The sequence below is a fragment of the Nicotiana sylvestris genome, chromosome 3, assembly GCF_000393655.2.
Source record: "Nicotiana sylvestris chromosome 3, ASM39365v2, whole genome shotgun sequence".
Classification (NCBI taxonomy): Eukaryota; Viridiplantae; Streptophyta; class Magnoliopsida; order Solanales; family Solanaceae; genus Nicotiana; species Nicotiana sylvestris.
Genome location: NC_091059.1, coordinates 6,223,403 through 6,295,491, shown reverse-complemented (window position 1 = coordinate 6,295,491; position 72,089 = coordinate 6,223,403). Strand labels below are relative to the sequence as shown.

The following is a 72,089-nucleotide window of genomic DNA, read 5'->3' as shown; positions in this document are numbered from 1 at the left end:
AAGGGGAGTCCTAGGTTTATTAATAATATGGATCACCCCACACAACATCCGGTAATCACTCCTCAGTGAGGGGCTACACGTGATGTTATCGCGTGGTCATCATATCCATATCTACCCTTTCCCACCCCGTTAAGGTATTAAAGCGCGGAATGGTCTGGTTTACTTATTGCATGCTATTACCCGTCCCAATATTATCAGTCGCAGAGGTATTTAAGACTACTAATCCTAAAAGGGAGGGATATTAGGCTTATTTGTAGTTTCAAAGGTAAAATTCTAAGGCGACATACAAAAACATGTATAGCAAGTTGGGGATGAGCACATAACAAGTAAAAAGGCTCAGATATACCTCCTTCAATCAAAGAAACATGTAGTTAGCATGACTTACACATACTGTTTTGGGTTTGATTAAGAACTTAAAAGTTGAGGCAGACTGATTTATTACATAATTCAGTTAAGAAACCTGAATCAGGCCTGCCTGCGGGTTGTAATTAATAAAAACAGATTCTATTTATAATTTTTAACCTAAGGCTTGCCTAAGTGTTGGACAAGGATCCTGTAGGCATGATATCTACTGATTTCAGAAAACAATGAAGTAAACTGAACACATACTGATTAAGAAGGGTTGACAGATTATTAAAGAAAGGGAAGTTTTAGCAAAGGTTATAAGTTCTGCAAATGATGACACGTCGTTATTACTGGTTTTAGGCTTATACATGAATGAAGCAATTCGGACTCGATTAATAGTTCCTATAGACATGCTTTCTATGCGTTATCGATTTTAAAACCTTTTATAGACATGGTAAAGATGCAGAAGCTTTATAGCCATGATATCTAGATGCTGAATTTCATTTAAGGCCTATGAACATGATATCTAATTGCAGTTGATTATTTGAGACCTATGAACATGATAGCTAGATGAAGAATGGATATACAAGATTCAGAAGGACCTATAGGCATATTTCTATATGCAGAATTCAAATTTCCAAGTACTTATGGACATGATTTCTATATGAGAGAATGCAGAATTCCTACAGACATGGTATCTATGTGAGAAATGCAGAAATCAGGAATATCTATAGGCATGATATTCTATGTGAGAAATGCAGAAATACCTACAGACATGGTATCTATGTGAGAAATGCAGAAATCAGGAATATCTATAGGCATGATATATATGTGAGAAATGCAGAATTTCAAAAGTACCTATAGGCAGGATATCTACCCTTTGCATACATACTTACCCGCCCCTTTTCACTAGCCATCCCCAAGAGTTTATTACAAATTATTATAGCCCAGAATAAAGTAAAAGAATACATCAGAAATTAAAAGGTACAACCAAGGAGAGCCTGATTCAGACTTCATGTCTGAAATATGAGGTAAACCAACTCTAAGAGATCATGATCCAAAGCCTTTCTCCCATTTGGATGTGTCAAAGTTCCCTAAAAGCCTCAAAGGGGACTCCGGGCAATGCTCACACCCAAATATATTATCAGATTAAGACAAGTGCAGTATGGAAGGGCCAACCCTCAAGTGTCCAAGTTCATAGGGAGCTCAAGGTCCCAAGGCAAGGCTCACAAGAGGGGGGAAGAACTTAAGGACTATGAGAGTGTGCAAGTGCAGAAACAGAATTCTAAAAGGGGGGAAAGGGAAAGGGAAACAGCTACAAATAAGTACACATAGGGGTACAGGGGGAATAGGGAAGTTGAAAAGGCAAGAGCAGGCTGTGGGCATCCCAAGCAATGGGGAGTGCTTGCATACCCATAAGCTTGTTAGAACACACTGTTTAGAGGCTAGGATCCCAAGGGATCAAGTTTAATTCATGGACAATAACTTACATATTGCCATGTCTTAAACCATGGCTCAAACACATAAGGGGGCAGGGGTTTAGGATTCATAATAGAAACAGGCAGAAAAAAATCAGCATGCTAATTTAAGTGTTGAACTATACAGAAACAGTAAGTACACATGGTTATAAAAGCAGTAAATAAACACATTGTTGTGGTGCTAAAGCTTAAATTAGGACATACCAGTTTCAAAGAAACAAATAGAGAAAAGCAGTAGGTCTTGTAAATATGCCACAGTGCAGACAAGAAAAGAGAATACTATTGTGTATAAGTGTGAGTTCAGAAAGACTATAAATGAGTGATGGTGCATTTGTGAAAGAGTCGTGCATTATAGTGTGAAAATCAGGCAAAAATAAGGTAAGGAAACAGTTAAAGAACTGATTATCAATTAAGAATCAATCACACAAGACTTCCTTTAATTAAGAAATTCATATTCAAATGGTAAAAGTTATTTAAGGAAAGAAATCAAACAAGCTTCTTTTGTGCAAAGTAGACAATTAGGGGTAAATACAATAAAAGGTTACTTAAGGACAGAATTTTGAAATACACAGTTGCACAAATAAGGTAAAAAAATCAATTAGTAGCCAGTAAATCAAGAGTCAGAGATTTTATAATTACTGGTCCATGAATGAACCAAGCCAGAAAAGCTGAGAAAGGTTTTAACTTAAGTCGAGTCACAGGGAAATCAGCAAATAAGGAAAGAAATCAATCAGACCTATTCAGAAAGAAGTCTAAACTAATCACAAATTTGAAAGCCATTTTAGAGATAAGTTCATCACATATAAAGAGCATATAAACATGTTAAGCGGAAAGAAGATGTCGTGTCATTGCAAAATCAGTAGATAATAGGCTACATGATTGTGGTAATCACAAGGTAACTTAGCAATGGAGAAGAGAGAGTATCAAATAGCATACAAAGGGTCCAGTAGAAGGACCTTAGAAAAGTTTAGCAGGGAATCAGAATCATATACAGAAACCAAGGTCTAAACAAAATTTTCAAGACTCGGTTGAGCAACAGATGAAACAATCTTCAAAAACTCGAAATAGGTCCAAAGAAAGTTAGGGTTTTTGAAATCAAACAAGTTCAGAGATGAAGAACAAGCAAATCACATAGCCAATGGTCTCAAAACTCGGATGAATCCCCAAATTCTAGGGGTTTTACCATTAATCGAGTGTAGAGACGAAAACAAGTAAATCATGCCGAAACACTAATGAAATAAGTTCAGAAATCTCAGAAAGGAACTCAGCCCTTTAACATGCATCTTCCAGTAAAAGAAACTCATGAGAAACATAGTAAAAGAACAATATGCGAAACACAATAGAAGAACTCATAAGAGCATGGTAGAAGAAACACATAGGAAACACAGTAGAAGAACTCGTAAGAACACAGTAGGAGAGAAACACAGTAGAAGAAACTAATAGTAGAAGAAACACACAAGAAACTTAACGAAAATCAGAGAAGCATCTCAAAAAACCCTAAATCGAAAAGATAAAGGTTTGAAAGCATAGTTTTTGAAAGAAATCTCGAGAAACCGTTTAAAAGCTCAGAGAAAATACGGATCTAAAGAAATCAGAAGAACCTCAAAATCTAGGGTTTCAGAGGAACCCAAATGGTGAGAAAGGCTTGGAAAGTCATTGATCTGAGCAGGAGAAGTCGAGATCAGGTTCGAACAGCCATGGCTTGCCGGAGCAAGGCCGGAGATGGCCATAGAACTCGAATCAAACGAAGCCTGCACCAAGCTTCTTTGCAGTCAGGCCTTGAATCTTCACTAACCCAGCGTATAGGAGTTATAGGAGGTCGGTATAAGACTTCAGTTGCCTTGGAAGCCATAGATTTTGGTGGTTTTAGGGTGGAAATAGAGGGAGGCGGCTAGGGTTTCTGAGAGAGAATTTGGGAGAGGGGAATCCAGGGGCGGCTACCGGTGAGAAATGAATAGGGTTTGGAGTATTGGGGAATTAAAAGAGGAAAGGAAGAGTGTGAGCCGTTGATCTGTTAGATCGACGGCTGGGATCAAAAGGGTGGCTGGGTGGGTTATTTTAAAGGGCCGTGAGTCGGGTAATTTTAGGAATTGGGCCGGGTAATGAGATCTAAAATTTGGTTTAATTGGGGTGCCAAATCCGGCCAGAATTGAAATGAAAGGGGCTAACATTTAAATAGCCACTTTTTCCCTTGTTTAATTTATAAAAAAAATAGTAAAATAATTTTTGGGAGTAAATTAAAGGTACTAAAATGATTAATAATATATAATTATGGAAATAAAAATACTGGAGTCAATTTTATAATTATAAACACAATTAAATCTTAAAATAGGCTAATATTGCAATTATATGCAATTTAGCTTAAAAATACTAAATAAATTTTTAAAAATATGCAAAAACTATGTTAGCTATATTTTAATATAAACATGAGACTCCAATAAATGAATCACCAAAAATGATAATTTTGGGATAATTATTGGGTTTTCCTTGATAAAATAGGGCATTAAATTGATTTAAAAAATTAAGAAAAAAAATTGTGTAGCCTTGGGGTATACTTATATATGAATATACTTGTTATTTGAAAGGTATTTTGCATATAAAAAAAATACAGGGAAAAATTGGGTATCAACAGCTGCCCCTCTTTACCCAGGAAGGATGAAAGAGTTGTCGGGTAAAGATATGATGGCTAATTTTGATCGAACGACATGGTTTGAAGAGGCTGGCCGCGTCCTGGCTTCTTAGATTCCTACATATCCTTGGTCTTACATGAATTAGGCCATATGTAGTTCAGGATCCGTTGGCGGAGTATGCCGATGGAGACTCTTCAAGAACGGACGCAATATTCAGGTTGGGATGAATGGTCAAGGTCTAATAAAGCTGCGGGAACTGGAGCGGGCTTCCTCCTGCTGAGATAGTTGTTACTTGCCGGTTTACCTGAAAATCAGCAATACTAATGTATATTATGCGGAAATTTATACATGATGCAAGTTCCCGTCGGACCATGAATGTTGTCTTTGGACGGTTAGGATGGCGTCCTCAGACCATGACGTCTTGGGCCATGAAGCGTATAATAAAGGATTCGCAGGACATGAAATGATGCTCTTGGGCTATGAGAATGATGCCTCCGAACTATGATGCCTTTGAATAATGATATGCAAAAGATAAAATGGGTCCTCAGGCCATGGCATGGCGTTCTCGGGCTATGAAAATGGTGCCTCTGAACAATGATGCCTTTGGACAAATTGGAGATCTTTCAGCCCATGATATGTAGTATTTGGCGATCTTTCAGCCCATGCAATGCAGAAGGTGGCGATATTTCATCCTTGCAAGTGTAAATGAAGCGGCGATATTTCAGCCGATATAAGTAAAGTGGCGATCTTTCAGTCATGCAGATGGAGACAATGCTTAGTCTCGGAAGGCAGAATGGTAGCCTTATGCAATACAGAGAATGCAGATGGAGACAGTGCTTAGTCTCGAAAGGCAGAATGGTAGCCTTATGCAATGCAAGAAATGCAGATGGAGACAGTGCTTAGTCCCAGAAGCCAGAATAGTAGCCTTATGCAATGCAGAGAATGCAGATGGAAACAGTGCTTAGTCTCGGAAGGAAGAATGGTAGCCTTATGCAATGTAAGAAATGCAGATGGAGACAGTGCTTAGTCTCGGAAGGCAGAATGGTAACCTTATGCAATTCAAATAATGCAGATGGACACAGTGCTTAGTCTCGGAAGGCAGAATAGTAGCCTTATGCAACGTAAGAAATGCAAATGGAGACAGTGCTTAGTCTCGGAAGGCAGAATGGTAGCCTTATGCAATGCAGAGAATGCAGATGGAGACAGTGCTTAGTCTCAGAAGGCAGAATAGTAGCCTTACGCAATGCAAGAAATGTAGATGGAGACAGTGTTTAGTCTCGGAAGGCAGAATAGTAGCCTTATGCAATGCAGAGAATGCAAATGAAGACAATGCTTAGTCTCGGAAGGCAGAATAGCCTTATGCAAGAGATAAAAAGGCAAATGGTGATAGAGTTTTCTTAGCTGATAGCTGATTCGTGATATTGCGGCTGCTGGGGATATTATGTGTAGATAGCAACTGTGAATAGGTGTGACGGTTCTGAGAGTTGTATTACTAAACAATATGAGTGTATAATATATTCAATGATTTTGCGACTCGGGTGCCTGCATCCAAAGAAAAATCGTGAGTTTTGTAAAGGGGAAAGGTTAGTTTGTATCCCCGCTGACTTTGCTTGACCTGCTCGGCTCTGTTTTGGTGATACTATGTGTATCATTGGGGTGTTTCTAAACAAAGCTATTTCGATAACAGACATGCATGATTTAGTAAAAATATAACATAAATACATAATCGAGAATAGTTTTCTTTAGATGAACTGACGACTGCGACGTGGTTCAAGACATTGCAACTTCTCTTGCTCCGGAATTTTGAGGGACCTCCTCAAAATTCTGCCCCAGTTTACTGGGATACTGCTTCTGACGGCTGCTTGCGGTGACTGGCTGAAATTAACTTCAGAATTTTGAGGGTCCTCCTCAAAATTCTGCCCCAGCTTCCAATTACGGGGGAAATAAAAATTTTATTGAATTGTGACCGAACCCATAGGGCTGCCTACGTATCCCCTCTTAAATGGGAATCAGGTCAGGCATAGTTCAAATACATCATATGAGGAAAGCATAAAGGTTACACATAGTATCGCTTGACTATGTCTGAATTGATCGGCTTTGGCAAACTTCTCTGTCCATTTTTGCAAGTATGAGGGCTCCTCCTGTTAGAACCCGGTGAACCATGTATGGACCTTGCTAGTTTGAAGAGAACTTTCCGTTAGCTTCATCTTGATGCGGGAAAATTTTCTTCAACACCAGCTGCCCCGGTGTGAACTGTCTTGGCTTGACTCTTTTATTGAAAGCTCTGGACATCCTATTCTGATAAAGTTGACCGTGGCAAACTGCATTCATTCTCTTTCCATCTATAAGAGCTAGCTGCTCGTAACAATTCTTTACCCATTCTGCATCGTCTAGCTTTGCCTCCTGTATGATTCTTAATGAGGGAATTTCCACCTCGGCGAGAATCACGGCTTCTGTACCATAAACCAGCATATAGGGGCTTGCCCCAGTTGATGTACGGACTGTGGTGTGGTATCCCAATAAAGCAAATGATAGCTTCTCGTGCCACTACTTATTCTTCTTTATCATTTTCCTTAGTATCTTCTTGATATTCTTATTGGCGGCTTCTACTGCTCCATTCATCTAAGGTCTGTAGGCTGTAGAATTCTTGTGTTTGATCTTGAAGGTTTCACACATGGCTTTCATTAGGTCACTATTGAGATTGGAACCATTATCAGTGATGATTGATTTCGAAATCCCGAACCGACAAACTATACGGTCGCGAATGAAGTCTGCCACGACTTTCTTAGTCACTGCTTTGTAAGGTGCTGTCTCAACCCATTTGGTGAAATAGTCGATTGCCACTAGGATAAATTTGTGCCCGTTAGAAGCGGTGGGCTCGATTGGTCCAATAACATCCATTCCCCAAGCGGCGAACGGTCATGGTGAGCTTGTTGCATTAAGCTCGTTTGGAGGCACCTTTATCATATATGTATGTATCTGACAGCGGTGGCACTTTCGGACATATTGGATGCAATTCGTTTCCATAGTCATCCAAAAATAATCCGCCCGGAGTATCTTCTTGGCTAAGACAAAACCGTTCATATGTGGACCGCAGGTCCCAGTATGTATTTCTTCTAGCAGTTTAGATGCTTCCTTTGCGTCAACACACCTTAGTAATCCCAAGTCCGGAGTCCTCCTATAAAGGATTCCTCCGCTATAAAAGAAATTGTTAGACAACCTTCGGAGCGTGCGCTTCTAAGTAGTGTTTGCAAGTTCGGGGTATTCTCCTTTTGCCAAATATTACTTGATATCATGAAACCAAGGTTTTCCATCTTCTTCTTCTTCGACATGAGCATAGTAAGCTGGCTGATCATAGATCTTTACCGGAATAGGATCAATAAAGTTCTTATCTGGATGTTGTATCATGGATGATAGGGTAGCCAATGCATCGGTGAACTCATTCTGGATTCTGGGAACATGTGTAAATTCCGTCTTTGTGAACATCTTTCTCAAATCCTGTACATGATGCAGATAAGGGAGTATCTTGGAGTTTTTGGTCGCCCATTCTTCTCGGACCTGATGTATAAGTAGGTTTGAATCCCCAATTACTAGCAACTCTTGGATGTTCATGCCAATGGCCATCTTGAGCCTTAAGATGCAGGCTTCGTACTCAACCATATTGTTGGTGCACGGGAATTTTAGTTTGGCGAACACCGGATAATGCTGACCGATTTCCGATATGGGGACTGCTCCTATGCCAACTCCCTTGAAGTTTGCTGCTCCGTCGAAAAACATTATCCAACCGACATAGGATTCTGCAATATCTTCTCCTATGAATGATACCTCTTCGTTAGGAAAATACGCTTTCAGGGGTTCATATTCCCCATCCACGGGGTTTTCAGCAAGGTGATCTTCTAATGCCTGTCCCTTGATTGCCTTCTGAGTTACATAGACAATGTCAAATTCACTCAACAGGATTTGCCGCTTGGCTAGCTTTCCAGTGGGCATGGGCTTCTGGAAGATGTACTTCAAAGGATCCATCCTTCATATGAGATATGTAGTATAGGCACAGAAGTAGTGCCTCAGCTTCTGAGTTACCCAAGTTAAAGCACAACAGATGCGCTCTAACAGAGAATACCAGTCCTCGTACGGGGTAAACTTCTTACTGAGGTAATAGATGGCATGTTCCTTCCTTCCTGTTTCATCATGTTTCCCCAGAACACAACCGAATGCTCCATCCAATACTGCGAGGTAGAGTAATAGAAGTCTACCTGGCTCGGGTGGGACCAAGACTGGTGGTGTTGACAGTACTCCTTGATTCTGTCGAAGGCCTTTTGGCTGTCATCAGTCCATTTGGTAGCGGCCTCCTTCTTCAACATCTTAAAGATTGGCTCACAGATAACTGTAGATTGTGCTATGAATCGGCTGATATAGTTAAGTCTCCCCAAGAAACTCATCATGTCCTTCTTGTTCTTTGGCGGTGGCAACTCTTGAATAGCGTTGACCTTTGATGGAACTAGTTCTATTCCTCCTCGGTGACTTACAATGAATCCAAGTAGTTTTCCGGCGGGACCCTAAATGCACATTTTGCGGGATTCAGTTTTAGGTTGTATCTTCTCAGTCTATTGAAGAATTTCCTCAAATCTTCCATGTGATCAGTGGCTTTTTTGGACTTGATGATAACATCGTCTACATATACTTCGATCTCCTTGTGTATAATATCGTGGAAAATGGTGGTCATGGCCCTCATGTAGGTGACCCCAGCATTTTTTAATCCAAACGGCATCATTTTGTAATAGTACATCCCCCATGGCGTAATGAAAGCCGTTTTCTCAGCATCTTCTTCATCCATCTATATTTGATGATACCCCACAAAACAATCTACAAATGACTGCAACTCATGCCTGGCGCAATTGTCGATCAGGATGTGTATGTTTGGAAAGGGGAAGTCGTCTTTTGGACTGGCCCGATTGAGATCCCGATAGTCGACACAGACTCTAACCTTCCCGTCCTTCTTTGGTACCGGTACGATGTTGGCTAACCACGTCGGATATTCTACTACCCTGAGAACCTTGGCTTTGACATGCTTAGTGACTTCTTGTTTGATTTTCAAGCTCATATCAGGCTTGAACTTTCTGAGTTTTTGCTTTACCGGTGGATATGTCGAATCAGTTGGCAGTTTATGTGCCACAATAGATGTACTCAAACCAGTCATGTCATCATACAACCAAGCGAATATGTCTTCATATTCCCTTAGAAATTCTGTGTTTTCCTTCTTTTCTGATGGCGATAAGTGGACACTGATTCTCGTTTCTTTGACATTCTCTGCATCCCCCAGGTTAACAATCTCGGTCTCGTCCTGGTTGGACTTAGGTCTATTCTCAAAATTCTCAACTTCCTTAACAATCTCTTCCGGTATTTCATCTTCCTCTGAATCTGTGACTGTTTGTTGCGTTGTCTCGTTGCATGTCACAGTCATTGGTTCATCAAGATAAGTAATAGTAATGTTGTATAAGTAAAGTAATGAGAGAAAATAATAAGAGTAAGAGTTATATGGAAAATCTAAATGCTTTAAAAAATTCCAAAATTGTTTTGAACATTGAAGATCTTATTGCGAAATTTAAAAATGCAAAAGGAAAGTCAACTAGTAAAAACGAAAGATAGTGCATGATGCTTGTTCAGCCTTGCTACCCCGAGGCTTTCCGGGCTCTGGTGGTTCTGATGGTCCAGTTATTGAGGCATGCTCACTGCCTGTACGGAAGGGCTTTCCTCCCCCTCTTCCTCGAAAACAACAGAACAATCCATATCATTGTCTTCCAGGAACAAATTCCTTACTGTAGCCAGTTCTTCCTCTTCTTCCGACCCATAGATAACATCGGCTGGCTGGAAAGTCTGCTTCAAATGTGGTATTGGCTGCTCCAGCGGATAGTAAGGGTCGCGCCATGGTGGCGACCAATTGTTAGGAACCAGAGTACCATGACCATGAGCGACCTCTACCCATTCAGTTGAGTTTTCCTTTCTGGAGTTGTTCATATCTTTCATCTTTTCTTTGTTCTTGTTTTTGACTGGACTAAGAGGAGGAGTGGGTTGAGGTTCCTTGGATCTCGTTGAATAAGATCATGTTGCCAGAGTGCACGAACTAACCTTTAGGGAGGGGAATAAATAAACAAAAAGTAAAAACAAAAAGGTAACAAGTCAGTGAGGATTATAAGAAAATATTGTGATATTTAAACACATAGTGCAAGAATGTAAATCGTGTCCTATTTGGGAACCTCTTTGTGCCCGAGGTAGGACTAGCAACAAGTTGATTTGGAGAACTTAGAATGCTAAATGCCTTATTTTATAGACGAATCCCAAATCGACCTTAAATAGCAGGAAATAAAAATATCACTAGTGGTCGTTGGCCTTATTACATTTCTTAAAGCAAAATAAAAACTCCTATCTATTTGGTCCCGGAAGGACCTTTCTCAAGTTGAATGCTCTCGTTGATCAAATCCTCCAACTCGCATAGGTTCACCAGGAAAAATGCCTTTGCCAGGTGTTCTCCTTCGTTTTTCTCTGCGTTCTGGCAGTCGGCGACTCTCTTCCTCACTTTTCCTTCCAATTAGAGCAGATTGTATTCTAGATATTCCAACTCTTCGCTAGCTTTGGCGGCCCTCTCTTTCCACTCAATGATTTGGTCATTTGATGGAAGACTCCTCCACCAGTCTAGCAAAAGTGAGGGTGTGCTAACCATACCGAAGCTAGGGACCTCGTTCTTCATTTTCTACAAAACAAAAGGGTTGAGACCATACCCCCACCGGACTCGACTATTTAATATCAACAATTAGCATGAAGCATTTAGTTCTCTAAATAAATGCACAGAATGTGGTGATGTCCGTTTGGGTTTTAGGGAAACCCAGTGGACTTTGGACAAGGCTATCTTAAAGAGTCATTATGTGGACAACACAACTGACTCGGCTAGGTTTGACCATGATGCATGCACAGTTAAATAGAGTAAGGTTTCTATGGGGTTTTAGACTGGTACCCTTGAGCGGACAACTCAAGGGGGAAAGGCACGGAACCGTCGACTACACTGTTGATCGACTGATTTTACAAAAAATATGCCTTTTCTGGATTTAAAGGGGTGATAATATCGGAAGAGCGCAACCACTCATTATAAGCGTTGCTATGGTATTTTGTTTGGCACGAGTGGAATATGATGTTGAGCATGATTATGCAACAATTAAAGCAGGTTGTCGCGTATTTGCACGTTAGGAAAGCAGTAAATACAATAGTCTTTCATAATTTAAAGCGGTAGTAAAGGAAAGCAGTAAAGGAAAGTAATAAGGGAAAGAAACAAAAAGACAAGTCAGTTTTATAATCGAAAAGAAAAATTGAATGCTTGAAAGAAATAAACAGATAATTGCGCATAAAGAAACATAAATTCACAATAATAGTCTGAAATGGTAAAAGCCAAAGAATCCCCAGTAGAGTCGCCACGCTGTCGCGCCCCCTTTTTCTCGAGCGAAATCGGGTTCATAATGTTTGGGAGGACAACTCATTCCCTTTTAGGAATTGGGTTTGAATTTGAAGAGTCGCCACCTAATGATTAGGGTGCATTGGGACACCAATAGAGTTTGATTTGAGTAACCAAAGATAGGGTAAGGGCTAGAAATTATCCCAGGGGGAAGGTGTTAGGCACCCCTCAGGATTCACTAGTGTGGTTTCCGGCCAGACTATTGTTATGAACTTAGGTGCAAATAACACGTAAACAAATAAAGCTCCAAATGAGAGGGGATTTTCACATAAGGGTTTATAAACAAATAAAGTTGGAAAGAATTAAAAGAAAACTGAGTTTTTCTTAAAAAAAAAGAATTCGAAATCTTTAGAAGAAACAAAGATACAAAGGAAAAGAGGAGTCCTAGGTTTATTAATAATATGGATCACCCCACACAACATCCGGTAATCACTCATCAGTGAGGGGCTACACGTGATGTTATCGCGTGGTCATCATATCCATATCTACCCTTTCCCACCCCGTTAAAGTATTAAAGCGCGGAATGGTCTCGTTTACTTATTGCATGCTATTACCCATCCCAATCTTATCAGTCCCAGAGGTATTTAAGACTACTAATCCTAAAAGAGAGGGATATTAGGCTTATTTGTAGTTTCAAAGGCAGAATTCTAAGGCGACATACAAAAACATGTATAGAAAGTTGGGGAGGAGCACATAACAAGTAAAAAGGCTCAGATATACCTCCTTCAATCAAAGAAATACGTAGTTAGCATGACTTACACATACTGTTTAGGGTCTGATTAAGAACTTAAAAGTTGAGGCAGACTGATTTATTACACAATTAAGATAAGAAACCCGAATCAGGCCTGCCTGCAGATTGTAATTAATAAAAATAGATTTTATTTATAATTTTTACCCTAAGGCTTGCCTAAGTGTTGGACGAGGATCCTATAGGCATGATATCTACTGATTTCAGAAAACAATGAATTAAACTGAATACATATTGATTAAGAAGGGTTGCCAGATTATTAAAGAAAGGGAAGTTTTAGCAAAGGTTATAAGTTCTGCAAATGATGACACGTCGTTATTACTGGTTTTAGCCTTATACATGAATGAAGCGATTTGGATTCGATTAATAGTTCCTATAAACATGATTTCTATGCGTTGTCGATTTTAAAACCTTTTATAGACATGGTAAAGATGCAGAAGCTTTATAGCCATGATAAGGGGGCAGGGGTTTAGGATTCACAATAGAAATAGGCAGAAAGAAATCAGCATGCTAATTTAAGTGTTGAACTATACAGAAACAGTAAGTACACATGGTTACAAAAGCAGTAAATAAACGCATTGTTGTGGTGCTAAAGCTTAAATCAGGACATGCCAGTTTCAAAGAAATAAATAGAGAAAAGCAGTAGGTCTTGTAAATAGGCCATAGTGCAGACAAGAAGAGAGAATACTATTGTGTATAAGTGTGAGTTCAGAAAGACTATAAATGAGTGATGGTGCGTTTGTGAAAGAGTCGTGCATTATAATGTGAAAATCAGGCAGAAATAAGGTAAGGAAACAGTTAAAGAACTGATTAACAATTAAGAATCAATCACACAAGACTTCCTTTAATTAAGAAATTCAGATTCAAACGGTAAAAGTTATTTAAGGAAAGAAATCAAAAAAGCTTCTTTTGTGCAAAGTAGGCAATTAGGGGCAAATACAATAAAAGGTTACTTAAGGACAGAATTTTGAAATACACGGTTGCACAAATAAGGTAAAAAAATCAATTAGTAGCCAGTAAATCAAGAGTCAGAGATTTTATAATTACTAGTCCATGAATGAACCAAGTCAGAAAAGCTGAGAAAGATTTTAACTTAAGTCGAGTCACAGGGAAATCAGCAAATAAGGAAAGAAATCAATCAGACCTATTCAGAAGGAAGTCTAAACTAATCACAAATTTGAAAGCCATTTTAGAGGGAAGTTCATCACATATAAAGAGCATATAAACATGTTAAGCTGAAAAAAGATGTCGTGTCATTGCAAAATCAGTAGATAATAGGCTACAGGAGCGTGGTAATCACAGGGTAACTCAGCAATGGAGAAGAGAGAGTATCAAATAGCATACAAAGGGTCCAGTAGAAGGACCTTAGAAAAGTTTATCAGGGAATCAGAATCATATACAGAAACCAAGGTTTAAACAAAAATTTCAAGATTCAGTTGAGCAACAGATGAAACAATCTTCAGAAACTCGAAATAGGTCCAAAGAAAGTTAGGGTTTTTGAAATTAAACAAGTTCAGAGATGAAGAACAAGCAAATCACATAGCCAATGGTCTCAAAACTCAGATGAACCCCCAAATTCTAGGGGTTTTACAATTAATCGAGTGTAGAGACGAAAACAAGTAAATCAAGCAGAAATACTAATGAAATAAGTTCAAAAATCTCAAAAAGGAACTGAGCCCTTTAACATGCATCTTCCAGTAAAAGAAATTCATGAGAAACATAGTAAAAGAACAACATGCGAAACACAGTAGAAGAACTCATAAGAGCATGGGAGAAGAAACACATAGGAAACACAGTAAAAAGAACTCGTAAGAACACAGTAGGAGAGAAACACAGTAGAAGAAACTAATAGTAGAAGAAACACACAAGAAGCTTAACGAAAATCAGAGAAACATCTCAACAAAACCCTAAATCGGAAAGATAAAGGTTTGAAAGCATAGTTTTTGAAAGAAATCTCGAGAAACCGTTTAAAAGCTCAGGGAAAACACGGATCTAGAACGGATCTAAAGAAGTCAGAAGAACCTCAAAAGCTAAGGTTTCAGAGGAACCCAAATGGTGAGAAAGACTTGGAAAGTCATTGATCTGAGCAGGAGAAGTCGAGATCAGGTTCGAACAGCCATGGCTTGCCGGAGCAAGGCCGGAGACGGCCATAGAACTCGAATCAAACGAAGCTTGCACCAAGCTTCTTCGCGGTCAGTCCTTGAATCTTCAATAACCCGGCGTGTAGGAGATATAGGAGGTCGGTATAAGACTTCAGTTGCCTTGGAAGCCATAGATTCTGGTGGTTTTAGGGTGAAAATAGAGAGAGGCGGCTAGGGTTTCTGAGAGAGAATTTGGGAGATGGGGAATCCAGGGGCTGCTACCGGTGAGAAATGAATAGGGTTTGGGGGGCATTGGGGAATTAAAAAGGGAAAGGAAGAGTGTGAGCCGTTGATCTGTTAGATCGACGGCTGGGATCAAAAGGGTGGCCGGGTGGGTTATTTTAAAGGGTCGTGAGTCGGGTAATTTTAGGAATTAGGCCGTGTAATGAGATCTGAAATTGGGTTTAATTGAGGTGCCAAATTCGGCCAGAATTGAAATAAAAGGGGCTAACATTTAAATAGCCACTTTTTCCCTTGTTTAATTTATAAAAAATAGTAAAATAATTTCTGGGAGTAAATTAAAGGTACTAAAATGATTAATAATATATAATTATGAAAATAAAAATACTGGAGTCAATTTTATAATTATAAACACAATTAAATCTTAAAATAGGTTAATATTGTAATTATATGCAATTTAGCTTAAAAAATACTAAATAAATTTTTAAAAACATGCAAAAGATATGTTAGCTATATTTTAATATAAACATGAGACTCCAATAAATGAATCACCAAAAATGATAATTTTGGGATATCTGCTTAATAACCCCGAGTGGCTTGAGAGAGTAGTAAATCAACAACAACAACAACAACAACAACAACCCAGTGTAATCCCACAAGTGGGGTCTGGGGAGGGTAATATGTACGCAGACCTTACCTCTACCCCGAGGGGCAGAGAGGCTGTTTCCAGGAGACCCTCGGCTCAAAGAGGCAACAAGAGACACTATATTAGTACTATCAATAGACTCATAATAAAACAACATAAAATACCATAAAATCCATAACATAACATAAATTCCATAAAAAACAAAGTAACAACAATATAAGAGATATAGGAAATACGAGAAAGATGTAAGGTATTAATACACAGAAGATAAAGCCCATCATCAATAGTTGATCAATAGCATTCTAAGACTAATTCCTAACTGGTTAGTCTCACTCTAGTGCGCTGTAAAAAAGACATCACAATTTCCCCTAACCTACAACCTTAATGCTCGATCTCCACAATTCCCTGTTTAGGGCCATGTCCTCAGTAACCCTAAGTCGCGCCATATCCTGCCTGATCACCTCTCCCCAATACTTCTTAGGTCTCCCTCTACCTCTCCTCGTACCCACCACCGCCAGTCGTTCACACCTTCTCACCGGTGCATCAGTGTTCCTCCTCTGAATGTGCCCGAACCATCTGAGTCTTGCTTCCCGCATCTTGTCCTCCATGGGGGCCACACCCACCTTCTCTCGAATATCTTCATTTCTAATCTTATCCTTCCTTGTATGCCCGCACATCCACCTCAACATCCTCATCTCTGCAACTTTCATCCTCTGGATGTGTGAGATCTTCACCGGCCAACACTCGGTCCCATACAACATAGCAGGCCTAACCACTGCCCTATAAAATTTACCTTTCAGTAACAGTGGCACTTTCTTGTCACACAGGACTCCCGTCGCTAACCTCCATTTCATCCACCCCACCCCTATACGGTGTGTGACATCCTCGTCGATCTCCCCGGACCCCTGAATAAACGACCCCAGGTACTTGAAACTACCCCTCTTAGGGATGACTTGAGAATCAAGCCTCACTTCCACTCCCGCTTCCGTCGTCTCTTCCCCAAATTTGCACTCAAGGTATTCCATCTTCGTCCTGCTCAACCTGAAACCTTTGGACTCAAGGGTATGTCTCTAAACCTCTAACCTCTCGCTGACGTCGCGTCGTGTCTCGTCGATTAGGACTATGTCATCAGCAAATAGCATGCACCATGGCACCTCCCCCTGAATATGATGCGTTATAGCATCCATCACCAGGGCAAATAGGAAAGGGCTGAATGCAGACCCTTGGTGCAACCCCGTAATAACCGGAAAATAATCTGAATCGCCTCCTGCTGTCCTAACCCGAGTCTTAGCTCCATCATACATGTCCTTAATCGCCCTAATGTAGGCAACCGGGACCCCTTTAGCCTCTAAGCATCTCCATAAGACCTCCCTAGGAACCCTGTCGTACGCTTTCTCTAGATCGATAAACACCATGTGGAGATCCTTCTTCTTATCCCTGTATTGTTCCACCATCCTCCTAATAAGGTGGATAGCTTCTGTGGTAGATCGCCCCGGCATGAACCCGAACTGGTTGTCTGAAATAGACACCGTCCTTCGCACTCTCATTTCTACCACTCTCTCCCAGACTTTCATGGTATGACTTAGTAATTTAATACCCCTATAGTTGTTACAGATCTGGATATCGCCTTTGTTCTTATACAACGGGACCATTGTACTCCACCTCCACTCTTCGGGCATCCTATTAGTCTTGGATATAACATTAAGCAACTTAGTAAGCCATTCCAAGCCTGCTCTACCCACACACCTCCAAAGCTCAACCAGAATTTCATCTGGTCCGGTAGCTCTACCTCTTCTCATCTTACGCATTGCCTCCATGACCTCATCGACCTCAATGTCCCGACAATCACTTAGTACATAGGGGCTTTTGGCGTTCCTCAATTCATCTAGTACAATATCCTGATCCCCTTCCTCATTTAGAAGTTTATGAAAGTAGGTCTGCCATCTCCTCTTTATCTGGTCATCCCCCAACAAAACTTTACCGTCCTCATCTTTTATGCACCTCACTTGGTCCAAATCCCGAGCCGTCCCCTCTCTCACCTTAGCGAGTCGGAGTAACTTCTTCTCCCCGCCTTTGTTCCCTAGTTCCTCATACAAACGAGCAAAAGCTGTCGTCTTTGCCTCCGTCACTGCCATCTTTGCCTCCTCCCTAGCTACCTTATATCTCGCAATCTTCTCCTCCTCTCCAGTGCTCCCCACTAACCGTAGGTAAGCCACCTTCTTCGCCTCCACTTTACCTTGTACAACTGCATTCCACCACCAGTCTCCTTTGTGGCCACCGGTGCGGCCTGAAGATACCCCTAACACCTCTCTCGCCGCCTTCCTTATATAGTCCGCCGTTGTCGACCACATAAGTGTTTGCGTCCCCACTACTTCTCCAAGCTCCCATTGCCGACAACCTTCCTTCCAACTCCTGGGCTTTAACCTTAGTCAAGGCGCCCCACCTAATCCTCGGGCGGCCTCGTACTGACCTCTGTTTCCTTCTTATCATAATACTAACGTCCATCACCAAGAGCCTATGTTGCGTTGCAAGGGTCTCACCTGGGATAACTTTGCAATCCTCGCACAACCTTCTGTCGCATCTCCTGAGGAGGAGATAGTCAATTTGAGTCTTCGCCACCGAACTTTGGTAAGTAACCAAATGCTCCTCTCGCTTCGGAAAACTCGAGTTTGCAATCACTAGATCGAATGCCTTGGCAAAATCCAGCAGTGAGATGCCCCCTCTGTTCTGTTCCCCGAAACCAAAGCCGCAATGCACCTCAATATAACCACCTGCAGACGACCCAATATGGCCATTGAAATCCCCTCCTATGAATAACCTCTCGGAAGGTGGAATACTACGAACAATGTCATCCAAACCTTCCCAAAAACGCCTTTTAATTTCCTCATCACAACCTACTTGCGGTGCGTACGCGCTAACGACGTTTAAAGTACACTCACCCACCACCAATTTAATAGTCATTAGTCTATCATTCACACGCCTGACCTCTACCACCGACTCCCTAAGATGGCTATCTACTAGGATACCCACTCCATTCTTACCCCTCACGACTCCAGAGTACCACAACTTATACCCATCTGCGTTTCTCGCCCTCGATCCGACCCACCTAGTCTCCTGGACACACGCTATATTAATCTTCCTCTTCTGAAGGATCTTCGCCAACTCTATAGACTTACTCGTTAGCGATTCTATGTTCCATGACCTGATTCTCAATCTATAAGCTCCCTTGCCCCCTTTACCTCCCATGTCTACCGACCCACCCCCTGACCCCGGCCCACTCTTTGCCCCACACTCTGCCCCACCTGAGAACATGCTTTTAATCTATCATCCCAGACTGCCGCCACTACACCTACGACAGACCTACAAAAGACTCGCTAGTGCACAACGGACAACGAATCAAACTAGAAGGAAACAAGTGACTACCTGTACACCTATTGAATGATTTAACTATTGTGAACTAAAGTAACATCAATTTAGCTAACACCAAAAGGAAAACAGTAGAACGGAAGGTACCAATTCCCGAGAACCAAACCTGTGTTGATTTGCAACCCTCGATATACTTGCAAGCTCTCGCACCGCTTCTCACCGCCCTTTGCTGACGCTCGTCCAGGTTGCTCTCCTTTGCTAGTGCTCGTGCGTCCAACTTGTCTCCAACCACTTTGAGAATTTCCCTGAAAACACAGAAAATACCACGACCCAAAGACCAAAAAGGGCTATCACCGCTACCACTGGTGTAGCACCGAAAGTAACTAGCAGCCGAAATTAACTGAAGAAAAATCATACAAAGTACAGAAACAAAAGAGCTTCAAATGAAAAACGAAATGTCTATTTGCTGTAAGAGACAGTACAAGGCAACATTTCAGTAAATATATCAAGTCGTAATACAAGTACAACCATGTAAACAAAAGGAATGGGGATCTAAACTTAACTAAGCCCTTACAAGGATTAAAAACCGCTATGCAATGACAGGAAATGAGAAAATTCTCACCTTAATTTCAAATTAAACAAATTGTCAACCTTCTAAACCTCCCAGCAATTTCAAGGGAAATCCGGTGACCGGAATTCAATACTAATAATTTTTAAAATGAAATTCTTGTAATCTAAACAAACAATTCAACCATAATTAACAGCAGAATTCACCAGTTAAATTCTTTAACAAAGAGAAGTCAGAAAAACAATGAAAGAACTGAGTAATTTTTTAAAAGAAATCCAAAACTAAAATTGATTTTCGTTTAAACCCTAGTTAAAACCACGAACTTGGGGAAAAGCAATTAGAGTAAGTGTTTAGTTAATTCACGAAAAAGAATGAAGGAGAAAATAATAAATGAAAGAAAAGGAAAACGACTAAAACCAAAATAAGAAAGATTAAGAGAAGAAGCAAACCAATTTCAGACGGATCGGCGGCGAGCTTTGAGAGAGAGAAAATTCTATGAGAGAGAAAATTCCACAAATTAAAATAAAAACAAGGTACCTTAACCTGGTGAGATGCTGAAGAAAAAATGAAGAGGCGTAGCGTCGGCTCCCTCTGAGGATGAAGAAGAAGAAGAAAAAATGGAGGAACGCAGACCTGAGAGAGTAGTAAATCGAGAAAAGAATTTTCGCATACCTCGGGAGTCACGGATGTTTCTTCATGCCATTGAAGCACTCGTGTCGCTTGATGAATCGAAATTAGAAAGGAAATTAGATATTTCCCGGAGTTTTGGATGGTCTGATTCTGATATATGTGATGGAATATATACCACAGCGGAAGCAATAACAGAATCTTATTCACGTGTAATCTAAACAACTAGCATGTATGGAGATTTTAGGATTACCTCTTGAAGCGTAAACACAACAAATCTAGGTCGTTCTCCAGTTCCTCAGTTGAAAACACACTAGCAGATTTCCACAGTCTTCTACTGTGTTACCCAAACAATAACCAAAAAAAAGAATTTTGGGTGGGCAAAATTCTAGTAGAAACCGCAGTCAGAATCATGTCAAAAACGTCCAGCCCTTATATCCATATATATAGCTGCGTTTTTTAGGTCAAAACCGTTTTCAAAACCTGTTAGGTTTCCTTCTCCCACTAAGGGACGGTTTCCACGTTTTCTTTCCCACTAAGTAACAGTTTCCACTATTTTCTATTATTTAGGCACAGTAGGGACCACAGAATTTAATTAACAAGGCTTCCTATTATGATATTAATTTCGAAATTCTGAAACTAATTTCCATCATAATAAATTACGAATTATTCCACTAAAAATTCGTAATTGCACTCCTTAGTTCAATTTCGAAATTCTTCCATAAAACCTTATTTAACTCCCCATGTTAAGATTCAGATACTAATCAATCAAATTAAATTACTGACTATTTAATTTATTGATTACTTCCTTTAGACTTACACTTAACTTATTTCATGTGTCGGATACAAAATCCACCGGCCGGGTTTACACATGAAAACTTATAAGCTTTCATAAAGGAGTATCATCAATCTCAAAATTGAGACATGGATTCCATCAACTAATTATTACTTCGCCAATGTATATCATTGTCATCCAATTTACCAGGCTTATTGACTCGCGAAAGAATCTCGCCTTTTAATAAATCAAAACAACAAGTGACATACACAGCTAATAATAATTATATCAGGATTAAGAGTATAAGTACATTAAATGGACTAGAGAAATTATTTTATAAAGTCAGTATAAAATACTCATCTCTACTTGATCCGTTCAATACATACAAAATGTACTAGCACAAGAAGTTGGAATTAAACCATTCCCATAATCAAGATAAATTATACTTAATCTTGTGCTACAATCATTCCGATGATTTGTCCAATTCCATCATTAGATTGTGAACATTAACTTTTATGTCTTACAAGAACCGATGATTTAATCTTCCGTGTATAAGCTAAACTCTATACACTAAATCATCTACTATGTAAGCAATGGACGCACAAACCAACACATGATCTATTTAAAATGAAACTTTATTGAATTTAAACAAGTAAATAAATAATTGTTCATAAAGAATACTATAACAATACGCATGGCTTATAGTATATTCTAACAATCTCCCACTTAGACTAATAACCATGCGTCTACAATTTTGACACCCATTCCTTCTACATGCTTATCAAAAGTCTTCTGTGGTAAGCTCTTAGTAAACGGATCTGCCAAGTTGTTCTCTGACGCAATCTTGGTGACCACTACATCCCCTCTCTGCACTATATCACGAATTAAATGATATTTACGCTCAATGTGCTTTGCCCTCTTATGGCTTCGTGGCTCCTTTGAATTTGCAACCGCACCACTATTATCACAGTAAAGCGTAATTGGTGCTTGAATCGAAGGAACCACACCCAACTCTCTCAGGAAGTTACCGAGCCAAACTGCCTCTTTGGCTGCCTCAGAGGCTGCCACATATTCGGCTTCCATGGTGGAATCAGCAACACAAGTTTGCTTGATACTCCTCCAACTTATGGCTCCACCTCCAAGAGTAAACACATTACCTGAGGTAGACTTTCTAGAATCTCTGTCTGATTGGAAATCCGAATCAGTATACCCAATAGGTACCAGGTCATCCGATTGGTAGATCAACATGTAATCCCTAGTCCTTTTCAGGTACTTGATTATATGTTTAACCGCCGTCCAATGCTCTTTCCCAGGATTAGACTGAAATCTGCTAACAACGCCAACGGCAAAGCAGATATCAGGCCTAGTGCATAACATAGCATACATGAGGCTCCCCACAGCTGATGCATAAGGGACCGCCTTCATCTTTTCTATCTCTTCATCAGTCTTAGGAGACTGATCTTTAGATAGAGAAATTCCATGTCTGAAAGGAAGGAATCCTTTCTTGGAATCATGCATGCTAAACCTGGAGAGTATTGTATCAATATAAAGACCTTGGGACAAGCCTAATATCCTTTTCTTGCGATCTCGCAAGAGTTTGATCCCAAGGATATGAGCCGCTTCTCCCAAATCTTTCATATCAAAATGTGTGGACAACCACTGCTTAACTGAATTCAACATGCCCACATTATTTCCTATGAGCAGTATGTCATCTACATATAAGATCAAAAATGCCACTTTGTCCCCATCCCACTTTTTGTATACACAAGATTCGTTAAGACACTGATCAAAACCAAAAGTTTTAATCGCCTTATCAAAACAAGTGTTCCATGCCCTAGATGCCTGTTTTAGTCCATAAATGGACCTTTTAAGCTTACACAACATGTGCTCTTTGCCACTTTCCATAAAACCGTCTGGTTGCATCATATAGATGCACTCATCAAGACTTCCATTAAGGAAAGCTGTCTTGACATCCATTTGCCAAATCTCATAATCATAATGAGCAGCAATGGATAAGAGAATCCTTATAGACTTAAGCATGGCTACCGGCGAGAAGGTTTCCTCATAGTCAATCCCTTCTTTCTGAGTAAACCCTTTCGCTACAAGCCTTGCTTTAAAAGTTTGTACTTTTCCGTCTACACCTCTCTTTTTCTTATAGATCCATTTGTATCCAATGGGTTTAACCCCATCAGTTGGTTCTACAAGATCCCAAACCTGATTAGAGTACATAGACTCCATCTCTGATTTCATAGCAGCAACCCACTTATCGGCATCCTTATCATGTAGTGCTTGGTCGTAATTGACAGGTTCGGAGGTAGGCTCCTCAGGGATCCTATCATATGATTCTCCCAAGAGCGTGTAACGAACTGGCTGTCTTATTTCTCTCCCACTATGACTACGCACTACATCAGTTGCAACTATATCACGTTGATTTTGTGGTTGAACCACAACATCATCAGGAACCTGAGTCTCCATGCTATCCACAGGGATATCAACGACTTCTTCCTGTTGTGCAGTCTGCTCAACATGACTCCCACTACTTTGTGGTAGTATGACTGCGGGCACTTGTTCTTGTGGTACATTAAGTCTATTGACATTTCTCCCACTACTAAAGTGCAATGGTATGTCAAAATCGACTTCCGGGGTTTGGATATGGTCGTTTTGATTTTCAGATGACTGAGTTTCCATTCCTTTGTTGAGTTCCTGTAAAACGAGTTTACTTCTAGGAACATGGTTCATCAAATAGTCCTCTTCTAGAAACTTGGCATTTGTGCTAACAATTACCTTTTTCTCTTTAGGACAATAGAATAAACCACCTTTCGTCCCTTTTGGATAACCTATAAACACGCATACATCCGTTCTTGCCTCCAATTTATCCGTTTTCCCCTTTAGCACATGTGCCGGACAACCCCAAACTCGAATATGCCGCAGACTAGGCTTGCGCCCAGTCCACAATTCTGTAGGGGTCAAGGGTACTGACTTTGAAGGAACTAAGTTCAGAACATAATTCGCCGTTTCTAAGGCATGTCCCCAAAAAGACGAAGGCAAATCGGAATAACTCATCATTGATCTAACCATTTCCATAAGAGTCCTATTTCTTCTTTCAGCTACACCATTTTGTTGTGGAGTTCCAGGTGCAGATAATTGAGATGTAATTCCACATTCTGATAAATAACCAATAAAGTCTGTAGAGAGGTACTCCCCACCACGATCAGATCGTAGTGTCTTGATATGTTTATTATGTCGCTTTTCAGTCTCAGTCTTGAATTCTTTGAACTTTTCAAAACATTCAGACTTTCGACGCAACAAATAAATATATCCATATTTTGAGTAATCATCTGTGAAAGTCACAAAATACTCAAAACCACCTCTTGCTTGGACATTCATTGGACCACACAAATCAGAATGAATTAATTCTAATTTATCACTTGCCCGATTTCCTTTTGAGGGGAAATTTCGTTTTGTCATTTTCCCTTCTAAACAAGATTCACAAGTTGGTAGTGCCTCCACTTTCAATGAACTTAAAGGTCCATCCTTGACCAACCTGGAAATTCTGTTCAGATTTATATGACCCAAACGCAAGTGCCATAAATATGTTTCACTCAATTCAGAAGAACGTTTTCTCTTGCTTGGTAAATCAACATTATTCAGTTCTTTAGGTGGTAACGGTTTAGGAATAGAGTCAACAACAAAAAGACCATTAATCAATGTAGCCGAAGAGAGATAACGCTTATTATGAGTAATAACACATTTATCAACGTCATGACAATTAAAATCATAACCATCTCTCATAGCGCTAGAAACCGAAATTAAATTCCTTCTAACGGAAGGTACATATAATGTGTCTTTTAAAGCTAAAACTCTACCACTACCAAACGAAATACTAATATTTCCTAATGCTAAAGCTGAGGCTGCTGAACCGTCTGCTTGATAAACATTGATTTCTCCTTTACTTAGCTGCCGCGTTACCTGAAACCCCTGCAAATAAGTGCAGATATGATTAGTGGCTCCCGAATCTACACACCATGACATGGTAGAAACAGCCGCTAAAAATGTTTCAACGACAAGTAGATGTAAATCACCTGGTTTATTTTTCAGCTTGGCCAGATAAGTTGGACACTGCTTCTTATGATGCCTGGGCTGCTTGCAGTGATAACACTTGCCCTTAGCCTTTTTCACACCAGCAGTCGCGCCACCAACAGAGGGTTTTTGAGCCTTTTTCTTTTTCTGCCCGCCTCTCGGCTTAGAAGAAGAACCTGCCTCAAAATTCAATGCCACGGGAGGAGCTTGGGACTTGATAATAGTCTCTGCCGACTGCAGCTCATTCAACAATTTCGCAAGGGACAAATCCATTTTGTTCATGTTATAATTCAGGCGAAATTACTGAAAACTGTCAGGCAAAGTCTGCAGGATCATTTCAACCTGCGTGTCCTTATCAATGTTAGCTCCAAGGACCTCCAGTTCATTCAGAAGACTCATCATCTTCAGAACATGGTCCCTGACCGATGAACCTTCAACCATTTTGGTATTCAGAAGGGCTTTCATGGCAGTCTGCTTAGCCGCACGATTCTGATCTCCGAACATTTCTTTGAGATTTTCCAGAATGTCATAAGCAGACTCCATCGACTGATGCTGATGTTGCAGAACATTCGACATGGATGCCAAAATGTAACACCGCGCCATCTCATCAGCCTTAATCCATTTCTGGTAAGCCTTCTGTTCATCATCTGTGGCATCATCTCCAGGTTTTTCTGGACACACCTCATCGAGCACAAATTTGTACTCTTCAGCAATTAGAACAATATCCAAATTTCGTTTCCAATCAACATAATTTGGACCCTCAAGTTTGTTTTGGGTAAGAATGGCAGTAAGGGGATTAAAAGCAGTCATTGTTAATCTGGGAGACATTAAATATTTAAATAGATCAAATCAGTTTGTATTATGAACATTAAAATTCAAAACACATTATATATATACAATCTATGCACCTTGAACAACAAATTTCGATGGGAAAGAAGCTATTCTTGCAATATACATATATAATGACAGATTTTCACTCCATAAACTTAATCATGTCATACTCAGATGGAGAGTAAACTGTTAATTTAAGCCAAGTGAATATCAACATTCAACATATATTAGTCCCATTGAACCAACATGCATACGCAGATGGAGAGTAAATACAAATAATCAATGACTAGTATAACATAGTGATTATTCATAATATTTTTATCCAATATGGAAGAAGACCTACGTCAACGTGTAAAAACATTATATCACTGATTTTTTAAGCCCGAGGACCAAGGGAATTGATCCCCACAATTTCTGGAATTAAAAACAACTAAAAAAAAATTTCAGAATTTTAGAAAAACAGCAAAAACACCATCTAAACGACACCGAATGCCCAAAAAACGACTTCAGTCATGATAAAATCCATGTGTATTGCTCACTGGGCCGTTTCGCATGGACCTGCCAAGTTTCAGGTCAATCGGAGTCCGTCAACTTTTTGACCTCCGATTTTCTGCCCTAATTCAGCAGAACGTGATTTTCCGTTTTACATGATAAAATTCAATTTTCAGATTATTCTAAATCAACATCACCAATATTAAAAAGATACATCAAGTTTCCAGAATAATCATCACAACCCATAACAGATAATCACACCAAAAAAAACAGTGCAGGTTTTCAGAAAAACAAACTTTGCATGTAATTCAAAACTTGCATATAGAACATGATATTAATCCTTATGGTTTATCCTAATTATTTAATTAGACGTGAGTAAGCTCTGATACCAATTGATGGAATATATACCACAGCGGAAGCAATAACAGAATCTTATTCACGTGTAATCTAAACAACTAGCATGTATGGAGATTTTAGGATTACCTCTTGAAGCGTAAACACAACAAATCTAGGTCGTTCTCCAGTTCCTCAGTTGAAAACACACTAGCAGATTTCCACAGTCTTCTACTGTGTTACCCAAACAATAACCAAAAAAAAAAGAATTTTGGGTGGGCAAAATTCTAGTAGAAACCGCAGTCAGAATCATGTCAAAAACGTCCAGCCCTTATATCCATATATATAGCTGCGTTTTTTAGGTCAAAACCGTTTTCAAAACCTGTTAGGTTTCCTTCTCCCACTAAGGGACGGTTTCCACGTTTTCTTTCCCACTAAGTAACAGTTTCCACTATTTTCTATTATTTAGGCACAGTAGGGACCACAGAATTTAATTAACAAGGCTTCCTATTATGATATTAATTTCGAAATTCTGAAACTAATTTCCATCATAATAAATTACGAATTATTCCACTAAAAATTCGTAATTGCACTCCTTAGTTCAATTTCGAAATTCTTCCATAAAACCTTATTTAACTCCCCATGTTAAGATTCAGATACTAATCAATCAAATTAAATTACTGACTATTTAATTTATTGATTACTTCCTTTAGACTTACACTTAACTTATTTCATGTGTCGGATACAAAATCCACCGGCCGGGTTTACACATGAAAACTTATAAGCTTTCATAAAGGAGTATCATCAATCTCAAAATTGAGACATGGATTCCATCAACTAATTATTACTTCGCCAATGTATATCATTGTCATCCAATTTACCAGGCTTATTGACTCGCGAAAGAATCTCGCCTTTTAATAAATCAAAACAACAAGTGACATACACAGCTAATAATAATTATATCAGGATTAAGAGTATAAGTACATTAAATGGACTAGAGAAATTATTTTATAAAGTCAGTATAAAATACTCATCTCTACTTGATCCGTTCAATACATACAAAATGTACTAGCACAAGAAGTTGGAATTAAACCATTCCCATAATCAAGATAAATTATACTTAATCTTGTGCTACAATCATTCCGATGATTTGTCCAATTCCATCATTAGATTGTGAACATTAACTTTTATGTCTTACAAGAACCGATGATTTAATCTTCCGTGTATAAGCTAAACTCTATACACTAAATCATCTACTATGTAAGCAATGGACGCACAAACCAACACATGATCTATTTAAAATGAAACTTTATTGAATTTAAACAAGTAAATAAATAATTGTTCATAAAGAATACTATAACAATACGCATGGCTTATAGTATATTCTAACAATATGGGCAATGGTACGAAAGCTTCCTTACTGTTTGACTTCATCAGAGGCTAAGATAAGAAGTACATTAAAGTTTTTCATGAACGAACTGGGGTATGAACCTAGTTATCTGGCTTTTCGTCCAACACTCTTAAAGTTGAGCATGGAGAAGAGGGTCATGCCACGGAATGAAATCTTGAAATTTCTCAAAGAAAACCAGCTGGTAAAAGGGAAGCTAAGTCTTTACACTGTTGTCATGTGTCCTGAATCCAAGTTTCTGGAGAAATATGTGCTGCCTTTCAGGGAGAAGAGGCCCGAGGTGTATGATTTATACATGAAAACTAGAAGCTAAAGAGAAGTCTTTACATTGGAGACTGTTGCTGCAGATCATCGGTTCTCTTACGTTTATTCAGTTCTCTGATAAAATTGTACTTCTCTTTAATGCTCTTGTCAAGCATAGTACTGCTTGTTTACTTTTCATTGCTGATGATACATAATTGAACAATTTCTTTTCAAAAAATTATTGAGCGATGAGAACTAAAAATTGGGAGCAGTTTCATTTTCAATTCAACTGATGCTTCTTGTTCAATGAAAAAGGAAAACAGTGTAGAAATCAGACTTGATGTCTATGGCATTGATATTTGAATGCTTATCTCAATCAGGACGGTATTTGTTCTCGTTGTAAGTGAAGTTTCTTATTCCTATATCTTTGTGATAGGACAGCTTCGCTCCTCGACCTAATTCTAACTTGACGATTTTCCTTTCTTTCCTTGTGTAGGCGAGTAGTTCTATTATCTTCATTATATGATTGGAAAAGCATCTTCTTTCAAGCTGCGAGTTCAATCATAAAGTGGATGATTATGATAACAAAATTTGCTTATGTAGATAGGAAAGGAGAAACTATTGGTAGAGAGTGTTTCCCCTTTGAATGAGCCCTACACACTGCGAGTTCAGGAAATTACACCTAATGATTGTTGAAAATAGTCACTCTTGACCTTTTGACTCATTGGTTGCCCCATGGACAAACCTTTAAAGTCCAAAGTCAAATGTGTTGTCTATGGGGCAAGCAAGAGGTAACACTTGTTAAACTTGAAGTGTTGCCCATGGGGCAAGCGGGTCAAAAAATCAATAGTGGTACCAAAGTGTCCTATTTCTGTCATTCATCCGCGCAAATTTGAATTAGTCGGGCCAATGAATTCTGGAGACCAAATGGTTATACCCAAAAAAAAAAATGCTTATCCCGAACACGTACTCCATATGGAAATCGTATTAGCTTATTTGACCTCACGAGTGCAACCAATGTTCATGAGCATTATATGCTTGTCAAGACTTATGTTTTATTTTTTCATTGGTAAATTCAAAGAACATCATAAAAACCTCAATTTTAAACAATTTCAGATGACCTTTCCATAATAATGAGCGTAAACATAACGCCGTGTAAAATACAAATATGTCATAAATCCAAGAGCACTTAGTCCACAAAGTAGCCAATAAAAGTAATCTAGATGTCCTTTGTTCAAGTTGTCTGAAATCCAACCATCTCTGCCTTTACCACCTGTTGTTTTCTCAATGACAAAAATGAGGAAGCTACTTAGAAAGCTCCCCACACCAAAAATACTAAGGTAAAGAGAGAGACCTATGCTTCTGAATTCTCTAGGCACTTGATCATAGAAGAATTCTTGCAGACCAACCATAGTGAATGCATCAGAAATTCCAATTAAAAGATATTGCGGAACTAACCACCAGATAGTCATTGGAACTGTTGCATTTGGTACATCAGCCGATCCATATTCTCGTGCAATTTCGAGGCGCTTCTTCTCTACCAGTGCTGCAATTGCCATAGTAAGAACAGACAAAAAGATCCCAGTTCCGACTCTTTGGAGTTTTGTGATACCAGATGGAGTTCCAGTAATCGTTCTCGCAATAGGTACTAGGATCTGCTCGTAAATTGGAATGAAAATGACAATAGAAACGTTGATAAAGGACTGAAGGGCAGCAGATGGTATCTTGAATGATGGTGTTATTGATCTGTCCATTGTGACTGCTTGCTTTGTAAATAAGGTGAATGCTTGAGCAAATATGATCGCATATATCAAACATGACGCCCATATAGGAACCAGCCTGAGAAGTCCCTTTTCTTCTTCAACATCATTGATTTTGGAAATTTGGCCATCTTCAGCCGAATGATCATCTGGTGCAAGCAAAGCTTTGTTCAGAAACCTATAAACAGACAACATTCTGTGAAGTATAATCCAGTATAATTCTGTTTCCAAGTCTAATTTTTATGGCAGAAGATAGTCTAGTATTCTGGTTAAGATAGAAAGAACAACATTTATATCACACCATTTGCTTTTCTGGATAAAACTAACCACTTACCTAACTATTCAACAAGACACGTCAATAAAATTTCATAACTGACAATGCTTACTTGAGTTGCTGAGAATCTTGATGACACTGCATTCTTGTTTCTTCTATTGATGTCGCTACAGATGTCGCACGCCAATTCCTCACTGTTTTGTTGAAAACCATGCCAATTCTCACAAATGGGCTTATTTTATCACATCTGCTGCTAAACCGATAAGTTAATGTACCAAGCCAAAAAATGACAAGTGCAAGGCACATGACAACGCAAGGAATTCCAAACCCAAGACCCCAATTAAAGTTGTCCTGAACGTAGTTCAGAACCGAGACGGTCACAATATTACCTCCACTCATGCCAAAGTACCACCAGTTGAAAAATGAGCTTCTGGCTTTGCATTCTATGGGATCTAGTGGATCAAATTGGTCAGCTCCAAAAGCCTGAACACAAGGCTTGTGTCCTCCCTGAGCTATTGCGACCAGATACAAAGAGAAAAAGAATAATACAACTTGGAATCGGGGAGGAGAACATGCATCAGCATTATCAGTAGTTTGGCAGTTAGAAGAGCTGAAGAAGGGGAAGACAGCCGAAAGCGTCAATAGTCCAAGTCCCTGTTATCATGCGAATCAAAAGCACAAGTAGAAGTGATTGCCATTTCTAGATGGAATATTGGTCTAACTGAATTCAAAAGACATTCTAGTAGGCCATCCTTACAAACTCTCAACCTTATCCAACATAATATATATGAAAAAGTATTACTAAAATCCTTAAATATTTTTTGATAACCAAGAAATCCCCGAGGGCTAGTGGCGCACAATTCGAAACACGTGGATAATGGGCTCGGTCCTCTATCCTTCTCTACATAAATATCAAGCTTTTGTCTGTGCCACGGTTCAAACCCATGATGTGCCCCTAACATACACAACACGTGTTGCACTTTTACTACTAGACCCATGCCCTTGAGACAACTATAACTCTTACACATTTGAAGGTTAAAATTTCAACTTTAGAAAACCTTGAGGAAGCGGGTGGTGGGTCCTAAATCCGCCTATGCTAAAGGGGGTAGTATTGCTCCTAAACTAGCTTTTCCTCCACAAAAACAGTTCAAAATCTTATGACATATTAAATCGAGGTTCAGAAATTTAAATCATAGAAAAATATAAACAGAAAAAAATCCAAAAGATGGGCTATATGAATGGGGCATATTCCAATGATAGAGTAAGGTTCATAATTCTGTAAGGTACAATCTATTGTATTCTATTATGTACAAGCTGGAAACTCAAAGAACATTCAAATAGGCAATGAGAATTCTTGATCTTAGGCAGTTTTGTACAATCCATGTCCGATCTACAAAATTCTCATATCGTGAACTCACATCATGCTTTTCAACACCATTTCAAATTCAAAAGACCAAAACTTTGAACAGAATAGGATAAAGGTTATTAGAGCATTGAATCCATCGCAATCAATTAAAGGACCACAGAGAACAATATCCCTCAATGATATTACCTTTTTTGGTATCCCCGAGTACCTATACAAGTATATTGATTTGAGGTCTTGTGGACCATTTCTCAGTGCCTAACGCGAAGAACTTTGAAAAATAAGAGATTAACATTTACCAGAATGTAAAACAGAGAAGCAAACACAATTGTGCGATAACGACCGAGGAAGGAGTCAGCCACCAAAGCACCCAAAAGGGGAGTGAGCGACGCTGTTCCGGACCACGCATTCACATTCTCCGCAGCTGCTGCAGTAGACTGGCCCAGTGGCCCAGTCAGGTAATTAATTAGGTTAGAATTTATGCCATAATATGCAAACCTCTCCGCTATTTCCACACCTGCCATAGAACAATAATAGTAATAGTAATTAGCACTCTCTGCCTAAAATGAAAGATGGAGTTCATATTATGAAGATCAAAACCAGCAAATGTTTCAGACTTGTCTACATATTGCGACGTGCACTAAGTTTGAATTCATTTTTTCAGATTAATTAGTGCTAAATTCAAATTGGAGACAGCAGAATTCTAGAACAACACTCAGATTAAAGGATTTTCATAGTGTAGAGGGTGTGTAAGTATTTTAATTCTAAAATAAAGGGGTATCCAAAGCTGAGTCATATTATAGAGGTGTTTAGTGTAATTAAATCTAAGAAAAAACGCCAAATCAATTCACTTGCTGCTGTCAATATCAAACAGCCAATCTGAGAAACTTTTCCAGTTAAGCTAACTAGGACAAATTGCTGACTTCACTAACACAGTTAATTCCACTTTTTAACTTTTTAAAAGAAGAGTTGAAGAAATAATTTTTAAAAATCTAATAGAAATATTTGTAGCGAAAGAAGTAGTGTACAAAATATTACTCCCTACATTTCCCTTATCGAGAGTCAAACCGCGTGAAGTTTGACCATAATGTATATTTTATCATATTTACATGAGAAAAATTGCAACTTATAGTACTTTTCGACTTTTCGTATAGTTTTTGAATATCTAAATTTTAATTTTAAAACATTGAATTGAACTAATCTAATTTAGCTTCAAAATTTAGTCAAATTTACTCTCGATAAACGAAATGTGTCATCTAAATTGAAATGGAGTAATAATAAGCAGGGTCATGTCAAATGAAAAGAATAACGGAATACTCAAAAGGGAAAAGCATATCAATTAATGTGACTTACATATGATGAGAGAAGCGGATCGCCATCGACCGGAATTTGATCGGTGGACCGGACGGCCGTAGTAGTCAACGGAATCTGGAACGATGTCGTTAGAATGAGTTGGAGTTTCAGTCTCCAGCAATAGCATAGCTTCTTCTTCTTCTTCTCCTCCTACAATTGGTGGTGATGAGGAAATATCCATTTTCAGTAGCAGAAGAACCTACACTGCTCAAACTGCACGCCAACAATTGAATGCAGTTGACAAAGCTATATTGACGGCGTTTGCTAAATATATACGTATATGTTGTAACTTGTTAGTGGCATCACTCGCACGTTGAAGGCAGAAAATTTTTAGTTTTATAACACACGCAACTGTGTGAGACACTTTCAACGTTTGGCAAGTGGCTTGGTGGAGGTGGAGATGAGAGATGTGTCACAATTTAAAGTTTATAAGTTGCCGTTGAACTCATAAGTAGTCTTAGGCCTTATTTATTTTTTTTAAATTAAAATATCATATTTGAATATCAAAATATGTATTAAGATTAAGACATTTGAATATGAATATACAAATATTTTAAGATCTGAATACTAAATGTTAAAGGTTGTTTGTTTATTAAACATCTGAATATATAGAATTTATCTTTATATAAAATTTAATAAACATAAAATCAAATAAAATACTCTATATATATATATATATATATATATATATGGTAGTTGGTGGTGATGATGGCTAACAGAGTTATTTGTGAGTGTCGACTAGAGATGGTGGTTAGTGGTGATTTTGGTTGATGGTGGTGGTTCTGGTAGTAGCTAGTGGTGATTGGTAGTGATAGGGATTATGGTCAGTGGCGGAGCAAGCTTACTAGGTGTGGGTTCGACCGAACCCAATCACTTTTTCTTAAACACTATATTTTTATTAAGAAATTCATTTAATATGTATAAATATTTAATTGTGAACCCAGTAACAAAGACGAGCTATGGGTTCTAGGGTAATTCAGAACCCATAAACTTCAAATTCTGACTCCGCCTCTGATTATGGTTGAGGATGATGGCGGTGGGTAGTAATAGTTAATAATGGTGGATAGTGATAGTTGTTGTGGCTGTGATTGAGTAAGGTGATTGTGGGTGGTGGTAGTTTATAATGGTGGGTGGTGCCTTCCATGGTTGATGGTGATGGGGTGGTTGGTGGTGGTAGTTGAGGTGGGTGAGTGTGTGTTTGTAGTTGAGAATGATGGTGGTGACGGCTAAGGTTAAAGATGGTGATAGTGGTAATTGATAATGGTAGGCGGTGGCAGCAGTTAGTAATGAATATGGATGGTAGCATCTTAATGAAATTAAATATTTGTTATAGATCTTGATCATATAGACTTATCCAGACTCATTAAGTGGTTTTAAAGTAAAAAAAATAAACACACTTAATGATTAAAATCTGAATGATTAAATTCAGACTTTAAAAATAAACACACTTAACGTCTAAGATCTGAATGATTAAAGACTCAGACCTCAATTATGTGCAAACAAATGAAGCCTTAGTTATTGAGTCCGTAATAGATTTATACATATTTAATAAATAATTTAATACAAATATTGGATCTAAGCAAGATTATTGGGTTCGTCCGAATACGTAACTAATTATCTAGCTCGCATCTCTGAGCATACTGTTAAAAATCTATATTTAAAAAAAAATCGCAACCTGTAAACAAACATAGAAACATAAATGTAGAAGAAGTAGGAATAAATCCGAGCCCACTAGATTCACAGTGTGTCCTTAAGGAACTTAATCTCCTCCTAATACGCCATATTTAGAATTATTTTCTAATACGATAGAACCGATTAACCTCATTAATGTAGCGGTACTTCAAACACAAGTGTTCAACACACTCAATAAGGCAACAGTAAATCACACTTACTTTTTCTTTATTAGAAAACAATGCAAGAAGGAAAAAGAGTGCTATAACACGTAAATATAGCCAAAAAGTGGGATCCAAACGAAGAGGTGCAACCTTTCATGTTAGGCTACCACTCCAAAGTGACTATTTCATGTAACGGTTATTCCATAAAATGTCTGAACAAATAACGAGAAAATAAAACGAGAGGGAGAACTAAATTATCGTTACCGAAACAATTTATTTGGATTAAAAATATTAATATAATCTTTATATTAACAAATAAATTTGACCCAAACAAAGACAAAATCCAAAGTCAAACGTGTGAGGCTTGATTCTTCTCAACTCTTATAAGAGTTAGAAGAATTACAATTATATATAAATTCATCAAATCTCTTTTCGTCTTTTAATATGAACAATATTTCTTTGTAAAGAAGAGAAATTCAAATATTTTTCTCTATTTTTCATTCACGCAACTTCAAGTAGGTGTGGCATCGGTCGGTTCGGTTCGATTGTGAATATTATCGGTTCGACATATCGGTTATCGGTTTATAAGTATGCAAAACCGATAAGCGAACCGATAAAAAATTGGTTATCGATTATCGGTTAATCGGTTATCAACTATTATCGGTTTACCTGATAAAATAACTTAATCTAGATCCAAACTTCTTCAGAAGCTCGCAACTGAAGATTTTCTTACTGTTTTAGTCTTTTATACATAATGGGTGTGTTTAGTATGAAGGAAAACATTTTCCGGAAAATATTTTCCAATTTTCCCATGTTTGGTTGGCTTAAATGTTTTGGAAAACATTTTCCTTATGAATTCATTTTCCTCCAATTGGAGGAAAATATTTTTGTTATCAAGAGAATGAAAAACATTTTCCAAAAACTTCTTCTCAACCTTCCCCACCCTCACCAACCCACCACATCCCCTCTCTCCAAAAAAGTTTTTTTTTTCAAATTTCAGTTTCTCCATTACCACCCACCCTACTACCCCTCCAACCCACCCCACCCCGACCCTACTACCCCTCCCACAAGAAAATTACTTTTTTACCTTATTTTTTTTTGCAATTTTAAATTTCTATTTTTTCGTTTTTCTGCACCACCCACCCCAATCATCCCACCTCCACCCGCAAAATATTTTTTAAGTTACACATATTAAGGTAAAAGGCCTTTTTTATGTAAGATGAACATGATTCTAACCCCCCAGAAAAAATATTTTTTAAATATATTTTTTAGTTTTATTTTATTTATCGGTTTAAAGGTTCAAATTTTACAAGTTCCAAAGTTATGAGTTCGGAGATTTATTGTGACGACCCGACCCGTCGTCTCATGAGTTACTACCCCGTTCTTCCCATTTTATGCTTTCTTATGTTTCATTACCAGTATGGGGTGCGTTAGAATTGATTTGGAATGATTTTGATAAGAAATGAGACACTTAGTCTCTTTTAAGAAGGCTTAAGTTGGAAAAGTCAACCGGATATTGACTTGTGAGTTAGAGGGCTCGGAATTGAATTCCGATGATTCGGTTAGCTCCGGGTGATGATTTAAGGCTTAGGAGCGCAATCGAAAGTAATTTTGGAGGTCCGGTGAAGAAGTTAGCCTATTTTGGTGAAGTTAGTATTTTGGCGATTTCTGGTTGATAGGTGAAATTTTGATCCGGGAGTCGGAATGGAATTCCGAGAGTTGCTGTAGCTTCGTTATGTGATTTGGGATGTGTGTGCAAAATTTTATTTCATTCGGAGGTGGTTTGGTTGAGTTTTTGATCCAATGCGTGTTTCGAAAGTTTTTGGAAAAACCTTAGGCTTGAATTCGATGTGAATTGATGGTTTTGATGTTGTTTTAGGTGTTTTGTTGATTGGAACACGTTTGAATAATGTATGGGATATGTTGGCGTGTTTGATTGAGGTCCCGGGGGCTTCAGAGTGATTTCGGATGGCTAATGGAAACTTTTGAAGTTGGAAATATTTCATAATAGACGAAAGTTGTAAATGAGTGCACGTAAGACCTCACTTTGGACGATCATATCTCCCGTTATACAAGTAGTTGTGTGACCCACAACCTATCAAATTAAAGCCCTTTGAGTCTAGTTTCTAACTCAACAAACCGTTCGTCATTTGGAGGTGTATACAGAAAGTTATGACCATTTTACTGGGCATGTGTCACTAGCGCGCCCAGATGCGCGCCCAAGACAGAACACTGGGCAAACTAGCGCGCCCAGATGCGCGGCCGCGCTAGTAGCAGGCCCCTAAATACCCCAAGACCGGGAATAGAGAGTTCCCAAGCCATTTTTGGAGCAAGGGCTTGCTCTCTCAAGGGGATTTCGTCCAAATTTTCATTTCTATGATCCAAGGTAAGATTTTTGGAGTACTTTGAGTTGATTACTACTCCTAAACACTTATATTAACATGGATTGATCTTGAAAATCCTTAGATTTTCAAGAAATTCCTTCAAGAACTCAAAGAAGGGTTTTGCAAGATTTCTTCCAAAAGGTAAATCCTACACCTTAGACTCACATATATGGATATATTATGGGAATATGAGTATGAATCAAGTATTACAACTTATTGTATGGTGGTTGGAAGCCATAAATTCCCAATTTAAATACATGAACATGGTAGGGATTTAAAGGTGTTTATTGGATGGAATTTTTGTTGGTTTGGGGTGAATGGTTGATCACACATGTGATGTTAGGAGTATAAATTATTAAAGAATAATAGTGGGATGAATTGTTGGTTGATGGTGATAGTTGGAGGAACCAATGCTATAGTTAAGAGGTGTAAATATTTATGCTTACAAGATGTTTGATAATATGCCTAAATGGCATAATTTATGGGATCTAGTACTAATATTGGCCCTATTGAGTGTGGTATTGTAGATTGAAGTTACATAACTGTATGGGATCATTATAGTATCATTAAGGGGCGAATTTCAGATATGTAGGGTTAAAACTCCGTCTTTTAGAAATCGAACTTCATCGATGTTTGTGTATTTTTGGCAGATTCGTCACACGAGGAGGCCAATTTGAGAGGCAAGGGCATAGCGAGCTAGAGGTGAGTAATACTTGTAAATGATATCTTGAGGGTTTGAAACCCCGGATTTGCACATCATAGTGTTGTATTGAGGTGACTTGCACACCGAATATGAGCGTGAGGTAGAGCACCGTTGGGGATTGTGACTTGGTTCGTCCCGGTTGTTGATTTTACTGCGTATTTGACTGAAATTACTTGTTATCATCATAATTTGGGCTGATTGCCATGTTTGGGGCCTTGTGCCGACTTGTAAAATCCTTCGAGGATTGATATTACTGCTTAGCATGATTTGCATATCATCTAACTTCAGTCCAAGGTTTTAAATGCTGTTTTGCAAACCCAGTCGTATTTCTAAGTTTTGAAAACTTAAATGATATTTTAAATGCATTTCGGGTTGGAAACTTCGATTTTGTAAATGCCCAAGGGGCTTATTATATTATTTTCTGGACTGATTATAAAGTGACTTGAAATAGTGGTAACAATGACACTGTGTGATATACTTGAAACAATGGTAACAATGACACTGTGTGATATACTTGAAACAGTGGTAACAATGACACTGTGTGATATACTTGAAACAGTGGTAACAATGACACTGTGTGATATACTTGAAACAGTGGTAACAATGACACTGTGTGATATACTTGAAACAGTGGTAACAATGACACTGTGTGATATACTTGAAATAGTGGTAACAATGACACTGGATGATATACTTGAACAGTGGTAACAATGGCACTGTATGATATAAATTGGTCAGGTAACAATGGCTGACCGGTCAGGTAACAATGACTGACCAAGATATTGCGCTTGGGCTGTAGGAGCCCCTCCGGAGTCTGTACACACCCCCAGTGAGCGCCGTCGACGATAAATAAATATGGATGGCTCGGGCTGCACGCCGCAGTGGGTACTGGAATGTACCATCATATGCATTGCATTGCATTCATGCATTTGTTCATTATTTGTTGTTGTGATATTTCTGGAGATATTTATCTGCTTTTGCTGGTGCTATCTGATCCTTGAGTGTTGGGGCCCGAGTGGCTGACCAGGAACGAAGATATTGCCCGAGGGGCGGGTTTCTGTGCATAGTGACACTGATGGCTGGAATTATTTTGCAACTGTTAAAAAGATTATTTTCAAAAGAGGTTTAAAACTGAGTCAGATATTTTATAAAGGATTTTCATGGAATTACTATTTTCAAAAAGGGTTGTACCGTCTTAGATAGCATGATGAAGTGTTCTTACGTGATTTCTTATCGCTCAGTTATTATTTACTCTTATTACCACTGAGTTGGAAGTACTCACTTTACTCCCTGCACCTCGCGTGCAGTTGCAGGTACTGTTCACCCGGTAGCGGGTTATTAGCGGACTGAAGGTATACTATTGTAGCTGAGCAAGGTGACTGTCAGCGTTCACGACACTGTAATTCTTCATTGATTCTAAATTCCATTCTGTATATTGCTGGTCTTGTATTAGTATTTAGATCTTTAGATGCTCGTGGCTTGTGACACCCCGATTTCGGGCTGAGTCGGGATGGTTTCCATTATTCTATCATGTTTACTTCGCACTTGTGATTATATTATCTGCGAATTAGACTTATTCCTGCTAAGTAATTATAAAGAGATGTATTGTTTTGTTGTTGGCTGGCCTTGTCCCCACGAGAGGCGCCATCACGATCGGGTTGGGATTTTGGGTCGTGACATTTATGTGTTTGGAAGTTTACGAGTTTAGAAATTATAAAGTTTACGGGTTCGAAATTCCACGGTTTCGAAAGTTTAGCGGTTCAGAAGTTTATGAAATTTGTGGGTTCGGAAGGTTGTTGGTTTGAAAGTTTATAGCTTCATGTTTATTATATTTGAATTATTTATGAATACTCTTAAGAAGTCATTTTTCTTAATTTGCGTACCAAACACAGAAAAATGGATAAGACTACTACTTATTTTTAAAAAAAATATTTTCTTGAAAAATATTTTCCGTTATACCAAACACACCCAATATGTCAAAATGTAGCTAATTATGAGTGGAACAACAAACAACCACAACCATAGGATAAGCTCAGCGACGGTAACTTGAATTAGCAAAAAATATATAATAATGATATATTGATAACAATTAGTAGCAGCAGAATTCTATTCATTACCTCCACATATCGCGGCTGAGAAAGAATATGAGAGAATGAAGCCCTAAATATATGTATATACTTAAGGATAAAGTCGTAATTTTATTAATTCTTATTGGGTTATCAATTTAGCCATTAACAAAATTGGCAAATAGAGGCCCGAACCGATAACTCAATAGTAAAAAAATTCTAATCGGTTACCGAACTGTTAACCCAATAACCTGATACAGATAACCCAATAAATTTTTTGGGATTTTTACATTCCTATGCCATATAACAAACTATATTACTCTACATGCTTAACTTTTAATATAATTACCTTTTATATACCTAATTACCATTTATGTACATTTTAGGGGTTTTAATAGTATTAATTAGTCTCCTAATTTAACTCTACCGTATATTCCCACTCCCCCCACACGTTTCTCTCTCCAAATCCCACCCCCTCACCCACGTATCAAATTACACCCCACGATTTTCTCTTCAATCACCCACTATTTCCTCTTCTAAACCCAGCGAAAATCTGTAACTCCTCCATTAATGCCTATTCTCAAGTTTTTTCTTCTAAAATCAGTCAAAATTTCTGCTATTCTTCAAAGTTCATTCACCCATTAACGACCAGCTTCAAAGATTTTCAATGAAAAAGAACAGAGCTTCAAAGAACATCCCTAAAAAAGTTAAAGAAACAGATGTTCCTTCTTTCGATTTGGGTGTTTTATCACCACATTCATCGAAAAAGCATGAAAAATATGCTCATGCAAATGAAGAGAAGAAGCATAAGTTTTCCCCTCGTCAAGCTAGGGCAGAAGCTAGAACTAAACAAAAATATGATTTTGATGCTGGTGAATCTTCGAGGTAAATCAATTCAGCGAAAAAGAAAGGCAAAGAGATAGATTTTGATGATGATTTTGTAGAAGATGAACCTGTCATTAAACTTGTAGAATATTAGTTGTAGTTTTTTGAATTTGTTTAAACTTGTAGATATATTGTAAAAAAATTGTAGTTATATTATTTTTATTTTTAACTGTATTATGTAGTTGTAGATATATTGTATGACAAATGTAGATATGTTATTTTTTAGATTGGAGCAGTGTATTAATAAGAGATTGGTGCAACATCGTAGACTCTATGGAGCGCTACTGTGGGACTATGCTAGGAAAAAGCAAGAAAATGGTGCAATTAGTGAAAGTTAGGTGACTGCCAAATTAGCAAGGAAAAAAGGTGCATCAGTTGTGAACGAGAAAATGCAAGTCTGGAGGAAGAAGAATTAGTTGCAATTTTTTGTATGGAACATGTAGTTAAATTGTTTAGTTGCAGCCAGGAGTGGCAAACAGGCGGGTCGGGTCGGATATGGTTCGGGTTAAAAATGGGTAATGAAAAACAGATCAATTATCCGACCCGACCCATATTTAATACGGATAAAAATGGATTAACCGGCGGATAATATAGGTTATCCATATTATCCGTGACTTCTTGTATATGATCACTTTTGGGAGAATTCTTAGTCTCTCTAACTTGAGGAACCCCAAATTTGAGGCTTTACAAATGTAAAAGTTAGACCCATTGGTTATCCATTGGTTACTCATTGGTTATCCATTTTCTAAATGGATAATATGTTTCTTATCTATATTTGACCCGTTTTTAAAAAGTTCATTATCCAACCCATTTTTAGTGGATAATATGGGTGGTTAACTGTTTTCTTTGAACCATTTTGTCACCCCTAGTTGCAGCTAGTTTTGTAGAAAGATGGTAGACAAGTTTATGAACAAGATTGTTGAAGTTTAATTGTAGCAGATTTTTGCGTGAATTATTTTACCCTTTGTATTTTTATTTTATCCAGTATACTAGTTCGAACAATGGGGAAACATTCTGTTGTTTTTATATTCACTTGTTGAAAGCAAACAGTACTTGATCTAATTATTGTTACTGGTTAACTCTTTTTCAACTTAATTATTATGTAGTTACTCTGTCAACTCCAGATTATGTAGTTATTTTGTAGTTTTTTATAGTTCTTTTGTAGATAAATTGTAAGGATCATTAAAACTATCGATGGGTGCTAGAGATAATAAAATAATTGTGTATTATATATATAGAAATCATTCACAAACCAATCAAGCTACCAAAGTATTAACTCAATACAGAATACTAATTAAACAAAACAATTTCAAACTAACTACATTAAGAGTTGAAGGTGCCTAAACTATTACACATCAAATATAATTCTCCTGAACTCATCAGTAATTTTTATGAAAAATTCAGTTTACTACATAAAATTTAATTTCTTTTTGGGAACATTCTTGCAAGATCTTTTATTATGCCCTTCTACTCCGCAGTTGCCACATGAAACCTTGTACTTCTTTGAATTTACTTCATTATATGTTTTGTATCTTCATTTTTGAGGTCTTTCTGGCTGTCTTTTCCCACCTGAAGGTGGATTTCCAACTTCTTCAGTTATATGTTGTGGCACATTCCATTTGGTTTCATCAAGTAGGGGATTTACTGGTATTTCATAAGACTCAATCCTGCGGCTTAAAGCAGTCAAAGCATGTGCACAAGGAAGTTCATCAAGCTGGAATTGTCCACAGCTACATCTCTTATTTTTAAGACAAACAATATAGCGCTTCGCACCATCTATCACTGTATGTATATGATCTGTTGAAGCCCTCACCTACAATTACATTACAAACAAAAAACAATTCATATACAATCAGAATACAAAATATCTACAAATTATCTACATTGTCTTTTGTAGATATTTTGTAGTTAATTTGTAGAAATATTGAAAATCTTTATTTCATATTGAGCTACAAATGATATGTAGTTTTATTGTAGAAATATTGTAGATAGAATGAAATTCAATACTAATATATATATATATATATATATATATATATATATATATATATATATATATATATATATATATATATATATATATAGAGAGAGAGAGAGAGAGAGAGAGACTTTCTGTAGTTTTTCTGTATAAATATTGTAGATAGAATGAAATTCAATACTAATATATATATATATATATATATATATATAGACTCTGACATATAGTTTTTCTGTAGAAATATTGTAGATAAATTGTAGATCAATAATATACAACCAAAATTCAATAGTAATGTAACAAAACAAAGCTGCAACTGTGTTCGAATTGGTGATACTCAATTCTAAACTGAAATCACGTACTGTTATACATAGCGAATATGTTCCTAAGCTTTTGTTTTCCTTTTTCGTCTCCATGTATACACGAACACCCATATCGTTCCTAATTCCCATTGGAGGACAATGTTCGTTGACAATGTATTTGATTTCTATTATTTTTCGGATGTATCTATCATTAGATGCTCTGTTATTGTAGAATTCAATAAGCTATAACTCGCATCCTCTTCGACTACAATTCTGTCGACCTGAAAGTCTCTATATATCTCATAGCTATCCCAATTCCCATTCAGTTGAAGCATAATTGGGATTTTCGACATAATTGCGCTTGTTATAGAAGAATTGCACCTAATTTAGTGTCACGGCCCCAACCCCGGTCATGATGGCGCCCAACACACTACTAGGCAAGCCCAACCATTCAACAACATTATCCTAAATTCTTATTCAGATTATAGATAAATATCACAGAGAATTTACTAAGTCATTTCATTCAAGTGTATAATTAATAATAAAATCTGCGGAAGTTCAATTAAAATACCACACCATAGCCTAACAGAATCCGGTGTCATGAATATGAGCCTCTAATACAGAATATTCACCTATTACAAGTCTGTCTAGGAAAAATACGGAATAAAAGATAGAGATAGAGGGGAGAGATCAAGGCTGCGAACACTATGCAGCTACCTCAATACTCCCGGATACTGCCTGCTCAGCTAAACAATTCCTCACTTAGCCTGTGGTATACCTGGATCTGCACGCAAGGTGCAGGGAGTAATGTGAGTACTCCGACCCAGTGAGTAATAAACATATATAAAGGCTGAGAATAAGAAATTATGAAAAAAAAAATACAAAGTAAACTATAACTGGCAGTTTAGAACAACAAATAGTGAAGCAACAAGTTAATTAAGTCAGAGTACCAAATACTGAGACAGGTATAACAGATAAAAAAACAAATGAATGAGTGCAATGCAATGCATATGATGGTACACTCTAGTACTCACTGCGGCATGCAACCCGAGCCATCCATTTATTTATCGTCGACGGCGCTCACTGGGGGTGTGTGCAGACTCCGGAGGGGCTCCTACAGCCCAAGCGCAATATCAAGCCATCTCGTGGCATCAAATCTAGGCCCTCGGCCTCATATCAATCTCAGTATAATCAACCAGGCTCTCGGCCTCAATATCAATGTACTCAACCAGGCTCTCGGCCTCAATATCAATGTAATACTGCTGCGGCGCGCAGCCCGATCCATGCTCAGTCCAGAAACCATCATAAGCCCCTTGGGCATTTGTAAAACAGTAGTTCTCAGCCCGAAATATCATTTAGAAATATCATTTAAGTTTTTAAATCTTAGAAAAATGGCTGAGTTTGCAAAATAGTATTTAAAACCTTGGACTGGGGTCAAATGATATGCAAAATATGCGAAAGCAGTGATATCAATCCCTGAAGGATTCAAATAATTGGCAAGAAGCCCAAATGTAACAATTAAATCTAAGTAAGGATGATTCTCAATTTAGTTCAAGTAGAAAACACGGTACAAACATCTCTCGGGACGGACCAAGTCACAATCCCCAACGGTGCTCTACCCCACGCCCGTTATCCGGCGTGCAAGTCACCTCAATATAGCGTTACGATGTGAAATTTCGGGGTTTCAAACCCTCAGGACATCATTTACATCAATTACTCACCTCAAGACGGTCAAAGTCTAGCTCGATATGCCCTTGCCTCTCAAATTACCCTCCTCGTGCGACGAATCTGCCCAAAATCACAACGAATATGTCGCATTAAGCTAAAGAGACAATACACAATCGAAAGTAATCGAAAAATATCAAAATTCACGAATTTGACAAAACCCGAGCCCCGGGCCCACGTCTCGAAAAATCAAAAAATTAACATTACCGGATTCCTTGTCTCTCCACGAGTCTAACCATACAAATTTTACCAAAATCCGACATCGGATTGGCTTTCAAATCTTAAAAATTCATCTTTAGGGAATTTTAGAAAATCATCCATTTCTCTTCAAATATCAATAATCTAAAGCCAAAAATGAATATTTATTCATGGAATATAATCACAAGAGAGTCAAGAACACTTACCCCAAGAATTCCCATAACTTCTCGCTCAAAATTGCCCAGAATCCGAGCTTGAAAGTCAAAAAAATGAAAGAAAATCAGACTGCTCTTTCTTTACACTGTCCAGAATTTTCGGCTATTGTTTACGCGTGTTACTGTACACGGTACTGTTCACGGGGTATTGTTCACGGTACTGTTCACGGGGTACTATTTCTGCAATTTTCTCCAATTTTCCTAAGTCCGAAATCACTCCGAGACACCTCCGAAACACTCCCGAGCCCTCGGTGCTCCTAACCAAACACATACACTAACTCAACAACATCCTACGAACTTAACAATGCGATCAAATCGCCAAAATAACGTCATATACCACGAATTAAGCTTTAAAATCCAAGAATTCTTTCAAATTTCATAAAACATCAAACTTTCCATTTTGAGTCCGAAACACGTCAAACGACGTCCGTTTTCAACCAAACTATAAAGAAAGTGCTTAAACCATATATAAGACCTGTACCGGGCGCCGAAACCAAAATACGGGCTCGATACCATCACTTTCTAATCAAATTTCATGTCCATTTTCCTTAAATATTTTCAGAAAGCAATTTTACTCAAAAATTCATTTCTCGGTCCTGGGACCTCGGAATTTGATGGTTCTTGTTCCTATGAGTTAAAAATAATAATACGAACATAGCCCTTCAGTCGAAACTCAATTCGGAGCTCATTTGCTCAGTTCAATACCCATTTCGCTCGTTAAACAATTAACTCATGTTTCGTGTCAAAAGCCAATCGCGACTTGATGAAATTAGACCAAACTTTCCAGATCACTCCTACAATTCATTATCAAAATTCCGGAAGTCTCAAAATCAAATTTCAATCTCTAGAACTAAAAATGGACCTTTGGATCATTACATGCTCATAATCGAAACGCCAAAATCTTCCAAAAACTCTTCCAAAACATATCCGAGCCTCATGGGACCCCGACCAAACATGCCAACATAACTTATAACATCATTCAAACCTGTTCCAATCATCAAAACACCTCAAACAACATCAAATTACCCAAAACTCATCGAATTCAAGCCTAAGTTTCCAAAAACTTCCGAAATACACTTTCGATCAAAAAACCGATCAAATGATGTCCGAATAACCTGAAATTTTGCACATACATCAGAAATGACATAACGAAGCTACAGAAACTCTTGGAATTCCATTCTGACCCTCGGATCAAAATCTCACCTATCAACCGGAATTCGCCAAAATACTAACTTCGCCAATTCAAGCCTAATTCTACACCAGACCTCCAAAACCACTTCTGATCACACTCTTAAGTCACAAATCACCTCCCGGAGCTAACCGAACTGTCAGAATTCACATCCGAGCCCTCTAACTCATAAGTCAACGTCCGGTTGACTTTTCCAACTTAAGCCTTCTTAAAAGAGACTAAGTGTCTCATTTCTTATCAAAACCACTCCAAACCAACTCGATCACATAAGATACGGATAATAAAGCATAAAGAAGCTGAGAATGGGAAAAACGGAGCGGTAACCTATGAGACGACGGGTCGGGTCGTCACATCCTCCTCAACTTAAACAAACGTTCGTCCTCGAATGTGCCTAGAGTTGTCCCAAAATCCAAACAATCGCTTAGTAACCTCGCCACGCATATACCCGGGGGTGATCCCACGTCACCCTATCTCATATAGGTCCGACAACACATTGTAACTGAAATTTTGCAATCCAATCTAGCCCATAAGCCATAGGACCACGTTTCCACTTTTGAAATCTTTCATATGATCAGAATCCCACATTTATACTGTGAATAAGCCCGAACAAGCTATAATAACCCACACCTGCAACCTCAGGTGCTATTACATGATAGACTACATAACTCAAATGCTTGTAGTGATAACTCCTAATCACAACAGCTGCACACAACACCCGAATGCCGATAGAAAAACTCTTATCAACTAAAGTCTCATCTCACACTTTCATATGCTGCCAATGATAACTAAATCACGCGGTAAGCCATAAACATTTCCCATATCAACCAAGCGCAATTTGATGTCTAGTACCACAAGCGAATCATCATGCCCACGGAGAAGTACATAATACAATGTCATACCAGTAAACCTTACTATTGCACCATCCGGTTACCCCAGAAAGGGAAAATACCTCAAAGAAGAGAGCTACTTTGAAAGTTCCACAAGTACCAACCCAACGATATGCTATGAGCTCGTCAATCACAGTGGAACCAAGATACATGAATAGAATAATAATAACCGGCTCTTCTATAGCTCACATTGACATTAACTTCACGAGCAACTTAGTTGCCAATAACATAATCCACCTGGCACGGTCACAGACCTCCAATCCAAGCATATCATATAGAAGTAATCCAGCAAGTACACATGTTTATGCTAATTGAAATAAGATTCTCATGCTCCTGGACTGGCATAAATAACACTTTCTACTGTTCACGCATGTTACTGTACACGGTACTGTTCACGGGGTACTGTACACGGTATTGTTCACGGGGTACTATTTCTGCAATTTTCTCCAATTTTCCTAAGTCCAAAATCACTCTGAAACACCTCCGAAACACTCTCGAGCCCTCGGTGCTCCTAACCAAACACATACACTAACTCAACAACATCCTACGAACTTAACCGTGCGATCAAATTGCCAAAATAACGTCATATACCACGAATTAAGCTTTAAAATCCAAGAATTCTTTCAAATTTCATAAAACATCAAATTTTCCATTTTGAGTCTGAAACACGTCAAACGACGTCTGTTTTCAACCAAACTTTATAGAAAGTGCTTAAACCATATATAAGACCTGTACCGGGCGCCGATACCAAAATACGGGCTCGATACCATCACTTTCTAATCAAATTTCATTTCCATTTTCCTTAAATATTTTCAGAAAGCAATTTTACTCAAAAATTCATTTCTCGGGCCTGGGACCTCGGAATTCGATGATTCTTGTTCCTATGAGTTAAAAATAATAATACGAACATAGACCTTCAGTCGAAACTCAATTCAGAGCTCATTTGCTCAATTCAATACTCATTTCGCTCGTTAAACAATTAACTCATGTTTCGCGTCAAAAGCCAATCGCGACTTGATGAAATTAGACCAAACTTTCCAGATCACTCCTACAATTCATTATCAAAATTCCGGAAGTCTCAAAATCAAATTTCAATCTCTAGAACTAAAAATGGACCTTTGGATCATTACATGCTCATAATCGAAACGCCAAAATCTTCCAAAAACTCTTTCAAAACATATACGAGCCTCATGGGACCCCGACCAAACATGCCAACATAACTCAGAACATCATTCAAACCTGTTCCAATCATCAAAACACCTCAAACAACATCAAATTACCCAAAACTCATCGAATTCAAGCCTAAGTTTCCAAAAACTTCCGAAATACACTTTCGATCAAAAACCCGACCAAATGATGTCCGAATAACCTGAAATTTTGCACACACATCAGAAATGACATAACGAAGCTACAAAAACTCTCGGAATTCCATTCTGACCCTCGGATCAAAATCTCACCTATCAACCGGAATTCGCCAGAATACTAACTTCGCCAATTCAAGCCTAATTCTACACCAGACCTCCAAAACCACTTCCGATCACACTCCTAAGTCACAAATCACCTCCCGGAGCTAACCGAACCGTCAAAATTCATATCCGAGCCCTCTAACTCATAAGTCAACATCCGGTTGACTTTTCCAACTTAAGCCTTCTTAAAAGAGACTAAGTGTCTCATTTCTTATCAAAACCACTCCAAACCAACTCGATCACATAAGATACGGATAATAAAGCATAAAGAAGCTGAGAATGGGAAAAACAAAGCGGTAACCTATGAGACGACGGGTCGGGTCGTCACATTTAGTCGCTTTTGATTTGTGAAATCAGAAAAACCAGTGAAATAGAGTATTGTCGTAAAAATAGAGTAATGATTTTAGGAGAGAAACGAGCGAAATTTAATAGCGAAATTTGCGTTGGATAAAGTCTGAAAGAATCCTTAATATCCCATTATTCGCACGCCTATTAAAGGAATTGTACATCTAATAGGATTATGTTTTTAATAAGTTGTTTATATGTTGTAGAAAATCTGTTAGCAGGGCAGGTAATTTGTAAATTATGGACATTTTTCGTAATATAGTTTCCTATATGGTATAGGAACGAAAATTTCCCATTTTTTTTCGGTTCGGGCTATCAGTTTTCCGATATATGCGACTCATTTGTATCTATACCCGCTTTTTGTGTCACGTTTTAACTTGTGCCCGCTTTACAAAAAAAATGCAAGCTTACCCGTTTTTTCGCATAACTTCAGTATACGGGGCTGAAGTAGCAAAGACAATCACACAAAACTTCAGCATTCTAGTAGACGGGCCTGAAGTAGCAAGTGTGCTGAACCAATTGTTTTGTAACTGGCGAACATCAGCTCTAGAGCTGAAGTTTTTGTTTTGTAACTGGCGAACTTCAGCTCTAGAACTGAAGTTTTGTTTTTGTAACTGGCGAACTTTAGCTCTAGAGATGAAGTTTTTGTTTTGTAACTAGCGAACTTTAGCTCTAGAACTGAAGTTTTTGTTTTTGTAACTAGCGAACTTCAGGAGCTGAAGTTTTTATTTTGTTTTGTATTATGTATCCTTTACCAACCCTATCACCCTCCCATTTTTAAAAACCATGTAGTACATAGAAGTCAGAGAAGAAAAGTGCACAAAAATGTAGTTCCTTGGTCAATTTGGAGACACGAAATTAATTGAAATTTAAAGTCTGGAACATTTAGGAAATCCCTGAAATTTGATTGTCTAATATAGAAGCATTCCCTATATGTGTTATTTTACATCTATTACCTACTGACAATTTCACTCCACTACTTTTCTGATGACTAAAGTTCTTTATATCATGAACGACTTCCATATAAAAAGTAATATAATGTGAAGCACCTGAGTATATTATCCGATCACACTAAAATGCATTGGATACTAATGTAGTTATATCCATAGTAGCACCAACAGCAGCAGAAGAAAGAAGAAGAAGAAAATGAAGGAGGAGAAGGAGGAGGAAAAAGAGACTGAAGTTATTTAAAAAGTGGGTACAAGTTAAAAGTTTTTTAAAAAATGGGTATAAGCAGAGGCGGATCCAGAATTCTAAGTTTATGGGTTCCTATAACAATCTCAAGTTAATCTACATGATAACTGGACCAACGAACTAGATTCTAAGCTAAATATTCTTATACTTTTAATGAATTTTTTAGTATAAATACATGATCTATGCAAAAATTACTGGGTTCACGGGAACCCATAACCTTTGCTCTAGATCCGCCCCTAGCTATAAGTTAGGGCGCCCATTTTTACAATATATGCCCAGCCTAAACTTCAAGCCAAAAGCCCAAAACGCATACGTCACTCAGATGTTGAGACAGGGTTTAATTAGAGTTTTACGTGGTAGTAGTACTTTTTTATAAGTTACTGTATTAACTTTTAGCCCACTACTCATAATTTCTTTTTTCCTTTTAATTCATTTTTTTTTTCTTTTTGGTTTTTCCAAACAGTTTCCTTGAAACGACAAAAACTCAGATTTGCAGCTTTGTCGAGTCGTTGAGCTCTCAAATTCCTCCATCCTCCCAAAAACCAATTCATAACTTCAGATCCAAAGAGCACAGCGAGAGAGAGAGCTCACATTCTGTCGAAAAAAGAACCCGTAATTGATAAACAAAAAAGACGTTTCAAGAATCAATTTTCAAGATCTCACAGCAATGCTCTCCACCGTCCGATCCCTCTTTATTTTCATCATCTCCTCTCTGTTCCTTGCATACCCATCTTTTGCCAAGGTAGAATTTTGGAATTTCAGTGAATTAGTAATTTGATGTACTTTAGTTTCTGAAAATATAAATGGGTTTTGGTTTCTGGGGTTCACCATTCTTGGATCTTGAGTTAACTCTATGATGTAATCCTTTTTCATTTATTATTTATTTATGTAACTGCATTTTCTGTATTCAGAGGCGGATCCAGGATTTGAACTTTAGGTGTTCTGCCACTGAACCCACTGACCATTTGATTTACTGGGCTCGACATTTAATATTTGTACAAATTTAGTAGGTTTCTTATCACGTGTATCAGTTGGGCCGAACCCGTAACTTCTACTATGCATCAGAGGGTTTTATGATTCTTTTCTTTTCTGCTGTTTATGTGTAAATGCTTAGCTTTTAGTGATGTTGAGCTTTGTGGAAATAAATAGAGACTTTGTATGATAATGCTATTTGATGAACTGAAATTGTAGTTGGGTAGTGATTTGAAGGTTACAGACTGGATGTTTTGTGGTCGTTTTTTTAAGATTTTATGATAGGTTCTAAGTGTGTAATAACTTTGAGCTTTATAAAAGAAAATTTTAAACTTTTATATTATAATGATCTGATGCTGAAGGTCGAGTTGGATAATGATTTGAATCTTAAAAAATGGAGGCTTTATGATCATTTTCTTTTTACACTGTTAATGTGTTTACATTCATACTGTTAATGATTTTGAGCATTGTTGAGAAAAAGGTTAGAGTAGTAACTCTTTGCTTAGCTGGCTAGAGCATTTTGTTTGACGCTTTTTATGTGTATATGTGTTGATTGGGACTCTTATGTTTGTTGGAAGTATAACAACGGAATTCAAAGGTTCCCCTTGGCCCTTTCTCTCTGAATCTGTTCTCAATTTTACCTGATTATTCTGTTTTTGAGGTTATTTTTGATTGAGAAACTGTAAATCATTATCACTTGAAAGAAGATCTCTTTTCACTTGTGGATTACCTTGCCTTAAGCTTTTTCACCTCTCAAAAAGCTGTCTTCGGCTCTTTAATATGTTTAGATCAAAGAAGGGAACGAGAATGCAAAATGGAAAGGAAGATCTATAGATAAGCTCTCCCATTTAACTGACTAAACCAGATATATCTTCTTATAATTCTTATCTTTTCAAAAGTTGAAGGGTATGAAACCTTTATTTCACTCCTCCTTAGTCCATACCCTGTACTGTGTAACCACAAAACTGGCGCATTTACTCATCGCCTTCCTTTGAATATTTCTTGTTTCACCATGTCTTCTGCTACTAGTGCTTTTATTCTTCTATACCTTCTGCTGCCCTCCTAATAAAGCATATGCGATAGTTGATACTAATTAGCATTCCACAATCAACGCAAATGCTATTCGGTTAGGATATCTTATGAGAGCCTAAAGACTGTCTCTTTTAATGTCTCTAAACTCAGATAGGAAAATCTGGTTTCACAAAAATTTTGCTGGTAAGAATGTGGTTTGAGTTTATCTGATGGTATGGATGTCTTTTCTGCTACTTGCTGCAGTATCAAGCAGATGAACCTGTCACTCTTTGGGTAAATAAAGTGGGACCCTATAATAATCCACAAGAGACGTACAACTATTACAGCCTTCCATTCTGCCACCCCGGTGATGGTGGTCACAAGTGGGGTGGCCTTGGCGAGGTTCTTGGTGGGAATGAGCTTATTGATAGCCGAATTGACATAAAGTTCAAAAGTATGTTTCTTTGAAATTTAACAATGGATTTGTTATTCCTCAAAAGCGCATCTTTTTCACCATGTTCCGTTTTATTACAACAGGAGATGTGGAGAAAAGCACAATTTGTGATCTTGCATTGGATGCAGCAAAAGTGGCACAATTTAAGGATGCAATCGAAAATTCATATTGGTTTGAGTTTTTTATGGGTATATATCTTTTTAATATGTCCTATGGTTTTTTCTTTTTTAAAGTTCTTTTAACAGTAACACATGGCTGCTAGATGAGACCTGCTAAGTTACTGACCTTTTTACTGTATCCGGTGATCTGTATGTATTTTGTGGTTATGACTTATGGCTTCCTGCATCAGACGATTTGCCATTATGGGGTATGTGCTCAGCTAGTTTTTGTCTTGTGAATTCTGATAACTAGGTACTGTTTAACATAACTGAAATTCATTATGGTGTAATGGAAATTCAGGTTTCGTCGGTGAAGTGCTTCCTGATAGAAGCCGAGACACCAAGCATGTGCTCTACACGCACAAGAATTTTCTTATTCAATACAATGGAGACCAGGTAATGTATTATTGATCTTCACTCTTGTGGTCACTTCTCATACCTATTGCAACTTAATGTTGCTATACTGAGTTAACTTTTTAACTCCGACAGATCATTCATGTCAACCTAACTCAAGAGAGCCCAAAGCCATTGGAGGAAGGAAGACTCTTGGGCATGACGTACTCTGTGAAATGGGTCCCCACAAATATTATTTATGAACGCCGGTTTGACGTATACCTGGATTACCCCTTTTTTGAACATCAGGTACATGCCCAATCACCATCGATGGTCCTCACCTTGCACTAGTATCGCTTTTATTGAAAGAATCAACTGAACAATGAAATGGTGATTGCAGTCTTATGCTCTGTTCATTTGGCTCTATCCTCTATGAGCTATGACCGGGTCAATTATATGAAAGAACTACTTTGATAACTGAAAATACGTCCAGTGGACAATTCCATACTTATTTCCAACAGATAACTGTTCACATTTTCGTTACTGATATGATTAGAGACAATACTTTGTTACCCCGAGAGAGTTTGTAGAATTTAAATTCCTTGTGGCTTTCTTGTCTCGTGTGTGTTTTGAAACTTCATTGTCATCTGGTCCTTGTTGAAACAAATGACTAACGGAGAAATCTGCACAAACAAACGTGAGTATCTCCAAGTTACTCTTTCTGTTGCCAGCCTCTGTTAACTTCTTATTCTTTATGCAGATTCACTGGTTCTCTGTTTTCAATTCGTTCATGATGGTTATTTTCCTCACTGGCTTAGTGTCTATGATTTTGATGCGCACTCTTCGTAATGATTATGCTAAATATGCCCGTGAAGATGATGATCTGGAGTCTTTGGTAATGTTTCTTCTTCTCTTGAATCGTGTCTTTGCATGATGTCTGAGTGATAAAAGCCCATAGTCCCTTCCTTATAAAAAAAAAGCCCATAGTACCTTAAGTTCGAGCGTTGATGCAAAATCTTACCTTAAATATATAGTGGGGCACTAGTAGTCCTTCTAGTTTTAAAAGTGGTGCACTTTGGTCCTGATAGATGGAACTTGTTAGTTCTTTATGTGACCCGTATTTGTTGCCGCCCAATACAGAATAGCCCTTTCCTGATAGAAATTGCAATGCAGATGCTTTGATGGCATTTCAACTCCTAACTGATGAATCTTTTTGGTTGGAGTAATCTATCCCCTGTAAATAATGTGTTCCCCTTTCTAGACTTCATTAGCTCTCTCATTCTGGCCCAACAGCCAGTTTTCTGGTTAGCTCCCTGCACTAGATATAGAACTTTTTTATAACTGGCGCTAACACATCTACTCTTGTACTTATTGCATCTTCTTCATGCCAGTAATATAACACCTTACTTCAAAAAAAAAAAAAAAACTGACAACACATTTCACCTTTCTTAGTGAAACCATGTTTTTCTTTACCTTTTTTTCCCCGAAAAAGGGGCCATGTTAGCTTCTGCTACCAGACACTCACCATTCACCATAAAAACTTCCCGAACTTGCTATACATTTTACAAGAGATGGGTCTCCATCTGTTTACACAATTAAATTGCTATACATTTTACAAGAGATGGGTCTCCATCTGTTTACACAATTAAATTGCTATACATTTTACAAGAGATGGGTCTCCTCTGTTTACACAATTAAAGATACCATCTAGTGTTCTTCTTGGCCGACTTCAATTTTTAGCCAATTGTTGGCTTTCGGGTTGGAAAAGCTTTTGTAGATTTAGCCAATTTATTCTTGTCTTCTCTGAGGAATGTGGAAAACTCTTGGTATGGCACCAATCTATTCTTTAATCCACCTGCAGTGCACTCCCTTATTTGCTTAAAAGGTCCCTATTTTCGGACCTCAGGAACATAATGGAATCACCAGCAACAATTGAAAGATGAAAGTACTCCATCCAAGTCAATACGTTGAGAGAGAGGTGCTTTTGTTTACGAATGGGTTATTTTGTATTGAATGGCAAAAAGTAGGGGGTGATATTTGTAGCTAATAGATTCCATCCACCAGGACCAAAAGTGCACCATTTTTAGAAACTGTTACTGCTCCAGCCAGAGCATATTTAAAGGACAATTTTGAGTCTTTACCCAAATTTAAGGTACTATTTGAGGCCTTTTCTCATGTCTGGCAAATTTTTGATAGTTTATCGAACTTTAAACTAATTGTACAGGAGAGGGATGTAAATGAAGAGTCTGGTTGGAAACTTGTCCATGGTGATGTCTTCCGGCCTGTACCAAATTTGGCCCTGCTTTCAGCTGTTGTTGGCACTGGCGCTCAGCTTACAACACTTGTTCTCCTTGTGATCATATTTGCTATTGTTGGAATGTTATACATTGGGTATGTCTGCGACCTTTCCCTTATAATTATATGTACTAAATCTGAAGATTGTGGTTCTAGGTAGAGTTTATTTCCGGTTCATTACTTCTGGCTCCCTCTTTAACCTGTTTTTTTTTTTGTTGGTGGGGGTGGGGTTTAATGAAGTAATGATACACTTTAACCCATTAATCTTCATCCTCTTGTCTGAAGACTTCCAAATATATGTTCTGTGTAATCAACATTGTGTCAGTCATTTTCTATTTGAGTTCCAGTACATGGATTTGGATATTTCCTAGTGAATCAAATTTGTCAGTGTTTAAAATCTTTACGATTTTATCACCAGTACTTGGCATTTACAGTGCTTCTCATGTGGGTATAACATTTTTTACTATTTTGGGTAATAATATATCTTATACAACTAGCACACTCAAATTTGTCTAACTAACTTAATATGGTTTGGATTTGATTTTTTTTTCAGTAAGCTAAGTTTTCAAATATCAGTTAAATTTTCTTGCACTGCTACCTATATAGTATAAAAATCACATTAATATCGTAGGACTGTCCATGATTAAATAATGTCACATACTGAAGGAGTATACTCCCCCCCCCCCTAATACTTCAATATTGTGCTTATCTGCTGTACTTTATATTGCTCAGGAGAGGAGCTATTACTACAACCTTTATCGTATGTTATGCTCTTACATCATTCATTGCCGGATACGTGAGTGGTGGCCTGTACTCTCGTAATGGTGGTATGTTGTCTTTCTGCAGCTGACGTCTCTTCAGTTGATTCAATCAATTATCTCTAATCATTAAGTGATTGAAGGTTGTTTTTTTACCCTTGCATATTGTCAGGTAAAAAGTGGATAAAGTCGATGATCCTTACAGCGTCACTTTTCCCCTTTATGTGCTTTGGCATTGGTTTCATTCTAAACACGATTGCAATATTTTATGGATCGTTAGCTGCTATTCCCTTTGGAACAATGGTGGTGGTTTTTGTTATTTGGGCTTTTATTTCATTCCCTCTGGCGCTTCTTGGTACTGTTGTAGGAAGAAACTGGAGTGGTACGCCAAACAATCCGTGCCGTGTTAAGACCATACCCCGTCCTATCCCTGAGAAGAAATGGTATCTCACACCATCTGTAATTTCTCTGATGGGAGGTCTTCTTCCCTTTGGGAGCATTTTCATTGAGATGTATTTTGTCTTCACTTCCTTCTGGAACTACAAGGTTATTCTCTCCTCTTTTTTCTTTTTGGGCTAAATGGAAATAGCATTTTAAAAAGATATTGTTCCTTGCACTAATTTACTTGACAATCTTTTCAACTTTATTAGATGTTCATTTGCTTCACTACTCGGTTTTCCACTATGAGCATTGAATTAGTCGGAGACAAAATAATTTTTTTGCCTAAGAACTGTTTTTGCGTAGATTATATACCTTTCTGTGATTGTTTATACATGTCATGCATATATAGTTTCTAAGACAGCTAAAAACTGTTCGAGTGAGTGCACACTTAAGGCCTATGAATGGCATGTGCGAATAAGTTTCTATTGGTCAAAATTATAAAATAGAAAAGGTAACCTAGATGTAACATTGTTTTGGGTATGCCGGCAGGTCCCAGGACTGTCCGATGTGTTTCCTGTCAGACACTACTTCCGACATGGATAGTGAAACCATTCTAACTGGCAACTGCCCAAGCTTAAGTTGGAAACCATATTTGAACTTTATAAATTATAGTGACGCATAGTGCAACAGAAACAAACCTGCATTACATATCAATGTCTTTGCTTATAGATGCTGGTGACCATTTCTCTAGTTGCTTGAGATTCTGAAAACATTGATCTACTAATGTTTTTTGGTATAGTTCCTTTGTTTTTCCCTAAATTATTAGACAAATCACTTCAACACATAAAGGACAACTTGCAATGGTTACTTCTTCAAAGTTACCCAACATTGTACAGCACTTGAATGGTCCTTATCTTTCATGCCATCGACAATTATTACTTTCTTGTCTGTTAATTTGCTGGAAGTTTTGTAGTATTTATCTATTGCATATCTGCTGTGTAGCTGTATTATTTTGTTTTTCTAAATAATGTGTTTTACATTTGTATTTGGCTGCTGACCTTGATTTTTGTTGTTGCGCAGGTCTACTATGTCTATGGTTTTATGCTTCTTGTATTTATTATCCTGATCATTGTCACTGTTTGTGTGACAATTGTGGGCACATATTTCTTGCTGAATGCGGAGAACTACCATTGGCAGTGGACGTCGTTCTTCTCTGCTGCCTCAACAGCTCTTTATGTGTATTTATATGCGATATATTACTATCATGTAAAGACTAAGATGTCTGGTTTCTTCCAGACCAGCTTTTACTTTGGCTACACTATGATGTTCTGCCTTGGCCTCGGTATCCTTTGTGGTAAGCTATATATTATTTGTATGTCTCGAGTCAATACAAAATCTGGCGGGTCAATTAAATTCTTCATCCCTGTCATGGACTTAAAGTTCCGACTTTAAATTGTTCTTTCTTGATTTTTTTGAACTCCAGGTGCTGTAGGATATCTCGGCTCTAATTTGTTCGTTAGGAGGATTTACAGAAATATCAAGTGTGATTAAGTGCCTAAATGAAGCAATATTGAAACGCTGCGCCACAGTTTTGCATGCCTGTCACTTGAGAGGAGTTCAGAGGATTTCCAGATAATACCTCAGCAATCTGGTCACCTCATGTGAATGAAGATTATTTTAGAAGAGGATGAGGAAAGAAAATTAGTTTTTATTTCCAATTTTCTGGTTTAGGATGGGTGAAAGTGTTTAGTAAGTTCTGTGGGAGAAAACACTGGAAGATTGTCCAACTTTATTAGTGCATAGATAATATTACTTACATTTGTTATTACTTCAAAGGACATAATCAACACTGTACTTTGGAATACATTGAGAATCATTTTATGATGAAGAAACATATTACTTCAATTGCTTAAAAATGTTTCTTAGGTTTATACCAAATGTTCTTTTTGACATTTTGCTATTATTGTTTGAACATTAGGTCTTGCCTATGCTAGTTTGCTGACATTGCCAATCCAAACCCGGATACAAGAAGAGGGTTGCGATACATCTGCGTAACCATGTCCCATCAACAGTAAATTGTCTCACTGTGACTAAATAGTCACGAGTTCGAGCCATGAATTTAGTCACTAATCTTTGCATTAGGATAGACTGCCTACGTACAAAAGATATACTATCAAATGGCTTTGACATTCAATTGGAAGCTGGCTTTTGCGGCTCTACTAGTGTTGGCAATGTATGCTTCTCAAGCCACACATTCGAGCATGAAAATGTCTTCTCATCAAAAGTTGTCAAAAACCACATCATTCGAGTATGAAAATATGACTACTCCAGCTACCATGGATTGGAGAGCGAAAGGCGCTGTTACTGGAGTTAATGATCAAAGGCAATGAGGTAAGTTAAACAAATTAAAAGGCATGTCATAACCTCATTTTAACAAATTTTCCAACACTAAAATTTTATCACCTAATAATAATGTCCTAGGATGTTCTTTCAACTACCTAAAAACAAGCTAGAAGTTCTTATTTATTCAGTAGCTTTCTATTTTTTGTTATTTTTTTCTTCATCATTATCTTCGTAGAGAAATTATGCTCGCAAGTTGGATGATGTAAATTATTTGTTACTCAAGATCATTGGTGTCACTACTGGATAACATAATCTAACTTCTGCACATTGATGTAAACAATCTTGAAGAAAATTCTCACCAGGCTGCATCTTACCAAACAGAAACTTCAATACGCCTCCTCACGTGCCGGTTGATATTTTTTTTAATAAGACAAGCACGTGAAAATTCGTTTTCATGATAGATGGTGGTGAGACTTGAAACCAAGACCTTTGTTTGCTCTGATATCATGCTAAGAAATAATCGTTGGGCTTCATTCAACTCAAAAAGCTAACTCGCGAGGTGAGAATTGTCCAAAACTGTCTAACGAGATTAATAACCCATCCCACAATAGACGTGGTACTTCCATCAACTACAATGAAGAGGAAAACAAGTTGTATATCCGAATAGCCTCATTCCCTAAGGATTGAAATTAAAAACTTCAACACAAGTTGTATATTCGGATATATATAAACAACTAAACACAACTAAACATTTCTGGAGAGTAGCAACATATTCTTCAACTATACCAAAGTAATGAGATTCTTTTTTCGGACAACGGCTAAGAAGAATTGTTTATCTATAAAATTAGTTTCGTTGTTACGAGCATTTTAAACACTTAATGCTTATCAACTATTTTTAATTAACTAAGCCAAACAGGCTCTCATTACCTGATTACCAATTTATGCGGCATAAAGTTTAGATCAGATTGATTGGGTCATGGAGATGAGAGCTAGGACATGACCAGACCAGAATGCAACGGCCTCACCTTCACAGCAGTAAAAAGTAATCTCAGGGAACATGAATTGATTAGACCAAATTGAAAGAATCAATGACAGAATTAACAATAGCATAGACCAAAATGAAAGAACTGGTTGGGAAATCCTCAGCACGCGTCTTTTTATCAGACATCACCCTAGTTATAACGTTCTTAAAACTGAAGAAATTATTACAACAGCCATAAGAAGAGCTAAGCATCTTATGATCCCACTTGCTAGTTTCTACTACAAGAAATTATACACACTTTGCAAGCATGACCTGCAACAGAGCCAAATTTGAGACTAGCAAGAAGGACAAAAATTAATCATCAGTTTCATGAACAAAACTTGAATGTATGTGCTCAATTTTGAACTAATTCTCGGAAAGAAGCTAGGACTAGAAAATTTGTATACATCTTCATTAAGAGGTTTTGAGGTCACTACCTCACTACTAAGAAAATAGCACAACTGTAAGATTGAATCGATCCTTCTGGATACTGAAAGTACCCTTGTTTAACTGTTTTGTGATGCAAAATAAGTAAGAAGTCCTACAAAGAGGATCGAAGCTACAACTGTTGGAAGAAGTCAAAAGAAAAGGTAAGAATACATGCGGCATAAGCACTAGGATGTGTGTTCTACTTCACCAATTTCATATGGTAGTAATAGTGCGGGCTAGCCACTTTTCAGCCCAGTAATTGAAAAATAGCCATTGTCGTGGAGTTTCAAATTCCACAGGTGAAACTCCATGACAATTTGAAACTCCACGACAACGGCTATTTTTCAATTACAAGAGTTGAGAAGTGGCTATTTGTGAATCTTATCCTTTCATATGCAAAACAAATGACACAAAGAAGTCAACTTGAGGAATCCCCGGGCATTCTCACTCAAAGCACCCCCACAGCCAAATTCCATGGACAGCTATCCAGAATCCATGGCCAAGCTTTCTTAGAAATGTGATTTGAAGATTGTCATGTAATTTGGCCCAGAAGCAACACTTCTTTTCTTTTTTAGAGTGCTTTCGCTTAGTGCTGCTGTATTTCAATAACAAAGTATGCATTGCCAGTGGGCTTCTTCTAAAAAGATGTTATCTGTATGAGTTTCCAATAAACAATCATTACAGCTCTAGTTGCGCCTAAAGTAAGCTTCGCATGCTCACAGGACAGTGAGAGAAGATACTGTCCCAAGATAAACTAAAGACCTTCCACTTCTCTGCCTAGCAATGCAGAGGAGAAGCTCCAAATTAATTAGGAATTTAGTAATACTATCACATATGGCAGAAAGTGGTTGAGGTTTCAGCCAACAGGAAAAAATGAGAATGGAATTATGGAATATGCTGTGGTGATTGAGATATGCATTCATACAATCAATAATTCAGGGAAAGGAAACTAAGAAATTTCTGCTATTTCTTTCAACATTTACAACAAGCATCTCAGCGCAAGGAAATGGAAACGTTCTCTATTTTAAGTTTTAATTGATTGATAGTAACAAAGAAAAAGAATTGCTCTAATCTGCATATCTTACCAAAAAGAATTACCTTTTAGCACCTATTTTTCAAAGGCATAAACACCTTGCGCATCTCATTCGTAAAAGGTAGCATGTAGCTCTCTTAACATTTTGGTTCAGACCATGACAGGATAGTGTTAAAGACCTAGCTTACACAAAAACCAAGATTGTTTTAGTAAATCAGGTCAATATCCGACAGTAATCACAATGATATAATTCAAATTAAGTTCCATTATTACAATACAACAAACATAAGACGTGTTAACTAAGAGAAGCCATTTGCTAGCAATACTCCAATACCAATAGAGGCGCTTCACAGGAATAAGAGAACAGAAGGCCTAGGCAGCTGCATAACATAGTACAATGACTGAATAATGTAAAGTTATCTCCAATTAGGAAAAGAGTGGATATCATACGGATGATGAGTCCGTTTAGATGATGTTTAAGTTACACTAACATTTGTGTACACATAAGCTGATTTTATGAAATATACTTCAGACGAAACATCAGGTTCTCTTTTACTTTTTACATCCACGGACTACCTCATTCTCCCAGAAGTGTGCATTACTTATAGCTTGCTTGGCCAAGCTTTTAGAAATGCAAAAGTACTTTTTTTTAATTAAGAAAAATGCATATTTTAGAGAGTTGAGGTGTTTGGCCAAGCTTTCAAGAAAAAAATAATAACTTTTGAGTAGTAGCAGAAGCTAATTTTTAGAAGCTGAAGTGAATATCCTTTCTCCGGAAGCACTTTTGGAAACTTGGGCGAATACAAATTGTTGTGTAATATTGGCAAAAATGCTTTTCAAATTAACTAGCCAACACAAACTGCTACTCCTTGAAATACTTTTTGAAAAGCACTTCTGACAAAAAAATACTTCCCAAAATAAGCAGATTTTGAAAGTTTGGCCAAACAGGCTATTAGAAACAACCAATGCCAAATTTCATATACACGACTAGGGGTGTTCATCAGTCGGTTGGGTACGGTATTTTTAGTATTCGGTTTCTTCAAATGTTATACCAATACCAAACCTAGTAAAATTTGGGGTGGTTCGATTTTTTTCTTTTCGGTTAGTTTGTTTGGCTCGGATAAAGAATTCTAACTTTCTTTTTTGTCTTTAAGGTGAGTGGATGGTAAAACGGAAAGGAACCGTAAGAAACCTTCACCAAATTGAGAATACAAAACCAAAAATATAATAGGGAAATAATTGTTAATAAGTACACTTCAATGTATACTTTAAAGTATGAACATAACTTCAAGGCACTTTATCACCACAATTCGTCATTTCTCAAATTTGTTGTAGAGTGGACACTTTAGTATGACAAGATGAACAATGAAAGTAATCAAATTGGATAGAAATCAAAAACCAAGCATCAACTCTGACTGAGTGAATGGAACGATTTATGAAGTTGGAATTTTTTTTTTTTAAAAAAAAACTAAGGTAAGGCTCTAAATTTTTAGTCCTTTTATATTATTGTTATACTCCCTCCCCATCCTAATTTATGTGAGTATGTTTGACTAGGCACAAAGTTTAAATAGAAAAAGAAAGAGCCATAGAAATTTCTGCGGCTATAAATCATCTTATGAAGGATAAAGTGAAAAGTTTAAAATTAAATTGTTACTAAATATAGAAAGATGTAATTCTTTTTGGGATTGGCTAAAAAGGCAAGAGTGCCACACAAATTGGGACAGAAGAGTAATAGGATATATGTGTATCGTCAATGTAACTATGTATTTCGATACATCATTTGGTATTTCATTTTGTTTTTTCTTTCTAAAAAACCGAATACCGTACCAAATACCAAAATTTTTAAGAGCTTAAATCAAGTAATGTACCGAATATCAAAATATCGATATTATGCACACCCCTACACATGACCAAGGCGTCAAAAATGAAATAATGCTGAAACCTAAACTAAAGTTGATATAGTGAAGTAATTTTTCTAGAATTCATCCCAAACTTGCTTCCATCTGAATCTTAAGTAACAGTCACTTTTTCTTTTCTTTTTGGGGCCCCATTTTCACTTTGCTACCAATGTATCTTGACAAAAGGCAATGGTATACGGTTCATAACTATCTGGTACATGCTACATGTAGAAACATCGTACTCACACTTGTCAAAGCTGAATCCAATACAGGTTGAAGATTTTAGTCCCACTCACCAGGACAAGGCAACACAAGAAAAGAAGCCTCAAGTCAAAACTATGTAATTGAGGAGCAAAAATGTCCTAGAGCAAAGACAGCAGAAAAAGAATTTTCAGTGCAAGCCCCAAGTGTACTATCCTAACAGAGATAAACATTCAAATAATCAATCTCACAAACATAATATCCCATTTACTTAACTTTAAACAAGCACAGGTTGATTGAAGATGAGACGCGCCTCAATTTCCACTATTCATCGCTCAATGATGGACCATCAGCTATGAAAATTAACAAAGCAGTAATATGTTTGACAAGAGCATGGAAACGAAAGTGCAATATTATCAAGGAACTGAATAAACCTACTAGACAATCGATGCTCCGCAGCCACTGTCTCCACTATAAAGATTTCTCTTTAGCTTCTAGTTTTCATGTATAAATCATACACCTCGGGTATCTTAGCCCTGAAAGGCAGCACATATTTCTCTAGAAACTGCGATTCAGTACGTGTGACAACGGTGTAGAGACTTAGCTTCTCTTTTATCAGCTGGTTTTCTTTAAGAATCTTGAAGATTTCATTCCTTGGCATGATCCTCTTCTCCAAGCTTAACTTTAAAAGTGGTGCATGAGAAGCAAGATAACTAGATTCATATCCCAATTCCACCATAAAAAACTCCAATGTGCGTCTTATCTTATCCTCTGATGTAGTCAAACAGTAAGGAAGGTTTCGCACCATTGCGCAGATATCAGAATCAGACCATCCAAAACTCCGGAAAATATCTAATTTCCTTTCTAATTTCGATTCAGCAAGCGACACGAGTACTTCAATGCCATGAAGAAACATCCGCGACCCCCGAGGCATATGAAAGTCCTTTTCCAGTTGATGCACTACTCTCTCGAGCCACTCAGGTTTAATAAGCAGATACCTAGGATGCCTATGAAAAGCCATCCCAATATCCGCCCGTGAAATCCCAAGATTTTGCAACAATGATATATTGGGTGGTAATACTTTTGATAGATTACTAGAAAGCAACCTAGGCTCCTTCTTAACAACCGTAGCTACAGAATCAAGATTACCCAATAACTCCTGGAGATAAACAAGATTAGGCTTTAAAATAGTATGTAAACCTTTTTTCAAGAAATCGCCTTTTTTGATAAAACGATCAAGGTCAGACACAGATAAGCCAAGTTCTTGTAAAAACTTAATTTTGGGTTTAAGGGTTTTGTCAATATTACAAAACAACAGTTCAGGGGAAGACGAAACAAGGGTTTTGATCTGGGATTTGTTCATACCCATTTTGAGAAAGAGATCAAGTAACAAATGTGGTTCGTAGTTCCGGGTTCTCGAACGAGTTACCTTGGTGCTCGTAGACATGGCTTCTTCTGTTGAGAACTCAAGTGAGTTCACCAGGAAATCCACCAATACATTGGCACGTGAAGTTGCGACAGCTGTAGAGGAAAGGAGCTGAAATCTGATGTAACAAATGGGAAAGAGATGCTTTTTTGCGCCATTGTTAACAAGTCCAAACATCAGTGCAAAAGCGAACTCTTCGTTCGCAGGCGGGAGTCACTTCCCACAACCCTCGAGTGTTTCTAACGCGAAGCAAAGAAGAAATTGGGATTTTTGAAGAAATTTGAATGGAATCAAACCTTATTACCCTCCATATTTAAGGTCACACATAATTACATTTACTATACTAAATTATCATTTATATACCATAATTTAAAACAGGGATATAATTAATGGGCCATTTATTTTAGGCATAATTATAGGACCGTATATTCCCACGTTTCTCTTTCCTTTCAGCTCATCCCCTCCCCATCTTTTACCTTTACCGTAACTCCCCCACGTTTTACCTTTACCCTTTACTCCCCCACGTTTTCTTCAGTTTTCTTCTATACAGAACAAAATCTACCCACGTTCTTCATTTTTCTCAATTTAATTTCACCAAATATTGAAGTTAAACCATGAAAAATATCAAATCTTCCAAAAAAATACATAAAAAATCTACAGTAGGTGATATCCCCTCTTTCGATTTGGGTGTTTTAACACCAAAATCACCACAAAAACAAGTAAAATCTACACATGCAATGGAACCTACTACTCACAGTTCATCTCCTAGACAAATCCGTACCGAAATGCGAACAAAGAAAATGCACGATGTAGATGCTGGAGGAAGTGCTACACCAGGCGGCAAACAATTCAAAAGAAAGGGGAAAGAGGTATGTGTAGATGACGACTTTATTGAAGATGTCCCTAAAATTCCAACAGTTAAAAAACCCAACTTGCCTCCTGCTTCCACAAAACAAAAAACTAAGAAACAGTCCAAAAAGCTCCCAAAATTGGTTCAGAAAAAAAATTTGGTGAAGGTAAACATTTAGTATTTTCGTTTCCATTTTTTTAGTTTTGTTTTGGATGTAAAAATCTCTGTTTTAAGTGTTTTGGTAAATTGTAGATTAATTGTCTTAATTTTCTAGATTTTTTGTAGCTGTGGTTTAAAACACGGATATAATTGTAGTTATTTTGTAGTCGTGTTGTAGTTATATTGTCCTTAGCTTTTAAATTTTGAAACAGAGCTGTAGCTACTTTTTGCTTCCTGCATTTTTGTAGATAATGTTTATATGTGTAGATATCTTGTATGTTTTTGTAGTTATATGTGTGGGTTGACTGTATTTTTTTGAAGCAGATTTGTATGTATTTTTTCTCCCTGATTTTTTTTAGCAATAAGTGTAGTGATTATGTAGTTATATGTAGATATTATTTATATTAATGCTTAATTTCTATGCAGTTTACTAATGTGAAATAATTTATCATTTTGTGCAGAATGGACATTATTTTACCCCACATAATATGGATTATGGTGTGCTTAGATTCCACACTTTGTGTGATCCTAGCATTCCTAGCCCGATAAAAGAGTTATTGTATCCAAATGCTTTAAAGTTTTTTAAAATATTTGTTTTGGTTACTTATTGTCTCTTCCCTCCATTTGCATGCAAAATCAAACTATTCATCTTTTGATGAAGTATGAACTGTCTAAGTCTAATGAATCATTTTTTTCAATCCACTTGAAGGGGGAAAAATTGAATTTTGCCTTAAGAGAGTTTGGTTTAATTACCGGTTTAAATTGTGTGAATAAGTTTACAGATTATGGATATACTTCTAGTTATGTTAGCAAGTTAATGGATAGCTATTTTCCTAACAAAAAAAGAGTAGAGAAGTGGTATTTGAAAAACATAGTAACAAATAGATCTTGGGTAAACGATGAGGATGCAGTCAAGTTGTGCATTCTTTATCTTTTGGAATTTTTTGTTTGCCCTTCTGACAAAGATCATGTGTCTTTTATAGACCATTTTAGGTTCTATTTGGTAGAGTCTGGTAATTTTGAGTCATACCCATGAGGTATTAAATCGTTCAATCAGGTTATGGAATCTGTTAGGCATCGTCTAAATCCCCGTGTACATTCTTATCTCATACGAGGATGCTCATTAGCCTTGCAAGTGTGACTTTATGAGTGTTGCTCGACCGTCAGCACGGAGCTTGCTACGAGGTGTTTTGACTCAATACCTCGCATATTAAGATGGTCAGCTACTAAGGGGCAGATTTGGTAACTGCCTTTGAAGAGAAGATGATCAAGCCTGAGTTAAGGTATTTTTTTTCATTTTTGTATGTTCCTACATTTACCTTCATAATTTCTACATTTAGACTACATTTTTTTGTCTTAGTGGAACTAACTGTTTTTTTTCATGATTCAGTTCACAAGCATGACTGAATCTGGAGAAGAGATTGGAGTACTTACTCTGCCAAACAAGATTGAGTATGAAGATGAACGAGGTGCACAATCATCAGAGGTTCCAAATGCTGATTCTCCAACATTGGAACCCAAACATACAGACTGTCAAGAGGACAAGGAATCTGTGGCTATGAAGCTCAGGAAGCTAGAAAAGGGAATTAAGCAGGTAAAATTATTAACTACAATATATTTACATATTTGCTACAATTTATCTACATTGCATAACATTGTTGTTAAATTGTAGTATAACTGTATCAATTTGGAGACAATTGTATAAACAATACTGCCTCGTACATAATTAAACTAAATTGTAATTTATTTGAATAAAATTACCAACTAACTATATTTTTAACTTTTAGGTTGATGAAAAGTTAGAGGATTTTAGGAAGGATGTATTTAAGGAACTCCATGACCTTCGAGTGTTTATAGATGATTCTATGAAGAGGGTTTTGAATTTAATAAATAGGAGATATGATGTGGATGAGGCAAAGGTAAGAGTTGATATATATTTATATGCCAAAACAAATTATGACATTTAAAAAAATATAATCAAACTAACATAAAATCTTTAGTTTGCTGGTAGTTCAACAAAAAACAATGACCAAAAACAAGGAGTGAACCACCAACAATTTCCGTTCAATCTTGGTGATCAAATGCATGCAAGCACAAACAACACGGGTATCTACAAAATACATACAAATATATACACTTATTATAAAACTTTATAGAACTGAGTTTTATTATTCACAATTTATCTACAACTTCCTACATGTATCTGCAATTTTCAAGGCATCATTATCTAGTATTTTTTACCTATTTTGTTTTTATAAATTGAAGTTGCAGTTTGTCCAGAACATGTTCCAGTACATGTTGACTTATATGGAGAAGTTCAAGAAGCAGCTGAGGTAGAACAAGCAGGTATAATATCATACTGTCATTCAAAATAAATAATTGTTCTTTATACAATTTTACATTCCCTGTTAAGTAAGTATTGTTTTTTGTAACAGATATTGAAGATATCAATTCACAATCCCCAATTCACGGAGTGACTGTAGTAGCTCAGACAGAACAAGTCATTGAGAAACAGCTAAATGAAGGTGAAGATGTACATCATGTGGATGAAGTTGTTTCTGAAGGTTCAGGCATTGATAAGAAGCGTGTGACATTGGATGACTTTGAGTTGCCAGACAACTTAACATAATTGGTTAAGTATGGCGAGCCCATACCAGATGAAGCAACCCCCATTCATCCGGGGAGAACCAGGCAACTGGGGAAACATGCACGATCACATTTCATACCGCTATATAGTTCTGGAGGCAGCAGCTCTATTGGACCTAAATTTTTCTACCTCAAGCACCCATTCACAACTCTTATAGGTGAAACTGTAGATTCTGATATGTTAGATAAGTTCAACAAGTGGTTATACCACCGTACTGACAAAGTATCTAAGAGGTATGAATGCTTAATTTGACACTTTCATTTCAGCATTTTAAAGTTAAAAAATGTAATTCATTCTGTGAATTTTTTTGATTGGGCATTTATTTGTTGTTACAGGAAGAAGGCTCCCTTTTCCATAAAGGATAACTAAATCAATCCTTGGTTAGACCTTGGAGTTGAAAAGGTGGATAAGAAAGACTGATTTTATTCCCTTGCTCACCCCGAGGGAGTCCTCAATGACTCGGTAAGTATCAAAGAATAAATTCAAAAGATATATTTTCACTTCTGTTTTGTAGTTATATTGTAGATATGAAATATATGTGACCATGCCCTTTATTATAAGTTGTAGATATAATGTAGACATTTCTTATAAATGTTGCTCTTATTAATTATAGTGTGATTGTATTTAGGTTGAACCTTATGTATCATATTTGATGATGAATTGTATGTAAAAATTGTATATTTATTAATTTAGACAGAATTGGTATATCTATATTTCATGGTTGTAGTTAATTTGTAGTAAAATTGTAGAGCCAGTTGAAGACTTATAATATTAACTTTAGTTTGCATGTATATATTATTGAGGCCTTTTGTGGTAGTTGTTGTTCCATGTGTTGCTGTGTATAGTAGTTAAAGTGTAGTTATTTGTTAGATTATTTGAATTCTGACTTTGTATTTTAAGGTGTAGCTGCTTTGTTGATAATTGTAGTTACATTGTAGCTAATAGTAGATTTCATTTTATTTTGCAGCACATTGATGTTATTATGTATTACCTGAGAAAAAAGAGGCAAATATGTCCCCAACCCCAACAACACTAGGTTTACAACAACCGTTTGCTTGTTCAAGTCAAAGATTGTACAAATCTATGACAAGTTCATAAGTTCTCCGCCAGAAAAAAAGTATTCGGTTATTAAACCTAATGATGATGTTGCAGAATATATTCTTGGGTATAGACTCCTTGCTAATGTTGCCTAGGATGAAGTTGACTATGTCATCATGCCCATGAACATTGTAGAGAATTTTCATTGGTTGTTCGTTTCGACATAGTGGACAAGCAACTTTATGTGTATGATTCCATGATGTCTTCACACTATCATAATGCTGTTGAATCATGTGCTGATAAGTTTTCAATCATTATCCCTCTGTATTTGTCTTGCACTGGTTTATACGGGAAGTGTAAAGACATTGACTTCAAGACCACAAAGGCATACATTGAGAAATCAGTTACAGACCCTCTCAACATACAATGGATGGTTGCAGAGATTCCACAACAAAAGGAAGGATCACTGTAAAAAAACCATTCTCTCTTTCTGGATGTTTAATTATTTTTTTATAATCATTTGTTAAATAATTAAATTTTTTTGCCTTATGTAGCGATTGTGGTATATTTGTGGCTGCTTTTGTGGAGTATGTTTGCATTGGAGATTTGTCAATCCCTTCAGAAGACCTTTCGGATATCGACCAATGTCGTAGACGCTATGGAGCTCTCATATGGGACTATGCTACAAAGAAGCAAGAAAATGGGTCAATCAGTGAAAGTGAGGTTACAGGCAGGCTAGCAAGGAGGAAGGGTGCTCCTGCACTGAATGAGAAGACTAGAGTCCAGAGAAAGAAGAAATAGTGTCATGTTTTCCTAGTTTAGTTGATGCCAATTTGTAGTTGAAGGAGAATACACTACTTTATGAACAATTTTTTTTATTGCAGCATACCTTTTTGTTTTGTAATTTTATCTTTCATCTTAGAATACAATTTGCCTACAAATAATCTCCACAATATCTACATTTTGGCAACACTCAATGTAGTAATTGTATATAATTTTGTAGTTGTATATGTTCATAATTTTTATGAAATACCTTCAAGTTCTAGGTAATATCTGTATATAACTGTCAGATGAAGTTAAATTACACAACAAACAGAATAAATAATTACTCCAACCATAGAAATATATTACCCACAATTTATCTACAAATCATCTACAAATTATTACTAAGACTATAATTTAAATATAGTTAACTTATATTTTACCTACAATCTTGAAACACTTTACATTAAAGTTATTTTTTTAATATCAGTTGTATTGTAGATAATAAATATTTAAATTTAATTATACTCTATCAAAGACAAATTTAGATGCTTGATCTTTAAAAACAAATGTAGCATATTAAACAAACATAAACAAATTTTAGTCTACTTCATAATGATATTTAAAAACTTAAAGTATTACACAAAAAATCTGCTAACTTTAACTCACTAACAGTTATTTTGAATAACTATTCTAACTACATGATATTCATTTCTTCTTGGGCGCATTCTTGCAAGATCTTTTATTATGCCCTTCACCTCCACAATTTCCACATGACACCGTGTACTTCTTTGACTTTATTTCATCATAGGTTTTATATCTTTCCTTTTGAGGTCTCCCTGGCTGTCTTTTATCTCCTGTCGGTGGTTTTACTACCTCATCCAAAATATGTTGTGGCACATTCCATTTGCTTTCATCAGGAAGAGGATTTACTGGCATTTCATACGTACACAGAAGGCTCTCCCTTGTGTAATACGGAGAGCAATAGTTTTCATATGTTTCATTCCTGTGCCTTAATGCTGCCAAAGCATGCACACATGGAAGTTCTTCAAGTTGGAATTGGCCACAACTACATTTCTTGTTTTCTAGACACACAATGTACCGCTTCACACCATCTAACACAGTATGTATATGATCTGTTGAAGTCCTGTAACGACCCGACCGGTCGTTTTGAGCTCTAGCACATCGTTCAACAGTTGGAAGTCATGAACAACTTCATTTCAGGTATATTGACTTGTATGTATGGTCAGAGTTGAATTTCGGAAAATTCGGAGTCAAATTGGAAAGAAACTTTTCATTGCGGCAACCTTAAGTTGAAGAAAATGGATAAGATTGGAATTTTGAGTAAACGACCTCGGAATTGGGATCTGAAAGTTCCAGCATGTCCGTATGATGATTTCGGACTTGGG

The 72,089-nt window shown here is 37.3% G+C and overlaps 3 protein-coding genes across 4 annotated transcripts; 1 reads left to right on the top strand and 2 right to left on the bottom strand.

The window, feature by feature from the left end:
- Positions 1-29,492: 29,492 nt before the first annotated feature.
- Positions 29,493-33,514, bottom strand: LOC104231753 (protein NRT1/ PTR FAMILY 5.10-like). The gene is made up of 4 exons (XM_009784806.2): positions 33,143-33,514; positions 32,089-32,306; positions 30,539-31,080; positions 29,493-30,330 (listed from the first exon to the last, which is right to left on the bottom strand). Exons 1-4 carry the CDS (start codon positions 33,321-33,323, stop codon positions 29,505-29,507), a joined length of 1,767 nt encoding a protein of 588 aa, XP_009783108.1. The 5' UTR covers positions 33,324-33,514; the 3' UTR covers positions 29,493-29,504.
- Positions 33,515-50,997: 17,483 nt separating this feature from the next.
- Positions 50,998-58,778, top strand: LOC104215365 (transmembrane 9 superfamily member 1-like). The gene is made up of 12 exons (XM_009765152.2): positions 50,998-51,253; positions 52,759-52,948; positions 53,032-53,136; positions 53,298-53,315; positions 53,408-53,502; positions 53,596-53,748; positions 54,200-54,334; positions 55,664-55,830; positions 56,467-56,561; positions 56,665-57,038; positions 57,954-58,227; positions 58,357-58,778. The coding sequence occupies exons 1-12, from the start codon at positions 51,179-51,181 to the stop codon at positions 58,422-58,424; spliced, it is 1,749 nt and encodes a 582-aa protein (XP_009763454.1). The 5' UTR covers positions 50,998-51,178; the 3' UTR covers positions 58,425-58,778.
- A 1,750-nt stretch (positions 58,779-60,528) lies between these two features.
- LOC104215366 (transcription termination factor MTERF9, chloroplastic-like) lies at positions 60,529-65,514 on the bottom strand. 2 transcript variants are annotated; one of them, XM_070170648.1, is made up of 2 exons: positions 64,237-65,508; positions 60,529-61,878 (listed from the first exon to the last, which is right to left on the bottom strand). In XM_070170648.1, the coding sequence occupies exon 1, from the start codon at positions 65,399-65,401 to the stop codon at positions 64,286-64,288; it is 1,116 nt and encodes a 371-aa protein (XP_070026749.1). In that variant the 5' UTR covers positions 65,402-65,508; the 3' UTR covers positions 60,529-61,878; positions 64,237-64,285. The 2 variants fall into 2 exon arrangements, with proteins under 2 accessions (XP_070026749.1, XP_009763455.1); XM_009765153.2 differs by lacking the exon at positions 60,529-61,878 and having other exon boundaries at positions 64,010-64,957; positions 65,228-65,514.
- Positions 65,515-72,089: the final 6,575 nt, after the last annotated feature.

Coding starts and splice junctions, on each gene's coding strand:
- LOC104231753 (XM_009784806.2), bottom strand. CDS start 33,323: ATGGATATTTCCTCATCACCACCAATTGTAGGAGGAGAAGAAGAAGAA. Junction 32,307..33,142: donor ATCCGCTTCTCTCATCATAT/GTAAGTCACATT, acceptor GTTCTATGGCAG/GTGTGGAAATAGCGGAGAGG. Junction 30,331..30,538: donor CAAGATTCTCAGCAACTCAA/GTAAGCATTGTC, acceptor GTCTGTTTATAG/GTTTCTGAACAAAGCTTTGC.
- LOC104215365 (XM_009765152.2), top strand. CDS start 51,179: ATGCTCTCCACCGTCCGATCCCTCTTTATTTTCATCATCTCCTCTCTG. Junction 54,335..55,663: donor ATGATGATCTGGAGTCTTTG/GTAATGTTTCTT, acceptor CTAATTGTACAG/GAGAGGGATGTAAATGAAGA. Junction 57,039..57,953: donor CTTCCTTCTGGAACTACAAG/GTTATTCTCTCC, acceptor GTTGTTGCGCAG/GTCTACTATGTCTATGGTTT.
- LOC104215366 (XM_070170648.1), bottom strand. CDS start 65,401: ATGTTTGGACTTGTTAACAATGGCGCAAAAAAGCATCTCTTTCCCATT.